General features: G+C 39.2%; 1 long non-coding RNA gene across 1 annotated transcript; it reads right to left on the minus strand.

The window, feature by feature from the left end:
• Positions 1 to 4,613: 4,613 nt before the first annotated feature.
• On the minus strand, positions 4,614 to 44,248 carry LOC116556682. Its single transcript, XR_004271117.1, has 3 exons — positions 43,833 to 44,248; positions 40,807 to 40,919; positions 4,614 to 4,802 (listed from the first exon to the last, which is right to left on the minus strand). It is a non-coding gene; the product is annotated as an uncharacterized LOC116556682 (long non-coding RNA).
• Between the last annotated feature and the right edge of the window lie 27,841 nt (positions 44,249 to 72,089).

Consider the following 72,089-nt stretch of genomic DNA (forward strand, 5'->3'; position numbering starts at 1 on the left):
TTCTTAAAGATCTACAAAGAGACTTAGACTCCCAAACAATAATAGTGGGAGATGTTAACACCCCACTGTCAATATTAGATCAATGAGATAGAAAATTAACAAGGATATGCAGGACTTGAGCTCAGCTCTGGATTAAGTGGACCTAATAGACATCTACAGAACTCTCCACCCCAAAACAACAAAATATACATTCTTCTCAGTTCCACATAGCACTTATTCTAAAATCAACCACATAATTGGAAATAAAACACTCCTCAGCAAATGCGAAATAAAAACAATCAGTCTTTCAGACCACAGTTCAATCAAATTAGAACTAGGAATTAAGAAACTCATTCAAACCCACACAACCACATGGAAACTGAATATGCTGTTCCTGATTGACTGTTGGGTAAATAACAAAATTAAGGCAGAAATCAAGAAGATCTTTGATACCAATGAGAACAGAGAGACAACATACCAGAATCTCTGGGACATGGCTAAAGCAGTGTTAAGAGGGAAATTTATAACACTAGATGCCTACAAGAGAAAGCTGGAAAGATTTCAAATCGCAAACAAAGAGCAAACAAATTCAAAAGCTAGCAGAAGACAAGAAATAACAAAGATCAGAGCAGAACTGAAGGAGACAGAGACGCAAAAAACCCTTCAAAAAAATCAGTGAATCCAGGAGCTGATTTTTGAAAAAGTTAACCAAACAGATAGACTGCTAGCTAGACTAATAAAGAAGAAAATAGAGAAGAATCAAATAGACACAATAAAAAATGATAAAGGGGATATCATCACTGACCCCAAAGAAATACAAACTACCCTCAGAGAATACCATAAACACCTGTATGCAAATAAAGTAGAAAATCTAGAAGAAGTGGATAAATTCCTGGACACATACATCCTCCCAAGAGTAAGCCAGGAAGAAGTGGAATCCCTGAGTAGACCAATAACAAGTTCTGAAACTGAGGTAGTAATTAATAGCCTATCAACCAAAAAAGCCCAGGACCAGGCAGATTCACAGCTGAATTCTACCAGAGGTACAAAGAGAGCTGGTACTATTTATTCTGAAACTAATCCAAACAATTCAAAAGGAGGGACTCCTCCCTTACTCATTATGTGAGGCCAACAACCTGGCAGAGACACAACAAAAGAAGAAAACTATAGGCCAACATTTCTGATGATACAAAAATCCTCAATAAAATACCGGCAAACTGAATCCAGCAACACATCAAAAAGCTTATCTACCACAATCAAGTCATCTTCATCCCTGGGATGCAAGGCTGGTTTAACATAAGCAAATCAAAAAACATAATCCATCACATAAACAGAACCAAGGACAAAAACCGTATGATTGTCTCAGTAGATGCAGAAAAGGCCTTCAATAAAATTCAACATCTCTTCATGCTAAAAACTTTCAATAAACTAGGTATTGATGAAACATATCTCAAAATAATAACTATTTATGACAAATCCATAGCCAATATCATACAGAATAGGCAAAAGCTGAAAATGTTCACTTTGAAAACCGGCACAAGATAAGCATGCTCTCTCTCAGCCTTCCTGTTAAACATAGTATTGGAAGTTCTGGCCAGGGCAATCAGGCAAGAGAAAGAAATAAAGGGTATTCGAATAGGAAGAGAGGAAGTAAAATTGTCTGTTTGGAGATGACATGATTGTATGTTAGAAAACCACACCATCTTAGCCCCAAAACTCCTTAAACTGATAAGCAACTTCAGCAAAAGTCTCAGGATACAAAATAAATGTGCAAAAATTGCAAGCATTCCTATACACCCACAGTAGAGAAGCAGAGAGCCAAATTATGAATGAACTCCCATTCACAATCTTTACAAAGAGAATAAAATACCTAGGAATACAGCTAACAAGGGATGTGAAAGACCTCTTCAAGGAGAGCTACCAACCACTGCTCAGGGAAATAAGAGAGGACACAAATGGAAAAAACTTTCCATCCCTATGGATAGAAAGAATCAATATCATGAAAATGGCCATACTGCCCAAAGTAATTTACAGATTCAATGCTATCCCCATCAAACTTCCATTGACATTCTTCACAGAATTAGAAAAAAACTACTTTAAATTTCATATAGAACCAAAAAAGAGCTTGTATAGCCAAGACAATCCTAAGCAAAAAGAAAAAAGCTGGAAGCATCATGCTATCTGACTTCAAACTATACCATTACAAGACTCTGGTAACCAAACAGCATGGTACTGGTACCAAAACAGATATATAGACCAATGGAACCGAACAGATGCCTCAGAAATAACACCATGCATCTACAACCATCTGATCTTTGACAAACCTGACAAAAACAAGCAACGGGGAAAGGATTCTCTATTTAATAAATGGTCCTGGGAAAAATGGCTAGCAATATACAGAGAACTGAAACTGGACCCCTTTCTTACACCTTATACAAGTACTAACTTTAACATACATTCAAGACTTAAATGTAGAACCGCAAACCGTAAAAACTCTAGAAGAAAACCTGGCAATACCATTCAGGACATAGGCATAGGCAAAGACATCATGACAAAAATGCCAAAAGCAATTGCAACAAAAGCCTAAATTGACAAATGGGATCTAATTAAACTAAAGAGCTTCTGCACAGCAAAAGAAACTAGCATCAGAATGAGCAGGCAACCTACAGAGTGGGAGAAAAGTTTTGTAATCTACCCATCTGACTAAGGTCGAATATCCAGAATCTACAAGGAACTTAAACAAATTTATAAGAAAAAAACAACTGGCCCCATCGAAAAGTGGGCAAAGGACACAAACATACACTTCTGAAAAGAGGACATTTACGGGGCCAACAAACATATGGAAAAAAAGCTCAACATCACTGATCATTAGAGGTACACAAATCAAACCCACAATGAGATACCATCTCACACCAGTCAGAATGGTGATTATTAAAAAGTCAAGAAATAATAGATGCTGGTGAGGCTGTGAAGAAATAGGAGTGCTTTTACACCATTGGTGGGAATGTAAATTAGCTCAACTGTTGTGGAAGGCAGTGTGGTGATTCCTCAAGGATCTAGAACCAGAAATACCATTTGACCCAGCACCCATTACTGGGTATATACCTAAAGGAATATAAATCATTCTACTATAAAGACAGATGTACACATATGTTTATTGCAGCACTATTTACAATAGTAAAGACAATGAACAAACCCAAATGCCCATCAATGATGGACTGAATAAAGAAAATGTGGTACATATACACTATGGAATACTATGCAGCTGCAAAAAAGGATGAGATCATGTCCTCTGCAGGGACATGGATGAAGTTGGAAGCCATCATCCTCAGCAAACTAACACAGGAACAGAAAACCAAACCCTGCATGTTCTCACTCTAAGTGGGAGCTGAACAGTGAGAACACATGGACACAGGGAAGGGAACAATACATACCAGGGCCTGTCAGAGGGTGGGGAGAAAGGGGAGGGAGAGCATTAGGGCAAATACCTAACACATGCATGGTTTAAAATCTAGATGATGGGTTGATAGGTGCAGCAAGCCACCATGGCACATGTACACCTATGTAACAAAACTTCACGTTCTGCACGTGGATCCTGGAACTTAAAGTAAAATACAAAAATAAAAAATAAAACTGATAGGGTTGATGTGATGTTTAAATGAGACAAAGTATGTGAAAATCATTTTAAATAACAATGTAATGGGAATGTTAGTTTTTATTATGCTGTCAAGACATTTGCTATCAAATGAAGTTATCACTTATGAGAGAAAAAATATTTAAATGGATTTTTTTTGAGTGGCAAGGTCATTACATTGAAATAATGAGGAACAGAGGACAATTTCAGAAATAACTTTTTAGCAGCTTAAATTTTCCCTGGAAAATTTACTATTGTCCTGGGAATATTGCATGGTTCAAAAGCTGAGCACTTCTGCATGGCATTTAATTAAAATGCAGCCTGAACATACTATGTGAAGAATTTTAAACAGTCTTGTTCAATATAAAATATACTCAATGTCAGTATATTATGTCTTTTTTTAAGAATCATTTTCCCATCAGAATGCATTTGACAGTCAATCTGTGAAAAAATAGATTGGGATTGTGTAATTTTTATATGCTTCTTAACATTCTTTTTATTTTAATGATAAATTTATAATTATTGCCTATCCCATTTATAATGGTCTGGGAGGTAAGTACCTAAAAATATTTATAAAAATTATATTGCTATCTCTATGAACTTGAGTTCTCAGGAGTCTAATAACATAAGATAGGATAAAATAATTTTAAAAACATGTTTCAAAAGTAGCACTCTTTAAAAGCCTCCATCTATGTAAGGAAAGTAAAATGGATAGATACAAAGAATATTTTTTGTTAAGTATTTAGGATTTTCTAGATTGTCAATTATCCACATCAATCACTGCTATTAACAAAGTACACTGGATACCTTCACAACTCAACTGTTGTCTCTAGCTTCTTGTTTCTACACAACAATGTGGATATTGGAATTTAAGAGTTGGATGGTGAGAAAGGCCATTTGGAGTTGCTAGGATTCCCCAGTAGGAGGGGTGAAATAAGTTTGTGGGTCCTCAGGTTTGTACAATTTCTTTTAGAAAAAAACATGAAAATTTAATCCAAATGTATATAAGGATTTATTTATGAAACCAGGGCAAGTGAAGGACCCTGAAAGCTTCCCCCTCAGAATGAATCATGTACTTCTGCCTAGGCAGACTGAAAAGGGGGTTTCCTTTCCCAGAGGGTTTCTGCTTTCTCACTTTCTGTCTTCTGCTTGCCTCTTGCCTTAGTGTAAAGAATCCAGATGGGCTATGCTAAAGAGAAAAAGAAATGCCATGTTCATGATCATAGAGCTGAAGAGTGTTCTTTATTAAAGAGCCAGCTGTCCTGCTGAAACAAAGGTTTCAAAGATTTCAGGCTATAGTTGGGGAACAGAGGCCAACTGAAAATTCACACCAACTGCACGAATAGAACTTGGATCCAAGAAACATTCCATTATTTCTTTCAGCACAGATAGGAGAATCTCACCACCAATTCTTGAGCTAGGTCCTTATATCACGTGCAAATGTGACCGTGTTGGAAAGATATCAAGGTGGCTGTTGGAAGCTTGCTGCATGCATGCTTGTGGCCTCTGAGTGTATCAAGCTGACCTTTTTAGGAAAATGATGTCTGGCTTGTTGGATGAATTAACTTACACCCTCGCTGTGAAGCAGAGGAGCTTCAGAGCATTCGGGTGACAAATTGCACAGATAAGATGGCATGTCTTTTCTGTCTGAGTGACAGCGTGCTGAGTGGTGGTCTGATTTTGTGAAAATGGCTGGGAAGCTCTAAATAGCAGGCTATTCTCCTTTGAAGCACATACAGCTGGTTTAGGTTGAAAAATGACAGGTGTTAGGTGTTATATAAGCAAAGGTGAGAATTCGGTAATAACTTTAAAACTAACAAATGTAGAATTTTGCTGAAAGTTATGCTTTTTACATTTTCATGTATTTATTAAAAGTCCAAAGGATGGATGCTGATCCATTCAGGTATGAAAATAAGATTCTATTTTTGAAAAAAGGAATTTAATATATTTTTGTTTTGATTATATTTCATTCTTCTTCCTAAGTAATTCTGTCCTCCAAAAATACCATTGTTTAAAAGTATCATGTCATTATCCCATCCAAATCACTCACACATGACTTGGGGGCTACACTGGACATTGTATAAAGGAGGTGTCAGGCAGAATAAATGAAAAATTAAGCAAAGTTTCTTTTTCCACATCCTGCATCTTTCCCATTAGCCTCATTATTTATTTTTCTCTTCTGGTCTTTATTCCCCTACCTGTCGTTACCCTTCCCACCCCTATTATTTTCTACTATAGTATCAATTGATATGATATTTGTCTATTAAAGAGTAAGCCCCATTCTCCAAAATGATACTTATTAAAATTGGCAGTGCCTTTATATGATAAAATAAAACTGTACTGGTAGAATAACAGGCACCAAGGTTTGAATTTGAGGAAAGGATTCCTTCCCTTAATTTCTTCTCAATAGCACCATGGGGCTAGCTTCCTGTTTCACTGCCTAGTTAGACTAGCTCCATAGACAGCTTTCTAGGAAGGAATAATCTGAGTAATAAAATAAACACGACATAAATAGAGAGAGCCAGGCTCCAAGTCAACTGAAGAATTAGAGCTTCAGAGTAGGAAGCGTCCTTAGAGCTGGTTTTGTCAAACCCTGGATTTTCTTCACCTGAAAACTGAGCCATGGAAACGGTAAGTGCATTGCACATGTTCATTCAGCTAGTATACCTATACATTTGGTACAAGAATTAGGGTCTTATAAAATTTCTAGTCCGGTGCTACTTTTATCAACCATATCAACCCGCCTCCAAAAATATGTAAATCCAATGAAACATAAGTGGAGCGATATGGTTAGGCTTTGTCTCACCACCAAAATCTCATCTTGAATTATAATCCCCATAATCCCCACTTGTCAAGGGTGGGACCAGGTGAAGGTAATTGGATCATGGGGGCGGTTCCCCCACACTGTTCTCGTGATAGTGAGTGAGTTCTCACGAGATCTGATGGTTTTATAAGGGGCTCTTCCCCTTCACTCGGCATTTCTCCTCCCAGCCGCCTTGTGGAGAGGGTGTCTTGCTTCCTCGTCACCTTCCGCCATGATTATACGTTTCCTGAGACCTCTCCAGCCATGCTGAACTGTGAGTCGATTAAGCCTCTTTCCTTTATCAATTACCCAGTCTCAGTTCTTTACAGCAGTATGAAAAGGAACTAACACATGGAGCATATCATAATGTTTTATTTTTAATGTGGAGTAAGAATTGTGAGACATGAGAGTCAAGTCATATAAATGTATTGCAGGAAGGTGGAGAAAGAGAAGAGAAATGAGTAAACATTTAAAACAGTGTAGGGTGTTACTTCTTTGTTTTTGTTTGTTTTTGAGATGGAGTCTTGCTCTGTCACCCAGGTTAGAGTGCAGTGGCGCGATCCGGGCTCTCTGCAACCTCCGCCTCCCGGGTTCAAGCAATTCTGCCTCAGCCTCCTAAGTAGCTGGGATTACAGGCACCTGCCATCACGACCATTTTTGTAGTTTTAGTAGAGACGGAGTTTCTCCATATTGGTCAGGCTGGTCTCCAATTCCTGACCTTGGGTGTTACTTCTTGAAACCAGGATGGAAAGAGTAAGGAGGAAATGAGACTAAATACAGATGGAAGATGAACACTTTGTTCACCTTACACTTAAATCCCAATCCTCTTCCCTTCCTTAGCCAACATAAATCAAGTCAAAGCCAAAGGGCATATTGAATGCATACCTTTTCTATTTTACCATCAATTTGGACTTCAAGAAGAAATATTCAGTGACTTTTGAGGCACATTTATGGGGATTTATCAGGGAAGGAGGAATCTGAGGGATCTGACTGTACCTAGACTTGGAGTCAGCAGGAAGACGCTATGTCTGTAAGGTACTTTTAAAATGTCTCTTATGAGAGATGAATGCGGCGATTATAGCTGTTAATTCAATACCTGTATTTGCCTGTAACAGCAGCTCATTAGTTGCAGCAGATGCTCTTGATTGTTCTTCCATATCTCCTAGTTTTTCAACGCATGCTAGCCGGACTTTGAATGATCCGTCCCTGCATTTCTTCTCCTGAGGGCTTTTTTTGGACTGCTAAAGCCCAATTTGCCTCCTATCTGGTAGACAGCTATGCCAGGGAATTAATGTTCCCTGGAAGCATTCCTCAACTAATAAATAAGTTGGTATGTAAATACCCTAGCTCCTTTAGCCCTGAAGCATGTGTTTTCTATTGGTTTGTAGTTTCTTCACAGTGGGAGCTGGCTTGATAATGCACCCTTTATTGGCTACTTTTTCTCTGGTTAACTTCCCTAACCGCTTATTGATATTTTCTTTGCCTTTCAAATGAACCACTTGCACCCTAATCTTTGTCATAAGGTCTGTTATTGAGGGAACCCAAATAAAGACATAGAATTGCTTACTATGTGAGCAGTAGAGTCTCGGAACAAACTTCAGGAGAGCCCATTCATGTCAAGCATTCAGTTGGAAGAAATGGCAACCCTAACTTCAGTAACCTAAAGGGGATTATTAAAATAGGGGATTATTTTTCTTCTATTCAAGAATTCCAGTGGCAGACAGTTGGTAGAGAAGGTCCGACTACTCCATGATCCCACCAAGGAATCAGGGCCTTTTTGTTTTTCTGTTTCCCCATCTTCATCTTGACGTTTTGTCCTTGGGCTGTTTGCTCATGTCACAAAACATCTGTTGCATCTCAGAAACCAGAGCCATATTCCAGGAAGAAAGGGGGGAAAGTTAAAGCTTTCCTTTTTGCACAGCTTTGTCTTTTTAGTCAGGAAAAGAAGTCCTTGCCAGGCTTGCAGCTAAACTAGGTCACCTGCTCATTATCAGGCCAATTACATCCAAAGGGGATGAGATTAAAAAGCCTGGTTTAGCTCAATCATGGTTCATTCCTGGTGAAGGTCCCTATCTGAACAAATTGGGATTCTGTTAGCTGGAAAGAAGAGGCAGAAATGGCTTGGGTCAGCCATAGACAGTATGTCATGCATCGTGTCTAAAAAGTATATTATTGGTCAGCTCCATGGTAAAAATTTCAGTTTTGTATCTCCACATGACTATTTCAGACCAATGACATGCCAGCAGACACACACTCTAACACAAAGAAAATATAGAAGCAGAGAGGAGTAGCTTTAATGTGCCTTCCTTAAAAGTCTTTATTTTATTGAGTTTTATATATCTTTATAAACTGTATTTCTGGATCAATCTTGGCAAATAAAATTATTTTTATAGCCTAAAAACTACAAGGCATACTAGTTAACTACTGTTTGTAAAGGGGGCTCTGCTCAGAAGAGCACTGTTTTTGCAGGTGTATAAAGAGAACAATTCTAAACATAAAGCTATTTAGAGCTATTTAGTAAAATTGAAGGCCAGTAATATTCACAAGAACAAAATCTGGGTCTCTGTTTAGTTACCATGAATATGTCCTTGCAAGATATTGGAAAGAGGTCCCCTGGGAGAAAGCTGGCCTTCTAGAGTTAAACACTGTCTACTGTGGAATGTTAAGCTTTAATCTTAAAACACTGCATGTTAATTGATTGTCAAAGAAGAATGTATTGAAATTGCCATCTGAAAGCTCTAAAGAAATATAAAATGCACTTCTATGAGGGGAGAGAAGAGCCTCAAACTTTGCCTTTCTTTCCATTGGCCAAAGGAGAAATTAATAAATCAATGATTCTGTTAGAGCTCTAATCTTAAAATAAACTGTACAAGATATGTTTTTTTTTAACAAGAACAAAACATCTTTGTTCTAAGCAGAATCTACTCAGTCAATGGCCAGAATGTAAGACTTTTGCCAGTCATATGGTAGAAGGGAAGTGTCACTCTTGTTTTACAGAGAGCCATGTAGAACAATTTAAGAAATTAAGTGGAAACAAACTCAACCAAAGCCAGTTAACCTAAACTAGAATTGATTCTGCTCCATGAAACTTTATGAAGCAGATACAGTTAATTCTGATAATCCAGCATTTTGTAGTTTAGAAATCCTTTTGATTCTTCTTGGAAAGTCAAAGGAATCCAGAAAAATCCTGTACTCTGTTGTTATGTGCCAGACATTGTCTCAGGTGCTTCAGATGGATTAATTCTTAATCTTCACAGCAGTCCAACCCAATACCATGAGCTCTCTCCTTACCATCCCCACTGTTCATGTGGGGGAAAGGGGCTACATAAAGGTTCAACCACATACCTAAGATTGCAAAGCAAGTGGGTGGCAGAAACAGGATACAATTCTCTGCCTTCTATTTCTGAAGGCAACATTTTTAACTAATTTTACTGCCTTAGAAATTATCAGATGAGTGTCCTAAGTGTATTAATTGAGTTGGTATGTCATTAACCCACAAATATTTCCAGAATTGAGAGAGAGCCTTTAAAATATTAAATTGGCATAAAATTACAGGCTTTTTAAAGAAACATTGTCATTTACTGAGAATAACAGTAATTGTGTTACTGCAGAAACAATAAATCCGCATATTTTATGAAATAATCAAATCTCCTTTCTGCATTTCTTACTGCTTATATCTCAAATTTCTGAGACTTTAATGAAAATGATATTGGTAAACCAAGCCCTGCAGATGCTCATGTTCTGTTCTCATTTTTTAATTGTTTACTAGTTTATAGCTCTCAGATTTTATGATAACCATGTTCTGAGGAACATGGTCTAATCATCCAGTTTTATAGGACTTTGACATTAACTGCCTTTATGTGTTGGAGATATTTGATTGCATTAAAAAGAGTGTTTTTAAAATTTTGGAATAATGTGCAATTTTGATATAGAATTATGGTGCACAGTAAACGTTTATGCTAGAAGTAAATTATATTAAAAATAGGACAACTTTATCTTCACCTCTTACAAAGGTGAAATTAAGATATAGCAATCGAGTAATGTCCATTAGTCTGAGATCTCAAAAAGGAAGGAGAGAAGGAGGAGAAGTAGGAGAAAGAAAAGGATTATGGATGTATAACTTAATACTTTAAAGCAAGGGAAAATATGACTTCTGGCCTCCCCTTATAAAAATTATTTCTCAGCAAAAGAAATCAAAAAAGGTGAACTTCTTTTTTGATAACTTGGTATGTACTTTCCCAATCTTTGGGTCCAACCCACCTCAATAAGAGTAAAAATACAAATTTCCTTATAAACAGAAGACAGGGTCTAATATCTAAATCCAGCAGTGGATTTCATAGGTGAATGATCCTGCCAGCTTGTAAGTTCAAGAAGATAATGTTAAAAATCAAATATCCCAAAACTGAAATCATCATTTGTGAAGATACCATGTAGCTTCTGCCTAGAGTAGAAATAATAATTCATTCTTTCAGTCCGCAGGTTGTTGATTCAGGAGATACTTATTATCTGTCATACGTTGGATACTCTTTTAGGCACTAGGTAGGCAGCAATGAATGAAAGTCCCTGCTCTCAGCTTACCATCTACTGGGGAGGAGACTGCCCATCGACACGTAAACAAGTAAACGTGTCAGATGGTGATAAGTACAAGGAATGAAAACAGCTGAGAAAGGAGTAGCGTGGTCAGAAAAGACATTTCTGACAAGGTGACAAAGAGAAAACAATTTTGTTTGGATTCTATGATGCACATTTTGTAAACAGTTCATTTTAAAGACTATATCAGGAAGTATCATTGTTTAAAGTTAGGAATTCTGTGGGTGTTTCATTGGAATTTTATGTAGTCAAAGTGGTTGTCTACTTGTATTCTCCACATTTTTTCTAGGTTAGAATTATGAACATGATATAGAACTTCATGGCTTTGATTTCTCATTCATCTCTACCTTACTAGACTCAGTAAATGCTTTCTAAGGAGAACTTTGCCTAACATATATGTGTTAACTTAATTGAGCTCCAAACACAGTTAAGAGGCATTCTATCCAAGTGGTTGTCCTGATATGTACTTCTTTATTTTCAAGAGAATCTCAACTCTGCCCCTGGCGCAATTTTCTATGAAGCCCTGCCTCAGTGTACTAGTGCCTGTAATATGTTACCATTTTTACGTATTGAGGGATGCCTATATCAATGGTATATGGTTACTGAGGAACTGAATGAAGCAATATATCCCCTGAAAGCATTCTCTTCCTCCTGCACTTTTTCTTTTCTTTGATCTTGGCCCTCACAATTATCTTCAGCTAAATTATACATGTTGGGGTATTACATCAAATTCACAATTAGAATATTCCAATTGATTAATATTTTTAAAGATGCAAAAAAGTGAAATTTCATGAGATATTTGAATAATTGAAAAATGAAAATTTGATATTAGAAACTATATTGAATATAGTAACTGTATTTTTTCTTCTTTTAGTTGTTTTGAATATAAGGACAGATTCTGGAAACATGGCAAACAAACTAAGCACTTCGTACTTTCCCTCTATCCCTAGTCCCATCTATCTACAGGATCTGAGTGGCAGGTCCCAGGCAGGCTCTAGGTGATACGCTTCAGGAAGCAAGTGTGAGGCTTTCTACCTGAGCATCAGATGAGTCTCCAAACCTTTATTGGGGAACCCAGGACAAGACTTAGAACCAAAGGGCCCTCAGGAATTTGTGTACCCCCGGGGTAAAACTGGCACTGATTCTATGTGAGTATGTTTATTCTTGCTGATCCCTAAGAGGTGCAAGGAAAACTAAGCAGGTGGGCTTGGCCTTTACTATGTCAGAATACAGTAGGGCAGGGAGGCTTCCTCCTGGCTCCCCTCTCTGTCCCTAAAGTTAGAAAATGCTTTGCTTTCCACAAGGTGAACCACAATCACTTATGGAACCAGAAATAGCAGTCCTGTGCCTAAATGAGCAGAGAAGCCATACCATATGTCTCAGAGCAGAAATGACAAGAAAATAGTGATGTGGTCCTGTCATTCAGAGAAAGACCAAAACACAGAGGTAGGTGCCCAGAGAAAGAGCACTATGGAAAATCCCTGAGGAATCAGAGCTGAGAATCCACCCTAAAGTTTTTTCTGGAACTAAAAAACAACATTTTCAAACACACAAAAAACCAATAGGTGAATTGAAGAAAAGAATGGTGTTGGGAAAACTGGCTAGCCATGTGCAGAAAGCAGAAACTGGACCCCATCCTGACGCCTTACACTAAAATTAACTCCAGATAGATTAAAGACTTAAACATAAGACCTAACACCATAAAAACCCTAGAAGAAAACCTAGGCAAAACCATTCAGGACATAGGCAAGGACTTCATGACTAAAACAACAAAAACATTGGCAACAAAAGCCAAAATAGACAAATAAGATCTAAGTAAACTCCAGAGCTTCTGTACAGTAAAAGAAACAATCATTAGAGTGAACTGGCAACCAACAGAATGGGAAAAAATTTTTGCAATCTACCCATCTGACAAAGGGCTAATATCCAGAATCTACAAAGAACTAAAACAGATTTACAAGAAAAAAACAAACCCCTTCAAAAGTGGGTGAAGGACAGGAACAGACACTTTTCAAAAGACACATATGAGGCCAACAAACATATGAAAAAATGCTCATCATCACTGGTCATTAGAGAAATGCAAATCAAAACTACATTGAGATACCACCTCACACCAGGTAGAATGACTATCATTAAAAAATCTGGAGACAACAGATGCTGGAGAGGATGTGGAGAAATAGGAACACTTTTACACTGTTGGTGGGAGTGTAAATTAGTTCAACCTTTGTAGAAGACAGTGTGGCAATTCCTCAAGGATCTAGAAATAGAAATTCCCTTTGACCCAGCAATCCCATTACTAGGTATATACCCAAAGGATTATAAAGTATTCTGTTATAAAGACACATGTACACATATATTCATTGCGACATTGTTTACAATAGCAAAGACCTGGAACCAACCCAAATGCCCATCAATGATAGACTGGACAAGGAAAATGTGGCATATATACACCGTGGAATACTACGTAGCCATAAAAGACAATGAGTTCGTGTCCTTTGTAGGGACATGGGTGAATGTGGAAACCACCATTCTCAGCAAACTAACACAAGAACAGAAAATCAAACACCGCATGTTCTCACTCATAGGTGGGTGTTGAACAATGAGATCACATGGACACAGGGAGGGGAGCATCACACACTGGTGTCTGTTGTGGTGGGTCTAGGGGAGGGACAGTGGGGGTAGGGAGGTTGAGGAGGGATAACATGGGGAGAAATGCCAGATATAGGTGATGAGGGGATGGAGGCAGCAAACCACCTTGCCATGTATATACCTATGCAACAATCCTGCATGATCTGCACATGTACCCCAGAACCTATGTACAATAAAAAAAATGGACTCTGTTGATATCTGCATTAGTGACCATAAATGCCAAGTAAAAGAAATCCCTCAATGAATTACCAAAAATGTAGAGACAGAAAGATGAAGGAAACACATGGAAGGTGCAAAAACTTAGAGTGAAATTAATAGGTTTTCCACAAAGAGACTAATGTAAAAGAGACAATGATTTTTACAGGTAATAGATGAAAATTTTCTAGACTAAACATAAGCCTGAATTGTAGTTTGAAAGGGAAATACTACATTTTAAGCAAGTTTGGTAAGAAAAAATCTAAACAGCATACCTGGGCATATTATAGCAAAATTCTTGAACCACAAGAAGGAAAAGAAAAATTTGTATGCTTGCAGAGAGAAAAGATACCCCATAAAAGAAAAAGTTTACTGTGAGATAGTATATCATGGAAGTTAAGAATAATGGCTTGGGTCCCATAGTCTAGTTCTGATTTCACATTTCTCTATTTAATGCCTATGCATCTTGAGTAAGTTACTTAACTATATTTCAGTTTGCTTATATGTAAAATAGTGATCATGTATCAATTCATAATGTTTTATAAGGATTAAATGAGCTAGTAATTAATTGGTACATGGCTTAGAACAGTGCCTGGTACATAGTCTCAATATATGTGGTAGCTATATATGTATATCTCAAAGCTGCAAGACAGAAGACAGAGGAAAATCATCTACATCAAAAAGAACTAAACTCAGGGATCCTGTATTCAGCCATATAGTATGGCTTCTCTGACCTGGTGACAGATAGCTGTGGCAATGTGGGGGTTGGATTCAGGAAACATATCACCCAAATACCCCATCTGAGGAATTTGAAACTACATTTTCCTCATTCTAAGGGGTGATGTAAAAGAGAGGAACCAGAGGTCTCCTTCATCATAGCCTATGGGAGGGAGCTTAGGCCCCAAAGTTTCGAGGTCCCTGAGACCACAGATCAAATATAAGCTTACTGAAGAACATTTGGAACTGGCTCTAGATATTGAGGGGCTCTCAATAGCTACATGGTATCGATTACAATGAGCACACCAAATCTTGATTACTGAAAGCTATTCCCCATTAAGAGAAAGTTGGGCTCCTTGGAATAATATGTGATTTCAGGGCTGATTTTAATATGGAACAGAAAAAGGGCAAGATGAACTAGAAAAAACTGTACATGTGTTTTCAAAAAAATAAAATAAGGCATGTCAAAAGAATATAGGAGGCAGCCCAAAGGGGAGAGGAGTTCCTAGGTCAGATCCTGAATGTCAGGGAGAAAATTCCTCTCATTTGTTCTGGGGAGCCTGGCTTTATTTTACGAAAAATCTTTCTTTTCTAGTCTTTTCCTTGGCCCATCTGAAGTGGGCATTGGGAAGGATGCTCAATCCAGGATCTTAGGATCTATAGTGCTTTCACTGTCTATATTTTGCCTATGGAAGTTTGAGGTCCCATGGGTTTTAAGACTCAAATAATCAACATACTATGATATGGTTTGGTTGTGTACGCTCCCAAATATCATCTTGAATTGTAGCTCCCATAATTCTCATGTGTTGTTGGGAGGGATCCTGTGGGAAGTAACTGAATCATGGGAGCGGGTTTTCCTGTGCTGTTCTCATGATAGTGAATAAGTCTCACGAGATCTGATGGTTTTATAAAGGGCAGTTCCCCTGTACTTGCTCTCTTGCCTGCTGCCATGTAAGATGTGCCTTTGCTACTCCTTCACCTTCTGCCATGATTGTGAGGCCTCCCCAGCTATGTGGAACTGTGGGGTCCATTAAACCTCTTTTTCTTTATAAATTACCCAGTCCTGGCTATGTCTTTATTAGCAGTGTGAGAACAAACTAATACATAGTAATTTGCTGGTGTCTTTGTCAGTAAAGATTCCTTAGAAATACAGTAGGCTTTAAATCTATTTGTCAGTCAGTCCCATGCACCAATAATCATATCCCAAATTCTCTCCTAAAGGTAGATTCTTATGTCTGCTTTTTCTGTTTTCTCTCCCTGTGTCCCTGTGTTTCAACTTTACAGTAGCTGCTTTGGAGGCGTTTAAAAGAACAGGCTTGGGTGGGACTGAAATAGACTTATGCTGATTTTTGCCATGGGACTGAATCACTTTATTCAACTGAGAAATCATAATAGACCTCTTAAAGATTTTATTTTTCAGTCTTTTGCTTCTCAGATTCTAGAGTTAGTTTTTCCCTCCTTGTGAGATCACATATGTCCAACTGTGATTTCAAATTAGCCAATTTCTGCTGAGTAGCTAAAGGTCATTGTTTTTGTTTTAAAATATCTTGCTAAAAGTAGCAAGAAAAACACCATACATTAATACTCTTCCGACTACTTTTCTTAAAGCCACGTGCTCAGTAGAAATACAGTCTGCCTGAATTATGACACACGGCAATTTTACCAAATATTTTGTCTCTGTACAATACTGGTTTCCATTTTTTCCAGCTTGTGTTATCCATTTTCTCATTACATACACTTGACCTTTAAGCCAACATATTTTTAATTTTTTGTGATGTTCTAGGTTAAGATATAACTTTTTGTGTTAATTAGGATAGCACTAACTGCGGTAACACATAAACCCCAACCTGTTAGTTATTTCTGCCTAACCTAATGGTCCAAGATGTGTCCTGGTTGCTAGGCAGTTTTCCTTTACATGCTAATTTAGGGCTTAAGCCTCCACTCCTTTGTCTTAAGCCTTTACATCTTTGATGTTCTCACTTCTAACCAATGGATGGGAAATGAGAGTATGAAACTTAGAAGGGACACATTACTTGAACTCACATTGCATTGGTGAGTAGTGATATAACCTCTGAGTGGCAACTCCACACGCTGGAAGAGGAAGCACAAATTGTATGTGAATGGCTGGCTTCATTCTACCTCTACACAACAGGTACTGCACAACCTTTGATTAAACCTAGACAATTGGCTGCATAAAACCCGACTCACAAGCCTACTTTTGTTTCTTACATTGATCAAATTAACATTTTTTTCTGTATAGTGAAGTCAAATCCTTAATGTAAAAATTACCGTTTTTGAAGTGTAAGGCTTTGCTTCTGTTAAACTTCGTCATGGCAGCAGCACCCTTATTAATATGGAAAATCATTTAAGGAGTATATTTTATTGACTGAACTTTCATGATGGAAACTAGGAATAATGCAATTGGTGTTTAGATGTGCTTTTTAGAATTCCCTCTACTTCATTATGCTATTCTGTTGTGCCTCTTCAGAACAGTTTGTTTTCTGTGCTTTCAATGTTAAGAAAATCATTCCACTCCCACATTTCTCAGAGGAAGTGTAATAGTGGCTAGATGTGTTACAGGTTGAACTGTGTCCACACAGTTGAAGTCCTACCTCCAATACCTCAGAACGTCACCTTATTTGGAAATAGAATTGTTTCAGATGTAATCAGTTAAGATGAGGTCATTAATGTAGGCTCTGATCCAATATGACTTGTCCTTATGGGGAAGATAATGTGAAGACAGATACGCAGGAAAAAGGCCATGTGATGACAGAGGCAGTGCTTTGAAAGACACAGCTGCAAAGTAAAGAATGCCCATCATCGATGATCACCTCCAGAAGCTAGCAAGAGGCAAAGAAGGCTCTACTTAGAGCCTCAGGGAAAAATGGTTTGATTGTAAACTTCTAGCCTCCAGAACTGTGAGAGAATAAATTTGTTTTTATAAGCCACCCATTTGCGATACTTTACCACTGCAGCCCTCAGAAGCCAACACAAGGTGCAAGAGTTGAGGCTTAAGCAGATCTTGGGTTGAGGACCACCTCTGGAAGCTGCCATCTGTGAGGCCCTGGGTGTGTCGGTTCGTCACTCAGAGCCTGTTTCTTCAACTGTAAAATGGTAGATAATAATTTTCATTTTTCAGGACTGTTAGGATTTAAAACTTTAAAACTTTTAGCACAAGTCTTGACAAACTGTAAGTGCTTGGTTAAGGGAAACTATTGCGGTGAATTGCTTGAGTATTGAGTGACATAAGAATTGAATATTTTTTCAGATGTCACTGCTGCAGTTTTGGACCTAACAAAATGTATTTCTCTCTCTCTCTCTCTCTCTCTCTCTCTCTCTCTCTCTCTCTCTCTCTCACACACACACACACACACACACACACATATTTTAAAATATATTTTATTATACTTCAAGTTCTGGAGTGCAGGTGCAGAAGTGTAGGTTTGTTACATTGGTATACATGTGCCATGGTGGTTTGCTGCATCCACCACCCTGTCATCTACATTACTACACAGTACCTAACTTCTCCTAATGCTATCCCTCCCCTGTTCCCCCACCCGCTGTTCTTCATCCCCAGCCCCCTACCTGTTGATAGGCTCCAGTGTGTGATGCTTCCCTCCCTGTGTCCATGTGTTCTCATTGTTCAACACCCACTTATGAGTGAGAACACACAATGTCTGGTTTTCTGTTCTTGTGTCAGTTTGCTGAAAATGATGATTTCCAGTCTTATCCACAGCCCTGCAAAGGACATAAATTCATCCTGTTTTTTGGCTGCATAATATTCTATGGTGTATGTGCCACATTTTCTTTACCCAGTCTATCATTGATGGGATTTGAGTTGGTTGCTAGTCTTTGCTATTGCGAGCAGTGCTGCAATAAACATATATGCAGCACAGTATATGTTTATACTTCCTCCTCCAGGTATCTCTGTATACTACCATTCAGAAAATGACTGCATGCTCAGACAAAATGATTTATTTAGCTTTGGCCTTAGAGCAGAAAAACTCTTCTATGAGCAAGGATTGAGAAGGATACAATAATGTGTTTGATTCATTGATGTATGAAATACTAAACTCTTTAGTTCCAATAGTGCCTGGCACTGTGCCAAGTCCAGGGGATGCAACAGGGACTGAGGTCCAGTCCTCTTACAGATAATTTACAGGCAGGGATTAGCGATGAGTCTCTTGAGGGCAGTGCAGCCAGCACTCAGGGAACATGCATCAGGAAAGGCTTCCTGGAGAAGAGGCACCCTCAGCTGAGCACTAGGTATAAGTTCTTAATTACCCAGCTGAATGAGGATGTTGTAGGGTGTAGGTGCTTCCAGCAAGGGGCACAAACCAGACACAAAGGCCCTGTAATGGGTGAGCTTCTGGCTGAGCTCTCGACAAAGGGTGGTTCAGTGGTTCTGTCAGCGCTCTTGTGTATTTTGGGTAATTCCCCTAGACTTGAAAATTTAATGCATCTAAGGCAACTGAGTGTTCCTTTACAATCTTGCCCTTTATTCTGAGTTTTGATTTGCTCCAAAAATGCTTTTACCATAATTTTGCAGTTGAAAAATCACGCTTCTGAACAAAACAGAAAATAATAAAATACATCAAAACAAAAGCAGTGTCCAGTTTTTTGTCTTTACCGCATTATTTGTTAAGAGACTGTGATCTCTTCTAAGCAGTGGCCGTATTCTTTCTGGTTATTTTAATAACCTAAAATAATAGGGGGGTATTTTTCTTCTGTCACAAGAATTCCACCAGCAGACATTTGGTGGAGTTGCCCTTATCCCACTGTAGCTGGTTCTACTTTTTATGAGGAAAAACTAAATTTCCATTGTGCTAAGCTGCTGTATTTCAGGATTTATCTGTTCCAGAACCTTAGCTAACAGGCTTTATATACACCCCTTCCCCTTGGCAGGTTCCCAAGCATGAAGCAGACTCAGAGCAGGGAAAGGGAAAAAGTTTAAATTGGGCATGAGTTTGAAATTTGCATATTATGCTGATTTGGATGTATATGTGTGTGTTGAAAGAGAAATGAGATTTCTTATCTGAGAGCAACCAAGATTTCATCAAGGAGTGGGGAAGGACAAGTTGAGAGAGTACTTAAGAAACATAAAATTGGTTTCTGTTTGCATCTTACCAAGTTCGAGGATTTCAATGAACTAGTTACAGTTTACATACGTTTCTTTGATTTAGTAGAAGTAGCTAAATTGATAGTTCAGTGTTAACTAACAAAACAATTTTTTTTTTGCTAGACAAATTAAAGAATGCTATGTGTCTTAGTCCATTTGGGCTGAATTACAAAATAAACTGGGTGGCTTATGAACAAAAGACTGTATTTCTCATAGTTCTGAAGACTGGGAAGTCCAAGGTCAAAGCACCAGCAGATTTGTTGTCTGAGGAGAGCTCATTTCCTGCTTCATAGATGGTGCCTTCTCCCTTTGTCCTTACATGGTTTAAGGGACAGGGCAGTTCTCTGGGGCCTCTCTTTTAAGGGCACTAATTCTGTTCACAAAGTCTCCACACTCATGATCTAATCACTTCCCAATGTCTTCTCAGCTCTGAACACGATCACATTGGTGATTAGGTTTCCCAATAGAAAATTTGGGGAGGCCACAAACATTCAGATTAGAGTACCATGTTTAATTTTATTAGTTTTCCACTTGACCCTGCAAAGATACATATGTATGAATAAATTAGCACTACTTCTTTCTGTGCTGTTAGCCTACCATCTTCTTTTACTTATATCAAGGGATGGAAATATTAGATATAAACTTATAGTTTGGAAGTTTTCATAAAAACTTACCAGCCTCCTCCTCCCTACTACCCTGAGCCTGGTACTTACTTTGCTGCCTTCTAGCTCCTTTAGACTGGAATCTGTGGTTGAAACAAAAGGGTTTTCCTATTCTTTAGCTTCTGGGCAAGTTGTCTTGTTTAACATATGGTCCGTGTTCTTTTGGTTCTCCCCAGCCCTTCATCTTATCAAGAAGGCAGCCCCAAGGTCATGCCTCAGTCTAATTTTGTGGTCCCACTTACCCAGAATGGAAGTTAAGACAGTAATGACAGCAAGAGAACAAACTAGAACAGGTTCTGACCACTCACGCCAAAACAAAAAAGAGCAAAAATAGCTATAATTCATGAAAGTGAAATAACAGAATGGTAAAATGGCAAAGGTCAAAATCGAAGCCAATATTTTGTGAGTCTTAGTTTTACTGTCCGTATTTTTATACCACAGAAATACTTTCATATGAAGTCAGATGTTGTTTTGTACACAGTAGATTGTCTGCTAGTCTTTTGCCCACTAATAAAACTAATTTTAAAATCTAAGTTTATTGGATTATCATATTTATTGAATATTATGTGCCAGGTATTATTTGAAGCCCTATGTATATTCTGCTTCATTTAATCCTTACAACACACACACTGTATGGAAGGACTCCCCTTATATCCATTTCATGGAGAAGAAGCTGAGGAATAGCCTAGAGAAGATGAAAAAATTGTTCCAAATCACACTGCTGAGAAGTGACAGACTGGCTTCCAAGCCTGCACTACACATCCTGGTATTAACTACTGATGGCCGAGCCTTCACGGGGAGCTAGACTTTTGACCATGCACTTCACATTGATCATTTAATTTAACCCTTACAACAACCTTCCAGATAACATTAACTATTCACTGTTGAAGGTACAAAGGCTCAGTAAGGTTAAAAAACTTGCCAAATCTATAATCTGATTTCCATAACAGTCTTTTTTTTTTTTTGAGATGAAATTTTGTTCTGTTTCCCAGACTAGAGTGCCGTCGCTGATCTCGGCTCACTGCAACCTCTGCCCCCTGGGTTCAAGTGATTCTCCTGCCTCAGCCTCCTGAGGAGCTGGGATTACAGTTGCATACCACAATGCCTGGCTAATTTTTGTATTTTTAGTAGACACGGGGTTTTACTAGGTTGGCCAGGCTGGTGTTGAACTCTTGACCTCAGGTGATCCACCTGCTTCGGCCTCCCAAAGTTCTGGGATTACAGGTATGAGCCACCACGCCAGGTACAAAACACCCTTTCTTAACCTTATGGTGACCTTATAGTCTATTGTCTAAAGTCCAGGATACTTTAAAGAGTGAAAGAGAGATTGTTAATAATGATGCTGGGACAGTAGTCACAAATCAGTACTCTCTTGGCGTGGTAGGAGTCATGACCACCCTCTATTATACTGGACCTGACTAGCTGATGACATTCTACCTGAAACCTGTGGTTCTTTACATGATGAAAGACGTAAGCGGACTACCAGGGTTTTCTGAATTGGCATTACCCTTCTCCTATTTGTATCCTCTGCCAGGCCTCTTTGCAAACCCTGATAGACTAACTTCCTTTTCTCTATTTCAAGTCTTTTGAAAAATAAAAAAGACTACAATTGGAGCTTATAAATGTATTTTCCTTCAGTGTGAAATGACGGTTTATTGGGACCTTGGGGAAAATAACATCCTTTCATCTAAGAGAACAGAGCTGAACAAAATGGGAGGCGAACATAGCAAGGACTAATCATTTAAAGAGAAATTTAGAGGACTGCTGATCTAATGACTAAGAAATAATTTGCTGTCTGCATCTTAAGGGATAAGGAAATTGCATTTGAAACCAGCTGTGCATGGCAATCTCCCCTGACATTAAAAACAATTCGGCTGGGTGTGGTGGCTCACGCCTGTAAGTCTTAGCACTCCGGGATACTAAGGCAGGTGGATCATGAGGTCGGGAGATCAAGACCATCCTGGCTTACATGGTGAAACCCTGTCTCTACTAAAACTAAAAAAAAGCCAGCCATGATGGTGCATGCCTGTAGTCCCAGCTACTCGGGAGGTTGAGACAGGAGAATCTCTTGAACCCCGGATGTGGATGTTGCAGTGAGCCAAGATCGTACCACTGCACTCCAGCCTGGGCAATAGAGTGAGACTCTGTTGCACCCCCCACCACCCCAAAAAAACAATTCCGATGTCCATATCTCATTTCAGTCTTATGGCATCAGAATCTTAGAAGGGTAAACCCTTCAGGGTTCCTATGTTTTTAGAGCCTTCACCAGAGGTTCTGATTCATTGCCGGAAGAATGAATCCATATTAAATCCCCCTGACCCTAACAGACTGTTCTTGTAGTAACGAGGAATGTGTAGATCTTGATACCATGCATGAACATGATATTGATACCAATATCTTGCATGTGTCGTAGTTAACAAACAACCCATCCTGGGTTTTCTTCAACATATTTTAGGAGGAACTCTTTTTGGTGGTTTTTGTAATCTAAAATGATCAAACATTATCCCTCAGACCTATTTAAATATTTACAATCTTTCATGGTTTATTTTACTTATTCTCTAACTCCTCTTCATTCCCTGCAGCTTCTAGTACATTTGTTCATACCTACAAATATACACACATATATAGATCAAGTTTCAAAAGAATTTAGGTAAATATATATATAAAATCTCAATTCAGGTAAATATGTATCATCTCAAAATATTTCAGATATTATATATATCATCTCAATTACCTCAAGATATGCTGTACCTGAATTGTTTTGAGATTTTAAAATAAATCTCCCCTTTTCTTTTTCATAAAAGGTCATCCTGTGTTGACTTATTTTCAGGATTATGAGATTTCTTAAAGCCATCCTTGATTTTTATTTAAACTGTGGACAATAAATATCTGATAAATAATTTTGAAGAAGTCCCATGAATGCTATTTTATTTCACATTGATTCTTTTTTCTAACATAGTATGAAAATTTAAAAGCATACAGCATAGTTAAAAGAATTATAGAAACATCGATGTAGCCACCATCTCAATCCTGCTATGAACATTTTACTTTGCTTGTACGACTACATATCTATACATCCGTCATTCCCTTATCAATCTATAATCCATCCTATTTGATGCATTTCATAGTATATTTATGGCTGGCCATGGTGGCTAACACCTGTAATCCCAGCACTTTGGGAGGTCAAGGTGGGCAGATCACTTGAGGTCAGGAATTTGAGATCAGCCTAGACAACAGCCTCTAGTAAAAATACAAAAATTAGATGGGCGTGGTGGCATGTGCCTGTAATCCCAGCTACATGGGAGGCTGAGGCGGGAGAATTGCTTGAACCCAGGAAGCAGAGGTTTCAGTGAGCTGAGATTATGCCACTGTACTCCAGCCTAGGTGACAGAGCAGGACTCCATCTCAAAAAAAAGTATATATTGATTTTATAAATTTTATGGCTATTTCTAACGTTGATGGTGACAAAATATTTCACCTGTAGGTTGTCATTCAGCCAAGCAAGTTTTCATTCAAAATAACTCCATGGTAAAAGACAGCACAGGTCAGATTCCATTCTGAGGAAATAAAACATGTTATCTTTTGCTGGCAAGAGGATTTACAGGTTGATATTAAATCTCTATATAATGTAATATATGTTTTTATTTTAATATTTAATTATATTACACAATTTGAAAATATCAACCTTTTGACCAAAAAAAAAATTAATAAAATGTTACTATTTGTCCAGTATTTTTAAAAAAGATACCAGTTGAAGGTAGGACCGTTGAATGTTAACATACATCTGATTTTTGTTCTTATACCCTCAAATGTGGTTTACAAGTTTATAATATGTGCAAGATGCAGATAGTATGCATATCTGGAAATCACAAGAAGAATGAATTATATATCTGTCCTGGGGCATTCAGAAAAGTAAAGGATACAAACTGATTTTGAGTTAAAATTTTATTACTCGATATCTAATTACCAGATTATTTTTAATTAATACAAAAATATTGAATTAGAGGTCAAATTTGTGATCTGCTTATAATCCTTTACAGGTAATCGTAATGTAAATAAAATCTGCTACAGTGTACATACCTAAAATGTGAAATTTATGCTGCCCCGTATAATACATTAAGGTAATCTACATATTTGAGGATAATCACAATAGCTAGTCAGAATTGACTGTTGACTGTGTTCTCAATAAAATGCAGGAAGTTAAACTCTCAGGAATCATTTTAATGTTCTGACTTTAACATTGGAGTAAAAGTCTATGTTTATCATATTGCTGTGTGCCTGATGTTTTTAAATTTAATAAGACTAAATAAAACCAGAAAAGTTTGGAAAGATAGCTTGCAAGATATCTTGCTGTTGAGATTGCTTGGGTCTAGCCCTGGGTACTCTGTGACCTTGAACAAGTTATTTTCCCTTTACTGGCCTAATTCGTCCTGTCCGAAAAGAGTAGGTGAGACTAAGTGATCTCCAAGGTCCTTTCTTACTTTAAAATTCAGTCATTAATTAAAATTCAATGTTTTTCAGGCTGAGAACATATATTCAAACTAATTTTTCATAAGGAAAACTGCAATATATTCTTTGACAGAGGGTTATCTCTTTCAGAAGCTAAAGAAAGTACATTATATATTAGATGTTATATAAATACTTGGACATTTTGAATTTTATATCAATGCAATTGAGCTTTAAATTTTATCAATTATACTAATCACAAATTGCATAGGATCTGTTTTAGAATTTGCTGCTCAAATATAAGAATAATTTTTAATGTCAATCATTGTTGCTACTAACTTGCATGGTTTCAGAAGACATAATTGTGAATACACGATGTAAGAGTTGAGGGGTCTGTTTTTACCCTAGACTTCACTGTTTTAAAAAGTAACATGCAACCAACATGGATTTATAGCTCACATTAAAGTATAGAGATTTACTGAAGTTGTACCAAAGCATCCTGTAGAATAGGATAGGATGTGTGTTAACAACAGTCTTCGTGTAGAACCAGAAATTAATATGTTATCTTTCACGGTAAAGCTTATCCAAAATACCTATTTCCCCCTTTTCAAGTCATGAGTCAAACATTTCTTCTCTTCATAGATAGGCCTAAGGTATTATTTCATTAGTATTTTTGTGAAGCCAATTAATTCTTCTACTATTTAAATATATGTAATTATAATTTGGCCCATGTCAAGCCTTTTAAAAATGTATTAACATCTTTTGAGCTAAAATTGGACCTTTTTGGTTATCACAAAAATCTATTCAGAAAGACGGTATGGGCTGCATACCTTACACAATGGAGTTGACCACCTATAAACTCTAAGACATTTGTTTACAGATGTATTTCATTTTAGCAAATGCTTCGGTCCTCGGTGATGTGCTGCATACAAATAAATGTGTTCTGAATCTTTTCATCTTATTGATCATGCTTTTACAAATTTTTCCAAGGAATGGAAATTATTCTTGCTTTTTTTTTTTTTAAAGTAATTGTGACATTTGCTCATAAAAATGTCAAAAACAGTCCATAGTTTGTAGCATCTGGCTATGGTGCTATACGATGCTAATATGACAGGGTTTCAGTCCCATTTGTTGAAAATACAAGTAACAGAGGGTCTTCCAAAATAAGGACCTTTTACATAGATTTTATTTAAGGGTACCATGGAATAGTTCTCTTCTCCCCAGAGTACCTCCCACGCCCACTGTCTGAAAGTGAAATCTCACTGTCATGTTTCATGGTTTTTTTCGGGTGGGGGAGATCCTGGCCTAACACCAAGAATGTTTCCTGTCATTCTCTGCCTTCCTCAGCCTTTCTCAGCTACAGATGCTGAATCCTTCACTGTAACCTGACTTGGCCCCATCCCATCCTTCTGGACTACATCATCAGCACGTAAACCAGTAGATGCCACACTTCAACAGGTGGAAGTTAGTATTTTGTGTTGACGTAGGCTTGGTGCCTTGGTGTCTTGGTACCACTTTGGCCCACTTCATGTCTTAGTCTGCTTGTGCCACTATAAAAGAATACCACAGACTGGATAATTTATAAATAGTAAGCATTCATTTCTCACAGTTCTGGAGGCTGGAAAGTCTAAAACAGAGGCCCTGGCAAGTTTGTTGTCTGTTGAAGGCCCAGTCCCTCCTTCCAAGATGGCACCTTGACCCGTTGGTGTGTTGGTGTCTTGGAACCACTTTGGCTCACCTTGTGTCTCAATCTGCTTCTGCCATTGGAAGAGAATACCACAAACTAGATAATTTATAAATAGTAGGTATTTATTTCTCACAGCTCTGGAGGCTGGAAAGTCTAAATAGAGGCACTGGCAAGTTTGTTTTCTGTTGAAGGCCCAGTCTCTGCTTCCAAGAGAGCACCTTGACTGCTGAGTCTTTCACATGTTAGAAAGTGGAAGGCAAAAGGGAAGAGGTAGCTTCCTCAAATCTTTTTTTTAAGGTCCTTAATCCCATTCATGAGGGCTCTATTTTCATGACTAATTCACCCCCCTACTTTTTCATACAATCACATTGTTGATTAAATTTTACCATTTGAATTTTGGGGGACCCATTCAAATGACAGTACCAAGGTACCCACCAAGTTGGCCTTCTACCAGCCCCTGTGTACTTGGTGCCTACATGAACTGGACTCTCCTACTGGTCTTCTGTCTATTGCAGTTCTTTGAATTCCAAGTTGGCATGACGATGTATAGGGAAGGTGGTGCTGGTTCCCTGTCTATTCCTCTGTGTCTCCAACCTTGGGTTTCATATTCCCAGTTCACTGTGGAGACACAATTTCACATAGCCATGTCCCTTGAAACCATGACCCAAGTACTAGTATGACCTTGAAGACCACTTATATTTGAAGTGCCTCCCATCCTGCATCCCAGCTGCTGGATTGGATTCTCCTGAACATAAATACTGATGCTGGTTTGAATGGAGCCTGGGCTTACAACAGCAGACATTAGAATTCTGGTTGCTGCTCTTTTGGGGGCAAGTCCTCGTGTCATAACTAAACAGCCTTAGTGTCCACCTTCTCCTAATCTATGTGAGGCTTAGATCAAGTTGATCTGTTCAGCACACTGAATATTTTAGAACATGGATGCTACAGTTAGACAATGCTGGGTTCAAATATTACTCTACCAATTATCGACTGACATTCTGTCAGTTCCTTAACCTCTAAATGTTCATCTCTTTCTTGGGAAAATGAGGTTTCCATAGAACCTCCTTCATTTCTTATTTATGGATTTTTACTAAGGTAAATGCATAAAAAATGCCTAGGATATTATGGTGTCCAGTAAGTACTGAAGAAATGGAAGCTTAAAAGTATAAAGTATGAATCATATTTCAGACACTCAAAGCCATTTCCAAACTAAAGTGAGTTGCAAAGAAAGAAATAGCCTAAAGTGTACTTTTATTCATCAATGTTTTGGCCCTTTGTTACCCTAATGTTTTTCAGCCACCTGATAAAGCCCTATGAGGATGGCATGTGGGAGGATTATGGCCTATAAAAATGGAATAATCTTCTTGTATTCTTGCTATTTTCTTCCTGTTTCCAATTCATAAGCCATTTATTCAACTTTTATTCATTTATTTGTTCATCCAAAAATATTTGGTACAGTGTACTGCACTGTGCCCCAGTAGGCACCTAGGTTGAGTGAGGTGAGATGGGATTTACATGTTATGTTAAGAAGCTGGATTTTTTTCTGCAGGTTATGGGGAGGCATCAAACAAACTTGATCATGGAAAGATCTTCATATTGCATATCTGTGAGTTGATAAGACCACTCTGGGAACAATGTGGAGAATGGGTTTGTAGGGGAAGGGATCAGTGACAGGCAGACCACTAGATCTCATGTGAGAACATATGTTGTGCTAGTTTAGGTCTTTGAGGCTTTGTGCTGCCCAGAATGCCTTTCCACTGCTCCTTCCTCAGCCCCTCCTCCTCCAGGAAACCTTCCTACACTCTTTCACAAACTGTAAATCCAGTGGCATTACTCTGTGTTACCCCTGTCTTAGCACTTACTAAAACATACCAAAATGAAGTACTGTCTTGCTTGTATTTTCCACCAGATTTTAAGTAGTTTCAGCCCAGGATGTATATCTTCTTCCTTGTAGCCCCAAAGCCCACTTCAGTGCGCAGTACATACTAGATGCTCAGTTAACATTTAATTAGCAATTAGGCTTGGCTGGTAGTCGAAGAATGCATAGCATGACTTCACCCACGAAAATCATAGTTTAACAGAAGAAAAACACACATGACAATAAATCATTACAATGCAATGGGATAATAGAAATCTATATAAATGTCTGTACAAGTACAATAAATCATAATGGAGAACTGGATGGAGGAGAAAATAGGGAGACTGATGGACCAGTGCCATGTCTGCAGCCTGGGAGCAGTGGAGCCCACTGGGGACTTGGGCCTCAGAATCAGGGCTATTCTGTATAACATCATCTGTGGATTCCGCCTCCAAGGAGCAAGCCACTCCTTACATTTCAGTTAAAGTTTCAATGGGCCCAGAGCCCTAAAGGATCTCAACTGGTAGGGTGTGAACCCCACTGTTGTCAAAGAGGGACCACAGACAGCAGTGAAAGACTGCTGCTTAATTGGCTGTGTCTGCCTCATGCTTACAGTTGAGGGCTCACTTGTTTCTATTCTTAAAACTCTGTTTTCAAATTCAGTCCTTTAGCGTTGTTTATGTTCTCCGTATTTTCTCAAAGACGTATAGCAGTGCTTTCTTGTGTGATTCCCTCTGAACCCTTGGATGGGTTTTGCCTAGAATCAGCACCTTCACTTTATTTAAAACTGTCACATGACTCATACTGTATTCTTATTATATTTTGATTTTTAAATTAATGTGTTAATTACTATGTTTATTTTTATTTTTTGTTACTTTGGCTGATAGATGTTTTTTTTTTGACAGCACATAACGTGGATAGAAAATCATCAGCTTATTTTTAGAGCAATGCCAACTCAGAGTAATGACTCCATCTGAATAGATCCATTTAGTGGGGAAAACAAATTGATACGAAAAGATAAATAGACAGGGATGCAAGAACAGGAATTGCAAAGTGAGAAAGGCATTTTATAACTTATGACAATAAGAACTATCTTTTGTTTAAAAGCATTTCAATTTGGACTTTTCTTGGATTTCAAAATTATCATAAACATATTTATTCTGCCCTTTCAAATACGAGTGAAAAACACAGAAACAAAATATTAACTGAACCATTCTTTAGACTGCTTCTGGTTCTCATTGCTTCCTCTGCTTTAAGGTGGTCGTGCCTATCTTTCCATTTCTTGATATGAACACAGCCAAATAAATACATGAAAATAGAAGCCCTCATTGCTGATCTTGTCTCCTCTGTGATTCCAGCCCACTCCCTCAACCCCCTCCTTCTCTCTCTCCCTTGTTCTTCTCTTTCTCACTTCTCTCTAATCAGTTGTTTTCCAGGCCAGCTGGGCATGGGTTTGCTTTAGTATCATTGGGATGAAATGGGTTGAAAAGAGAACTTGGAATAAGGAGGGCGTGTTAGGCTAAAGCATGACAGTAACAGAGGCACACACTTGACTGCATTAAAATAGCGCTTGGTTCCGATCTGTGTCACTAGGTGTCGCTAAGTAATCTAATTAGATACTCAATTTATGACCAACAAATTTGAGTAGACATTGAGCTGAATGAGGCAGAAATAAAAATTAAGGTCATGTGGCCTACATAAAATCCTGTTATCTGCAACAGCTATTTTGGAACAGCAGGGTGAGTACCTGGAATATGAATTGGAAAGTTCATGAATTAAGAGCCTATGAAGGGGCTTGGCCTTTATTGGGGAAAATTAATAAATCCTTTCTGTTTTATATGCCCTTCCTTTTCTTCCTCTCCTTTTAAATTGGACATCCTGCTGCCTGCATTTTCATGAGCGTAACTGGATTTTATGTGGTCTAAACGTACTGGCTGGGTTGTTCGTATCTACTGAGATCTACTGTCCTATCCCCATTCCTTCCTCAGTTCATATATTTTATTGTTAAACTTTTTTTTAAGAGCCTGTTTTAACCTGAACTACCTGAAAAGCAAGCTGGATAAGCATAATACCTATTCTTAGTGGAATATCTTTGGGTGAACTCCTATTCATCCTTCAAGACAGATCAAATGTTTTCTAGTTGTCAAATGTGGCCCCCGGCAGTTCCAGTTATTTTTGCCTCGTTCGTAGAACACAGCTGCATATTCTTCCATGCGCTTTTTTTTTTTTTTTTTTTTTTGGCCTTACAAGGTAATTAATGGTTCATGTATCTGTCTTCACCACATACTGTGAGCTCCCTAAGGACAGGGACAAGTTGAGGAAAGGGACTGTTCAACATTTGCTGCTGTTGCCAATTATAGGTCTTCTAGTGATGTAGCCTATAGAAAATTCAGCACACAATTACCAGTTTCCCTAAGCATTTCAGTAGAATCTTCTCATGTCATTTCGGCAGGAGTTAAACTGGTTGGTGTGCTTTGTGGTTTATAATAATGTGTGCTTAGAAAGCAAAATTAAGGGCTCACTAAATTGATGTGGAAAGAGATTTTATGTTGTGTGTGTGTGTGTGTATGTGTTTGGATGGGGTCTTCAAATGTTTGCAAAAGGAGTTGTTTATTCATTCACCCATTGGCAATCCTTTTAAAAACAGTTCCACAGCGGAGAAGGGAAATTGTATTTACAGGAGATGCTAAATCAACACCTAAATTAAGGATAAACTTTTAGGCAAATTATTGCATTTTTCTTTCCTGAGAGAAATGACCTGAGATTAGGAAACATCTTTTCTTAAAGAGATTAATATATTTCCAAATTCAAACAAATATTTAAAATGTTACCAGTAATTCTATCTAAATCTTCTGTGTGTCCATAATTTTCTAAAATAAGTGGTAAATCACTTTAGGAAACCTTTAACAGTGAAATTCAGCACACATTATTCAGGTTTACTGTGTGCTTGATGCTTTATTGAAGGAGGGAGAAGATAGAAACATTACTACCCCCCCAAAGAAGCTCACAATTGGTGTGGCCATGGATAAAAAAAATCTAAATACAGTTGGCTACTAGCCAGGAACCCAAAAGAAGACTTGATGAGTTCCACAAAAAACGATATTTACAGGGAGACTTCCCAGAGAGGCATAACATTTTAACTAGAATTTAACCATCTTCGCAGTTGGAAAGGTTTACAGTTTCTACTTACTTGATGTTTTAGCTAAATTGAAGCGCTAAGGGATTCAGACAATGTTTACCTAGAGTTTTAAAAACCTAGATTTAAAACTTTTTATTAACAAATTGGATATATCTTTTAATCTAAATGATAAAGTTACTAGAGTAAATCAAAATGACTATTTTCTCATATTGGCCTGTCCCTAACCAAATCAGGCTTCAAACTTGGGCATACTTTGAAATTATCAATACAGTTAAAATACAGATTCCTCACCAAACTTAAAGAACATCAGCCTCCTGGGATGGAGAGGCAATGTGCTTTTAAAAAGGATCTCATGTGGATCTGGCTTAAACCATTATCTAAGCAATCAGAGAAATCAGAGGTAAAATTTGGCCTCTATATGCTATAGTTACTAATATTATCTTCTGATCTAATGAATAATCACCTCAAGGGGAGAAAAGGAAAAGTTATTAAACACTCTAAGTTCTAGAGCTGCATATAGATCAGTTTTTTCAAAAACTGTAATGCCAGCAAGACTCCCACTTTAGAGATAAGAAAACTTAGGGTTTAGAAAGTTTAAACTCAATCAGGGTCACAAGTCTAGTCAGTGGTGAAAACCAGTAATAAGTCAGCTGACCTCCTGCTCATGGCCCATTTAGTATGGCCAGCTTCTCTCAGCCCCAGAAAGATCAATTTTTACAACACGTTTCCTGCAAGACAACTATTTAAGTCATTTCCATTAAAATAAAAGTACGTGGTGATTTTCTCACACGTCTGCTTTGAACTGGCTGCTGATAACTCAATTTCCAGTGAAGAAGGAAAGAGCTGGCTTTCTGTTACTGATAATCTCTTTCACCTTCATCCAGCCCTCAGCTTCTTCCTGGCATTCCTGTACCAGAAAGCAAACACAGACAGCTCTAAATTCTTAGCACTCACCAAGACTCTTAGCTGGTGTTACTGAGTTCCCTTGAGCAGTTTAGAGGTGGGATAGCTCTTAAAAGTAATCAGTTTGCATAAACCATTCCTTTTGCAAATGGGCAGTGGGGATTTAGCCCAGCACAGAGAAGGAAACGTCCAACAAACATGATCCTATAATTGGGCTACTTATGCTTGCGGACAATGTTGGGTATGGCCACGATAAAGCTTGGTAGGTCTAATTCCTGCTGATCAAAGAATTAAGAGAGCAACAGGACCTGAGATGAGTCAGTCTAATTCAATCCTGAAATGATCCCAGAAATTAATGTCACAAAATTTTTCTGATCCTTAGCTATAGGGACATTGGAAACAACACCAGCTGGTCTGTTGTGGTTGTTACTGACTGGCACAAGGTGGATGGATTTCTTTTTTCTTTGCTGGGCACCTCAGGATAACTACTAGTTGTAGAACATTGTTAAAATATTTGTAAGACAGAGTTTTGTAAGTAGGTTTGCATATAGTATTAACAATAACTGGTAGTACTGTAAATTTTGTTTTTTCAAATTTATATTGGCAATTGTAGTCTCTGAGAACACTTAAGTACATGAAAGCAAGACTTTTACCATTATGCTTTCAAGATTGAGAACCCTGAGTTCAAAAACTGATACTCTTAAAACACCTAGGTTGAATGAACACTTTTCAAAAACCAATGGGAGTAATAAATACAACCTTAAATTTTATTAATTTTCAAATGAAATTGTTGTTAGACAAATATAAGCATTTGTATAATTAAAAAAAAATAAACATCCATCTCCATCATGGACCTGCAATCAAACTTTCTGGTGCTTGTATTTGCCCATTTTTAAATGGGTCAGTTTTTGCCTGTGTGTGTGTGTGTGTGTGTATATACTTCACTTCTAGTAATGACAATTTAGTGTGCCTATACAGTCCAGTAACGGCAATTTAGTGTGTCTATCTTAACAGAATTACAAAGCAATTCTGAAACCAAGGCCAGGAGAAGGTCCCATTACCTTCTCCAAAGGGTGCCAGGACAACTTCTCTATTATATTTTCTCCCATAAATGTTTTCTGTTCCTTGTTTATGATATGATCCATCATTTTTCTAAAAAAGACAGCGTACAGAGCAAGCTTTAACACAAGTTTTTGTATTTTTATGAAAGCTGCTATTTCAGCAGCCAGAGAAGCTGACTTAGCTGGCCCCTAAACAGCGTTCTCTCAACATGCCATGCAGACAAGATAAACCAGCTGATTGTGTAACAGCAGAAATCCCGCTACACGGGCAGTTCAGGAGCTGGCAGAGGTGGTGGGAATTTTTCTGTGCAGTGTTCTGGACGGCCTGTCCTGTCTGGTCTGTCTTTATCCCATTGTTCCCTAAAGCTCATCCTCCATGGTAATGCCTCAGACTGTGATGGGCTGTTCACTTCACAGCATGAATTCTGACCATTAACTTAGTGATAGGACCCGGAGGAAGTGCTGTCCTTCCCAGGTCTGTTCTTTGGGAAAGTCCTTGCACAGGAGCAAACTGTGCCCTAACCTGGGTGATTAATTTTTATAATGGGAGCTCAGTAGGGTTAGATTGTATTGGTACATGTAAAAGTACATAGAAAGTCGAGGACTTTCTCTGAATAAAATAGTACCAACACTCCGTTTCTCTGTCACCCTCTCTCTGACATCCCCCTCCCCACCCAAACAATGTTTTATTGGAAAATACAGCTGTAGAAGAAAGCTTGCTTCTCTCTAATGTTTTTATTTTCTTTGCATTTGTCCATGAAAAGTAGGTCTACTTTTGCAGGTGTGTGTGTGTATTTGTAATGAGATAATGGTCTTAATTTATTCAGAGAACTCCCTTAATTTTCTATTCACCTTTAAATCACAGAGAAAGAAAATTTTGCCAATTCGTTTGATCTCTCATGAATGTACTATGGAGTGAGTCTTAACCTCTCTATCCTCTGCATCCCATAGGAGCAGATGTGGTTAATTTGGTCCCTGGGACTCATCAGGCAGTTTCCACTTCTTCCTTGCTAATGCACTGTGACATCATATGATTTTATTCAGGCCACCACTGTGTCCACTTAAGACTACACATCCCAATCTACCTTGCAGCTGGAAGTGGCCAATGAGATGCAAGCAGAAGTTGATGGGTGGGGTTCCCAGGGTAACTTTGATTCAGCTGGGAGGTGTGTCCTTGCTTTGGCCTTCTATTTTCCTATTGCCCTGAGACGTGGTGCTGTGTCTAGAGCTCTTGTGGCCATCTTTCAACCTTGAAGTGACCTTGGAAACATTAGCTACAGGCCAAGTAGGTAGAATGGAAAACGGAGAGATTGTCACTCCCTGATGATTGTGGAGAACATGACACGTCCTGGCTTACCTATCTTCAAACTTACTTTGGGAGAAGGAAAGGAACTCTTTTTAAGCCAGTTATTTGTTTTTTTTGTTCAATCCAGCTGAAGCTAGTCTGTTATAAACTATATACAAGTCATGTAATCTAGCATAGCTCCACCCTGCCCCTTTCCGTCTTCTCTCTCCTCCCACCCTTGGCTGCCGGTTTTTGCTTGCCTGTAGCTTCTCATCTCCAACTGGTAAACCCACTGCTTGGTCTGCTTGTTGCATGAATGTTGGAAGCCTTCCACCAGTGATGTCCGCTATCACTGAACATAGGCATCCAGCATTTGTCAAACCTAGCCCCCACTTGCTTCCAGGTACCCCAGTTAGCAGCAGAATCCAGTCTCCTGATTTGAGGCCAACTAACCAATCAGATTATTAATCATTTCCACTTCCATAAGGAAGAGCAGGTAAAGAGGGATAGAGATGGTGGATTTTTCCTTTACGGTGTTTCTGAGAGAGTCATGATGGAGATTCCTTCTTCTATGAGATAAGAGGAAAATGTGGGAAGAGAAAGAGTTTCCCTAAAGACACAAATCCTTTATTATGTTTAAATTTCCATATCAGTCTTTGCCTCTTTTTCATTTCCACTTTTTTAGCTGTGTTGAAGGGAGTGAAGGACTGGAGTGGAGAGATGAGTCACTAGAGCCACGGCCCTTCAGTGCAACATGCAATTCAGCTTTACCTCTCCTTTGGCTGGTGGCTCTGAGGGGGTGCAGGAAGCAGTTGTGTGCTTCTCCACCATATAAAAGTGCTCTCACCCTCTCCCTTGTGCACCTGCTCAGCAGCAAGGGACAAAGAAAGAATGTGGGGGGAGTAGGCAAGGGCTCTGTCTACCTGCTCTGGCTTCTACACTGTGTATATCCTAAACTCATTTGTGTAAATCACAAGTGAGGAGCAGGGGGATTGTTAGAAATGCATTTGTTTACAATGAGTTAAGGGTAGGCAGTCATAGTTTGCAATGGCTGTTTGAAACTGAGGATTCACTGCGCTTTCTAGATTGCCCTTCCTTTCTATAGAAGGTTAAACTAACAACATTTGCCATCAAGAAAATGGGATAGTTACCCTTTCCACATTCCAGAGTCGTCTTCTATCTACTTCCTTAAAAGAAATCTGAAGAAAGAGACTCAAGATCGTTTTGATTACATAAAAAGGGATGTGAACAGCTCTTCTTAAGGACCATTCTTCAGGTGTGATGAAGAATGTCCTGTTATTTTCTAAAAGGATCACCAGAGTTGACAATTTTGTGGAATGTCTATTTTGAAAGTAGAACTCAATATTCAGGACATCATGATAACTAGAGGAATTACCTAGGGCTTAAATCTCAAAACTGTCTCTCTCTCTCTCTCCCTCTGTGTGTGTGTGTGTGTGTGTGTGTGTGTGTGTGTGTGTGTGTGTGTGTGTGTCTGTCTGTCTCCCAAGTTTTGCCCCCATGGATGACCCACTCAGAGCCATCGTACATCAAATGGGCCATTCAGTTGCTGTGAGAAATGGCCACCAGTGCATATGTTTGACTCAACTGCTGCACTGTGACTCTATTTAAAGTTACCCAGTGTTCAGTGTTGCCAGTTTCATAATAACACCTAGTATTTGTATATCACCTTTGGCTGAAAAACAGACTTTAAAATAATATACTTGGGTTTTATCACAAATGTAGGTGGCAACTGTGGTCCTTTCCTTCCTCCAGTTGAGGAAAATGAAGAAAGAGGAATGAATGACTTGTGTAGGCTCACTAAAGCATTTGTAAAACCTAGGCTTTTATTTGCCTTCGGTTTAGTTTAATATAATTTGTTAGATTGAGTACTAATTCTTTTCTCATCCTTTTTTGAGATCTAATTCACAATTCACCTTTTTTAAGTACACAAGCCACGATTTTTAATATATTCACAGTTGTACGACCATAATCACTATCTAATTCCAGAACATTTTAATCACCTCGAAAAGAAGTCACATACACATTAGCAACCAATCCCTATCCCCTTCCTTCCCCAGCTCCTGGCAACCATTAATCTACTTTCTATCTCTATGGATGTGCCTTTTCTGGACATATGTAAATTGAATCATACAATGTGCGGCCTTTTGTAACTGTCTTTTTTCACTTAGCATAATATTTTTAAAGTGAGTACTTCATTCCCTTTGGCTAAATACTATTCCACTGTATGGATATACCATGTTTTGTTTATTCATCAATGATAGACACTTGAGTTGTTTTACTTTGGGTCTGTTATGTGTAAAGCTTCTGTGGACATTCTTGTACAAGGTTTTGTGTGGAAATCTGTTTTCAATGCCCTTGGCTTTACACCTAGGAGTAGAATTGTTGAGGTATATGGGAGCCCCATGTTTAACTTTTTGAGGAATTGTCAACCTGTGCTACAAAGAGGCTGCCCAATTTCACATTCCTACCAGCAGTGTAGGAGGGGACCAGTTTCTCCACATCCTTGTCAGCACTTGCTATTTTCTGTAATTGTGGTTAGCCATCCTAATGAGTGTGGTAGCTAATGATTTTTATTTGTCTTATATTTCAATAGCTTTAGGGGTAAAAGAGGTTTTGGTTATATGAGTGAATTGTACAGTGGTGAAGTATAGGATTTTATTGCACCAAGTAGTGTATATAGTACCCAATAGGTAGTTTTTCACTAATGGTCTTTAAACAGTAATAATTTAAAGAAATAGAAAACTGAGACCTTGGGTTTTTTTGTTTGTTTGTTTGTTTTTGTTTTTGTTTTTGTTTTTTTTGTGAGACAGAGTCTTGCTCCTGTTGTCCAGGCTGGAGTACAATGGCATGGTCTCAGCTCACTGCAGCCTCCACCTTCAGGGTTCAAGCAATTCTCCTGCCTCAGCCTCTCTAGTATCTGGGATTACAGGCACCCGCCACCACACCCAGCTAATTTTTGTATTTTTAGTAGAGACGAGATTTCACCACGTTGGCCAAGCTGGTCTTGAACTCCTGACCTCAGGTGATCTGCCTGTCTCAGCCTGCCAAAGTGCTGGGATTACAGGTGTAAGCCACCATGTCTGGCTGACCTTGGGTCATCTTCTAAGCTGGGAGAATAGATTATGTAGACCATAGAAAGGGAATCCCTTTCCTCACCAAGCTTCTCCCCATTTTTATTGCCCCACTCCTTATCCATGACAGACTTTCAGGGATCTGCACTTAATGGGAGGCAGAGAAAGCTGCTTGAGGCTTCACCACCTCCCTTCATTCCCAGAGTCCCACATTCAGTTTACACAGGGAGGCTTTTCCAGCTTGCAATCCCAACTCTCTGCAGAAACTCTCCCACCATTAACACCTGGCTTGGTGCATTTACTGTTGTCACCATCATCAGCTGTTCTGGAATACCCTCTACACCATTGGATGCCTTCCTCATATTGATAGCGATATACAATACCGAACATGCCCATGGCCCTTATTATACATGATTACAGTTAATCTTTATACCAACTCTGTAATTCATGTTGTTGTTATCCCAGAAATTTTAGAGATGAGGAAATTAAAGATAAAGGACACAAAGTCAATTTCCTTGGCTACACAGCTATCAATGTTAAAGTAGAAATGACTGGGCAAGGGTGTAAGGTCAGCTTTGTCTGTCCGGCTATTTATTTCTTGGTCTCTTCTCAGGTTCTGAAAGTCTGGAGAACTCTCTTACACTGAGAAATCCTGAAAAGTGATTTCTTCATCCTCCCTCCCCTAATGACACAATAATCCTGGAGGGAGTTACAGAGCTAAGTAGGCCTGGGATGACTTGGTTTTATTTAATTATAATTTTAATTATTCCATTAAGCCATTTATGTCTCTAGAGTCAGTTTTTCTTCTCAGATATTTTCTGATAACTAGAAAATACATTTATAGTTTTTTTTCTTGGTTTTAATTGCAGTCTTATTCATTGGATCAGTTTAGGTTTAGAGTAAATTCTTGGATAAGAATAATCAAGGTTAACCCCATACACACAGTGCAATAATCTTTTTTTTTTTTTTTTTTTTTTGGCTGTGAAACAGAATCTAGCATGGTCATTTCATCCCAGGTGAAGGATGGCTCTCGCTTAAACAGTCTTTGACCACACTTTCTATGATTTTGCTGGTGTGAAACATAAATTATTAGAATACATGGCAACAGTGTTAGAGTGGACTCTGGATTTTTTATGCCAGACTTTCGTTAAGTGGGAGAAGAGAATACAAATTTCAACATTTCACTAGCAATGGAAGTAGATGAGCCTCTAGGGTTTTTGTTTGTTTGTTTGTTTTAACTTTTATTTTAGGCTCAGGGTAAATGTGCAGGTTTGTTACGTGGGTAAACTTGTGTCATGGGGGCTTGTTGTACAGATTATTTTTTCACCGGGGCAATAAGCCTAGTACCCAGTAGTTACTCTTTCTGATCCTCTTCCTCTCCCACCTTCATTCTCAAGTAGGCCCTGCTGTTTGTTCTTCCTGTATTTATGTCCATGTGTTGATGAGCTGCTATTGTTTTTAAGGGTCTAGTTAAATTGAAATGGTACCTTTTAAAAAATATTCACCATTGAGACATGTGTTTTTTAGTAGCAAAAATACCATAATGAAAAACTCAGGGCCCCAAATGCTTTTTCCCTAACTACCTATCACAATCTCTCAACCTATTTAAGAGCAAAAAAGAGGAACCTGGTATCTGGGAAAATACAGACATTATCTATCATTTGGTATGGGCTGTGACCGTATATTTTACTTTCATGACAAGGTAGGCCTACTTTTCTTAAGTTTTAATCCTTCCTTCCTGCAAAGTTAGAAGTTGGCATCTTAAAGATAGGATAGGATGAGGGCAAAGATATTTCTTGTATTTCTTCTGGAAAGAGGGGCAGGGGTGTTTGTGAAAATCTTCAGGGGAAGACTAAAGAATAACTATAGGGAATAGTGGCAAATTAATTTAAATTAACATACTGTAATAAAGCCAACCCCTGAGAACTGTTCTTCTGGATGTTGTCATAAATAACACTCTATTCATTACATGGGCAAACATGAGTTCAAACTAAATGAATCTATTGAATTTTGTTAAAAAGTCATTTAGCTCAGGGTTTAGCTCAGGTTCATTCTATTTCTTTTTAAATTTTATTTTCAATTACCCATATAAAAATTTCATGTATTTATGAGGTACAATGTAATGTTTTGGTATATGTTTATCATGGGGAATGAATAAATCATATTTAAAAAAATGCTTTAGCTCTAGTTCATAGCAGTATTGAGAAGAACGTGTTTCTGAGTTGCAAGGATCTTTACTGGAGACTTTTTTCTGACACTGGATCTTTGACATGAGTGATGTATAACTAATACTTTGGTGATTCCTGTAATTGGCATAGTTCTAAAATAAAGCAGACACAAGTTGTTTTCTATTTAAATATTTTATGGCAGTAATGGAAACATTTGGGTATATGCTCAACCTTGAATCTTTGTAGTATTTGTTACTTAAATATACAGATACCCCACTGGTCAGGGTCTGTGCTATTCCTCGGGCCTCTTTGTTTCTCCAGATCAGCCCTGGCTTTATATTTTCTGTTTCAAGCTCTTCCAGATTCCATCTTATCAATACTTCAGAAACCTCTAAGGCAGACAATGTAATGGAGGTAGTCAGAAGACCTGGATTTGAATACTCCATCATTTGCTTATTTTGTGACTCTGGGCAAATTATTCAGCTTCTTGAGGTAATTTTTCATCTATAAAAGTGAAAAAATGCTTAATACTTATTTCTAGTATTAGGCCTTTAATTTTCCATGCAAAGCTCTACTCTCATAATTCATTTTGAATCAATGATAGCTTGAAAAACATCCCAGTAATTTTCCTCCAGTCATTCCCCTCATGTCCCACCTCCATGTTCACCACTGACATCAATATTTGTCAGCATTTAAACAAATTGTAATGATTTTCCTCCAAAAGGGATTTTACTAATTCTGTGTTCAACATTGACATTTTCCCACTTCACTTCATTTTGGGAAGTGGGTAAATAATGAATAAAATGAGTATTGATACACCTTGCAAGACAAATTGACTCACCTGAATTGGATCACTTTGTTTCAGAGCAATATTGGAATACTTAACTGAAGTTTTTAGTGGAGCCACAGGAAAGACTTCACGGGCAAGGCTGCTATAGGAGCTCACAAAGAGGTGGAAGAAGGGTGAAGGAAAGGTGAGAGAGGGTCTGATAGCTATCTGCTGCCCAGGTGAGAATGAGCATAAACAAAGGGTTAAGCATCACATGAAGGGCATGGGGATCCTTGGAGGTGTGGGACCCACAGAACCAATCAGATGGGCTCCCTGAGGCTACCTGACCAGAACTTTGGGTACCTGATAAGCAGGATGGCTAGGAAGGGGCTTGGAGAGGAGAGGAAGGCAATGAAGCTGCCTGCTGGCACAGGTTGCCTTCGCCAGCAAGGCAAGGAAAGGGCAGTGTTCAGGACCCAGCTCAAGCCAGCAGTGGAATATCTATAGCGAGGACTGGAAGCTCATTACCCCAACAAAAGTGATGCTGCCGCTTAATTCAACCCTGATAGGGAATTATTTCAGTTGCCCAAAGTAATAATATTCTTTGTGGGTCACTTTGATGCTGTAAAATATTTTGTTCCTAGCAGATGGTATAAACTTAGTGAATGTTTGCTGAATTTACTCATTCACTTATTCATCCAAAAAATACTTATGAAACTTCTGTTTTAGGCCTGACTCTATTTTAGAGTGTAGAAATATAGTCATGAACTAGATAGTCAAGTCCCTTCACAGGGTTTCTATTCTGGAAGGGGAGTCAGATACTTAAATAAAGAAGCAGAGTAGTATCAGGTATTGAGAAGTGCTTATCATTAGTCTTATCTAGACTGATATTTTAGATACAGTGGTCGGGGAGTGGTATTTGAGGTCTGAATCATAAAAATTAGCTGCCTACCCCAGGATCCATGCAAAGAGAACCTCAAGTGGATTCAAAGCATATAACACATGCCGATTTGTTCTATCTCTTAAGTAGATCTTATATACTGCGTTCAAAATAGTTGTTGAACATGTTCCGTATTCCAGATAATGGGTTAGGTACTACAGATCTATAAGCAAAAGCCATGGCCCCTGCCTTCAAGGAATTGACATTCCAATATGGAAATCCAGAGGTGTAAACAATTACAATAAAAAGTGAGAACTGCCCTCAGGGAGGTAGGGTCAGTGTATGTGGGAGACTTCTTGAAGAAGTGCCTTTATTGTAATGAAAATAGACTATCTGTGTGTTGGGGAAAAAATGTCCACGGGTCTTTCATGTTTCTGCAAGCCTTGTCAACAAAGAGTATTATTTGGGACTACCACTGAAGGATGTTTGAATGTTGAACCCCTTGGAGGTTAGAGGTAGAGTGTCTCTCTTGAGCAGAGAGGTTTCTTTACTAGGATACTAAAAAAAGTTTCCTTCTAAGGAAAAAGTTGGGCAGGTTTCCTTATAACCTCTTTAAAAGCTTGGAGTTTCCAAAGCTCAGGGTTTCTCACCTTTGGTGCAAACTGACTGAGTATGCAGTGTCTACCTTGGCCACTCCCTAATGACCCATAGGATTTGGAGGACAGGAAGAACCAACATGAATATTGGAGCTTGTGCTGCTTGGTGTGCCATTGCTGATAACGTCCTTTGTGTCTGACTCAGGAGTCTGTGTCTTCTGCAAGAATCCATGCAATTGTGGTGGCTCCCTTGTTAGCTTGGAAGCAGATAAAATTTCAGGCCCTTAATCATTCTTAACATGGTGACAATATGGAAATTATTTCAGCTTTCTGAGCTTTAATTTTCTCAGTGGAAAACTTGGGATAAAAATTCTTCACAAAATCATTGTACAAGCCAAATGGAAGGTCATAGGTGTAGCAGAGATGGTTAGCTATTCCCTAATATATGTTCTCTCTCTCTCCTATAACATAGAAATTGTAGTGTGGCAAAGGCTACCAGACTGATGAAAACAACATCTCCTAGCCTCCTAGCTAGGATCAAGCAATATAGCTCTGGTTAATGGGGTTTGAGCAGAAGCACAACTTGCAGATGATGATCTTGCAAGGAACTAAGTTCTCTCCCCTTCCTCTTCCCTCCTTCTCATTGCCTGGAATACAGACATAGTGGTGAGACATCTTAGAACATTTGGATGGGAAATACCCTGCACATGGCAGAGCACTAAAACAGAAAGGAGTCTGGAGCCTCTGTTCTTTTGCTGTCACCATTTAGGTCCTGGACTGCAAATATACAGACTGTCACATCAGAAAAAACCTTCAGTCTTGTTTGAGCCACTCCTATTTGGCATGTTTATTGAAAAAAATGAACCTGTATTTTAATTAGTGGAGGAGTGAGAAGATCTGAGGGATTTAGAAAGATGCTATTAGTGATGAGAGAGAATAGAAAATAGAGGCAGATAAATTAGAAGGAGGGAGATCACCTAGCTGCCCAGTAATGTGGTTATTTTTCAGAGGTTTTGAATGTTGGTGAAGCTTTGTCTTGCCTGATATGGGGAATCTTGCAAGAACTTTGAATTCCTTAGTCAAATAAATTAGAAACACACTGAGTTAAAGTTAAACGTAATTCTTTATTATAGGTATTACAAGTGTTTTCAGCACTAAAGGATTTTATGCCTCTTAAGAGAGGGCCGAAAATAGTGTTCGTCAAACTTATCTGAAAATGAGATCTTCTATCTAAAACTTCTAGTGCTCATGGCCACCAGAGGACATGTGATCCAGTGCCTGTGAGATTTAAAGACATCCACCAGCCCTCTAGAAAATTTTAATCTGCACTACCCTCCAAATAGTCCACAAAGCAATTCACAAAGAAAGGTATTTGTCAGATATGAGGATGAAATAAACATGTGCATGACACACACACACACACACACACACACACACACACACACACACCCCTTTTTCAATCAAGAGCCAAAAGTTGCAGATACACAAGAAACCATTTGGTATCAATTTTCCTCTCTACAGAGTTTAGCTTTCTGTTTTTGTTCCAAGGTGTGGATGCATAGGACGAGGATAAAATCTTGAAAAAGATAACAGTTCCAACCTCCATTCCACTTGAAGATCTACATGAAGAAAGTACTTGCCAGAGCCTGAGCAAGGTGAATACAATTCTCTTAGCAAGAGGTCACCCTGCATGGTGGATGGCCTTCTTGCTCAGGAAGTTCATGACAATCCCAGAGGCAAAATGAAAGGAGGCAGAACAGAACATGTAAAGTCAGAATCCTGTGACTTTGGCCCTGAGAGTGTTTGATCTGGCAGGAGATATTTTCCATGAGTAACCGAGTCCTGTATAGCACTTATGGGATCAAATGGCAGTATACATTGGATCAATAGCTAATGTCTTAATTCTCTCCATGACCAATGTGAGGAAAAGTAATTCTATTTAAATCCTTCACAGAAAAATACTTCATGCAGAATACTGGGGGAAGAGAATTAAAAGTTGTGATCTCATGTCAAATATTCCTGCAGTTTTCTCAACAGTACAGTTAATCCTTTGGGCTGGCAAAAGCAGGTTTTCTTTCATTATTTTGGTCTGTATTGGCAACAAAGTTATTAGGTGCAAAGGAAACACACAGAGATGTCACACCACGCTTGACACTGTCACTGTGGTGATAAGGTTTTCTCCAGCTGTCAGTGTCAGAAGGATTTCATTCTGCTTGATGCCACACAGTTTTGTGGTGAGAAGTGGCAGGCAAAGCCCTTTGATTCCTTATAATGTCTTCATTAATAATAGCAGTCACCAATTACCAAAGAAAAGGAGTGCAGAATAAATTGTAAACATTATAACCTGGGATCTTTATGGAGGATCTTCTATATTGTTTCATGGCCATGGAGGTGAATTCAGCAGTAGGATTTTTGAATGCTGGAAAGATAAGGGAAAGCTTCCATTTCTTCTATGCATGTTGGTCACTTAAGACATTATGGGTTGTGTGCACAGTTTTCTCATTTTCTTCAATGGCCTGGGTCATTACTCACCCAACAATCCAAAACAAAGTACAAATTGTGTCCCTAAGTCTATACAATGAGAAGGTGACTTCTTTTTAAGAGCCATGAGAAATCCTCAGAATAAAAGTCTTAGAAATCAATAGAAATCCATCTCATCTCAGTTTGGGGAATACCAGGTTGTGTAATATTAGGTTTCTTCTTTGTGGGGTTCCTGGAGACTTTAATGAGATGATGCATTCAGTGAAGCTTTAAAACAAATCTTTGTTATGGGCCTAGATAGTTCCATGAAACCTCTATTTTGGAAAGGCTAAAGGAATTAGTTAATCCTTTTATTATCTAACGAGCACATACTGTGCCTACAAAGAAACCAAAGTTTTCAAGAAACGCCCTCTAACCTGGCAGTCAGACCAAAGTCCACATTCTTGGTGAGGAAGTTAGGCCTAACAATGTTTTAGCAGAGACATAATTTGATCCTTGGGACTATTTAAGAATACAGCAGTAACAGTTGCTTACTTTGAGCTGCAGCAGAGATGGGCTGCAGGATTTGTGCAGTTCTGATCTCACTGGTTGGAATTCTCTTCTCTCCTATTTGCAAAAAATACAGGTGTGAAAAAGTCGTGTTCTTGCAGGGGTAGAACTCACAATTGTCTCTAAAATATGACCTAGTGATTCAAAAAGCTTGGAACTTCACTGTTTAATGACATTTTGCAGTGGCGCGTCACACTTTAAAATAGCCCTGTAGAGCCCTGACTTCAAGCATCCTGGAAGGATCCCAAAGGGGCTTTTGCCATTGGTGAGTGTGTGTGTGTGTGTGTGTGTGTGTGTGTGTGTATGCGCGTGTGCGCGTGTGCGCATATGTGCAGGTGTGCATATGCGCGGGTATGCATGTGCAGAGTCCTGGAAGGATCCGGAGAGGCTTTTGCCATTGGTTAGTGTGCATGTGTGTGCACGCACATGTGCGTGTGTGTGTGTGTGCGTGCGCACGTGCAGGTGTGCATGTTCAAAGTCCTGGAAGGATCCAGAGGTGCTTTTGCCATTGGTGTGTGTGTGTGTGTGTGTGTGTGTGCCCGCGCACATGTGCAAAACCACCCACATGTTCAAGCTCTGGATTAGAGGCCAGGAGGAGAGTCCAGAGAAGGAAAAACAGACCACACCTCCCCAAAGTCTTCAAAGCTGGTAAGAATTCCCAAGACAGCTGTTCTTTTGAAGCTCCCCACATGGTGTTTTATGGGGTTTTGGTTTTCAAATTACCATAGACCATGAACATCAGGATTTAGCCTCATGGATTTTTGCCCTATGCTATAGAGAATTCTTCACTTGGCATCTTGTTTTACTGCCTCTGGGAAAGGTGACAGGCAATTATAATGTCCTTTTAGCTGTAAGCTGAAGTAGGAATAATGATTTAAAAATACAAAGCAAATGTAGAGGCAGCTTAGCTTAGTCGTTAAGAATAGAAATTCTAGAACCATCTTGCCTGAGTTTGAACCCAAATTGTGTGCGCTTGGGTAAATCATTTAGCTGTGCTGTGCCTCAGTTTCCTTGACAGTAAAATGGGTCTGATTACAGAACCCCCTCAGATTGTCATAGGGATAAATGAGTTCATATCTGGAAAGCTCTTAGAATAGTGCCTGATACTTAATAAGTGTTTATTACATTTTAAAATATTTTTCAATGTGGTTTTTGGCTAGGCATGGTGGCTCATGCCTGTAATCCCAGCACTTTAGGAAGCCAAGGTGAATGGATCACCTGAGGTTAGGAGTTTGAGACCAGCCTGGCCAACATAGCAAAACCCCATCTCAACCAAAAATACAAAAAGTAGCCAGATATTGTGGTATGCACCTGTAGTCCCAGCTTCTCAGGAGGCTGAGGCAGGAGAATCCCTTGAACCTGGGAGGCAGAGGTTGCAGTGAGCCAATATCATGCTCTGAAAAAAATTAAATAAATAAATATGGTCTTCATTTTCTCTCATATTTCATAACAATCAGAAGTTATTCCACTGGACACTACAGGAAAAGCCGGCAAGTCAGTGCCACCCGGGAAAGCGGTAGCTATGGGACCAGGAAAGCATTGGCCACAGTGAGAGAAGAAGCAGGGCCGTGGCGGACTTGAGGAGAGCCAGGAGGAAGCAGGCGTGGGTTGGTGTTACAGGCGGACCCTCCTTTCAATAGAAGTATTCCTGGAAGGGGAGGTAGGGATGGCTGATTATAAGCAAAGCAGAGAGCAGAATAGGTTCCTTTTCATTTCCAGTTGGAGACTGTGGGAAGAGTCTCACAGATGCCCCTCTTTCCCTCACACCAACATTGATGGGATCCATCAGAGTAAACTGTGCAGCTGTTGGATGCTTAGGCCAAAGGAAGCCTACATTTAGTTCTCCCAATTCTTCCTCCACTCTCCTTGGGTGCCCTGAAGTTCTCGGCCTCTGTGGAGGACATGCAGAAGTTAGGTAACAGTGCTGGGAAGCTTACTAGGGATGTCACTGTGGTGAGATTAAACAGACCCTGTGGCTGAGGGCTACAAGCCAGACTACCTTCTCCTGGACCCAGTGGATATAGACATAGCCACAGATGCATCTTGTAGGGAGCAGGGGAAAAGGACCACCTGAGGACTGAATGTCCAAAAAAAAAAAAAAAAAAGACTGTGTTACCTATAGAGAACTTTCAATTATTTTATGCAACAGAGAGTATATAACAGACTGGCTTATCAGAGACAGAGGGGTAGGTGTTGTGAGGAATATCAGATAAGCTATAGAGAAACAGAAAAATTACATTTTTTTCTGCTCATCTAAGGGTAGTATATTTTAAATACATAATTCCAAAACAGAAACATTTCTTCAAAAAATGACTATTAACAGCATGCAAAGTCATAGTAGATGCTTGGAGGAATAGACACTGGAGTTAGATAAGGCTCTTGCCTAAGGTCTTGTGTAAGAAAAATGAAGCTCAGCATGAAAGAGCTTGCTGAGCCCAGGTTTGTCAGATTGAGTTGAAAGGATGGTTGAACCTTATGTGAAGGTATCCAGGAAAGAGCTGGGAATGTAAGGTTGGAGCTCAGGAGAGAGAAGAGAGATGAATATATTTGAGAGGACATTCACTTAGAGGTAACAACTAAAGCTTGCCAAAGAGAGTTGAGAAGCGTCCAAGTTCTATTCATTCATTTATTGGATGTACATGCACCAACCCCTTCTTGGCTCAGGTATAGCAATCAGTGTCAAGAAGGAAGAGTCTGGAAGTGGCCATGGTATTGCCCAAGGAAAGATCTAGAGTGTCAGTTTATTGTGTCCTCATGTGACAGAGACCACTTGGGGCGGCCAATTACCAAGTTCTCTTTTTCCCAAGCATCTGGCTCAACCACATTTTCCACTTTCCCTCAGCTTGGAGTGACCGTGGGGCCAAATTCTGCCCAGGAGCACGACAATGTTTGCACTATGGGCTGCTTGCCATATCCATTCCCTTTTATCTTCTACATGAAAGCAAAATTGCTTTTTATCCACACGATTTCCAGCTTAGTAAAAGAAGACACATTGAGGGGGTGGGACTGAATTACCAGAGTCCTCACTTACCCACCCTGCAAGGACTGGCATGTAAGGACATGAGTGAGAAATATACTTCTACTGTTAAACCACTAGGATGTAGGGTGTTTCTGTTTTAGATGCTGGTATTTTTTTTTTTTTTTTTTTGAGACAGGGTCTCATTCTGTTGCCCAGGCTGACATGCAATGGTGCAATCTCAGCTCACTGCAACCTCCACCTCTCAGATTCAAGTAATTCTCCTGCCTCAGCCTCCCCAGTAGCTTGGATTACAGGTGACTGCCACCATGCCCAGCTAATTTTTGTATTTTTAGTAGACACAGGGTTTCACCATGTTGGCCAGGCTGGTCTCAAACTCCTGACCTCAAGTGATCTGCCCACCCTGGCCTCCCAAAATGCCGGGATTACCAGTGTGAGCCACCACGCCCAGCTCAGGTGCTAGTATTACTATTTATCTAATAAATACAAACTAAGAGCAGTTTAACTCACTAGCTCACACTAAGAAAAACCCAAAGGAGACTGAGGTGGCTACCAGAATGACAATTTATTAATTCAATTTGACAAATGTATCTGTCATTCAGACCAGAAATTGTCACTGACATGCTCCAAGCCTTCTTCAGTTGCTGTCAGGCTGCTCGGGAGCCAAACAGTCCAAAGCCGCTTTGTCTGCAGGCCATGAGCGATCACTGCTCAAGGACTGGAAACACGTGGCGTCCAGGCACTCATCATGTTCTTGGTCAGTGGGTGATTCAGATGGGAAAGAGAGGTTGTCTGAGAAGCATGGAAGCAGGATAAAGGGAGTTATACAAAACCAGGGCTTAAAGATCAAGAGCTCGGAGAGTCTGAATCATCTGCCTCTTGAGATCACTTTCCAGTGTGACTAAAAAGATTGGACGTTGGACGCCTGATAACTTAGGTTCCCTATCAAACAATTCCTCGATAGGTCCAGCAACTCCTATTTCCTCCTTTCATGCTTTCACAGATGCTTCTTTTCTACCTCCACCCACATTGAAAGGACACATTCTGTCACTAACTGCATTCGTACATGTAATCAAGGAACCATTCTGTCTCCTCCCACTATATGCTCATTTTATAGTCCCCTATATTGTGGCTGGGGTAGGGCAATTGGAGAGACCTTTCTAAGGCTTCCAAGGAGGGCCAACACCTGGCACCACCTTAACTGAGAGAGGAAATGAAGTAGGCACTTGCCTTTCAGAGACTGACAATTTCATAGGGGATGCAGACAGATAGGCACATGAATACCAGGTTACAGTGCAGTGTAAGGGTAATCACAGAAGCAGGTACAAAAAAACAACTATAGCCCAGAGAAAAGTGTGGTTAATCCTTCTTGAGTGATATGCATAGGAAGGAGGAAGGCTTCCTGTAGGAGGTGATAATTGAGCTGGAACGCTGATGGAGGTGTTCCAGAAAGGAACAAGGAACACAGTGGCTTAAAACGTCCATGAAACTAGCAGAAGTGAAATATTTAGTGGGGTGCAGATGGCTAGCATGTGAGGAAGGAGTCAGGCAAGCCTGGGGAGGCAGGCAGAGGTCTTTCTCCATGAGGTGCCTTTTACTGAAGCATACCTGTGTATTAGTTTGCTAGGGCTGTTGTAAAAAGGTACCACAAGCTGGGTGGCTTAAACAGCAGAATTTGTAGTCCCACAGCTCTACAGGCTAAAAGTCCAAGGTCAAGGTGTTAGCAGGTTGGTTCCTTCTGACGGCTGTGAGGAGGAGACTCTGTCCAGTGCCTTTGCTTAGCTTTGGTGGTTTGCTGGCAACCTTTGACATTCCTTGGTTGGTAGAAGCATCACCCTGATCTCTATCTTCATCTTCTATTCTCCCTGAGTGCATGTCTGTGTCCAGATTTTCCCCTTTTCATGAGGACACCAGCCATGTTGGAGCACAGCCCTGACTAACGATCTTACTTTAACATGATGACCCCTGTAACGACCCTATCTCCAGATAAGGTCACATCCTGAGGTATCAGAGGCTAGGACTCCAACAAAGACATTTTGTTGAGACTCAACTCAACCTGTAATGACCAGCATTTAAAGGAAATCTAAAGAAGAAGAACAAAAGTTTCAATCAGAAAAATAGGAAGAGAATGCAGCATCGGAGAAGAGTGGGCCAGGGGCTGGTCAGCAATGCTGATTGCATCTTAAGGCTTAATAAGTGGAAACACAAATTCCAGCTCTGCCTCTTGCACGTCTTTCTCTCTGCTTCATTTTTCTTTCATTTGCAAGAAGTGGGTAATAAGACTTCCTATAGGGTGGCTGTGAAGATTAAATGTGATTATGTATATAAAGCTTAGCACATAGTAGTCACTCAAAACACAATCGTGTAAAAACTGGATTATCACACACCAGTAACATCTTTTGTAGGCACATGCTACATTGTGCCAAAAGGGTTCTAGCCTGGCAACAGTTGTTCCCTAAATATACAACATCATTAAAAACTGACACCTTGGGAGGCTGCTCTTGCCTCCCGCCAGTGTAGAACTTGTGAAATTCCATATTTGCTTCATGTGACCAAAAACCTACAAAAATATACAAATACAAGGCATGTGAATTATGGCTGTGGAACAGGATTTCAAAACATTCCCCTGTTGTACTTTTTGGAAATTAAGCATCTGATACCTCATGAATCTTTCTCTCCAGGTTGTTTAATTTGGATTTAAAGTGGTAACTGATCTGCCCAGGAGAACAAAACAAAAGCTTGCCTTTCCCTGCACATCTAGTTGGTAGGATATCCAACAGGCAAGTTTCTGCTCCTTCAACCATTCCTTCTGTAGAAGAAACAGCAAGATCCTTTCTTCAGCATAGTGACTGATTTTTTCTCAGAGGCAGGTGAGAGTAGTGTCGGTGCCACCCAAACTCCTTTGGAAATGCATGTTCATATTCATGGCACACTCAAGTGATGCTTAAAATGAACATCCACGTTGCAGCTCAGTATTAAATCAACTCGGTCCCTCAGATCCAGTCTGTATCTTTTCATTTTTTTATTTTTGTTTTATATATAATTGCATTTTAAGTTCTGGGGTACATGTAAAGAACATGGAGGATTGTTGCATAGGTACATACATGGCAATGTGGTTTGCTGCCTCCATCCCCATCACCTATATCTGGCATTTCTCCCCATTCTGTATCTTTTAAACCTTCCCAGTCTTCAGGGCCCTTCTCCACTGACATTGTGCTGGTGTGGCTCAGAAACCCTGGGGCTGGATACTGTGGATCATGCTGGTAATCCCAACATTTTGGGACACCAAGGTGGGAGTATAACTTGAGCTCAGGAGTTTGAGACCAGCCTGGACGACATAGCCAGACCTTGTGTCTATAATTTTTTTTTTAAACCTGTGTTTGGTGGCACACACTTACAGTCCCAGCTACTCAGAAGGCTACAGTGTAAGCATCACCTGAGCCCAGGAACTTGAGGCTGCAGTGAGCCAAGATTGTGCCGCTGTACTCCAGCCTGGGCGACAGAGCGAGATCCCGTATCAAAAAAAATTTTTTAAAAAGATTCCCTCTTCCCTCAGATAAAATCCATTTTAGTAATATTTCTGAAAGACATCAATATTCTGAAACATGCCCATTGTCTAAACACTTGTGAGATACAGTACCTAATGTCAATGTTTTCTTTTTGCTTTCAAAGCAGCTTTACTATATTTTCTGTCAATCTTAATCCTTCATATTTTTTAGAGTCACCCTTTTGCTTTGCTTAACCTCAACTACTCCATGCTGTAGTTGGAGCTACGTAAGCAGTCCGTTTAGAACAAAGGGCAAATTCCCAGGCACTGCCAATCATCCCCAGTTACTCATATCCCTGCTGCTAGCTCTAACGTCCTGGAGAAAACCAAGAAGCATGTAGAAAACCCTTTATGCTGGCTTCTTCAGCTTAAGCTTTTTCTGAGTCATGGGACAGGAGGCCAAGGAAATGCATTAATCAGCGTTTGTTTGTTTCTTCCATCTGTTGCTCTTTTCCTAGCCCCACTCATCCTTAGGTCAGGCCCTTCTCCTGCTTAACTGGATTCCTGCAATGGCTTCCGAATGGGCTCTCCTCCTTCATGTCAATGTCTTTGTTGACTTAAACTTTCCCAACCTGCCTTGACCTTGTGTTTCTGGATTTTCATGGTTCTGTATTGCCTCCAGAATAAAGTTTAAACATCCTCACATGTCATTCAAAGACCTTCAAATATATGCCTATACTGCATCCCCAAGCTCTTGTTCTTTGAGATCCTTCCATATACCATTAGCTCTAGCCTGGTGCAGCTGCTTGCTAACAGGCACTGGTACCACAATGTGTGCTTTGATCATTCCCTGCCCTCGGCGAGGAAGGCAGGACCCTGTCTTACTCAGGGCTCAGCTTCACCCTGCTGAGAAACCTTTGCTGACATCTCTATTCATTAAATTCCTTTCCTAGGGCTGCTGTTGCTTTCTACTTTATATTTTATTTATGTGTGTATCTGCTTGGCTCCCTCCTGGATTGCGAACTCCTTGGGTATAGAGATGTGTCTGATTCATACCTCCAGAGTATCTGGCAAAGTGTCTTACGCACACAGCAAGTGTCTTATGACTGAATGCCAGGCTGATGGATGAAGGGAAAACCTCAAATCTTCATGGTGCATCACTGGCCCAGGTACAATCTTCAACCATGCTTTTATAAGCAACACTTTGTGCAGATCTGCCAGATAAATGTATCCACCTGAGACAGCTCTCTTTTGCTTTCTCTCATATATTCTTAGCACAGTCCCCATGGTAATAGTCCCTTGCTCTGAAAACAAGATTGTGTGTGGGGGAGAAGAGGAGGTGAGTTATGTTTTTCCATCTGATTTGTCCTGCTGTTGCTTCAAGTTCATTACTTGCATTTTTGTCTAGGTTTTGATAAACTAAGTTGCCTGTCAGCTACCTTGTTTCCTGGAAGCCCTGCCGGAAGGCATATGAAAGCGGCTTATAGCTCTTGGCCCCAGAAGTCTATCCTTATTTGGGACACTTTGGTTTTTCTCTTGGAAGGCAGGAGGGTTACATTCACTTTCCATTCCTTTCTGTGAACAACCAGGTTTCTAGGGCTAGAGCTAGCTATGAAGATCAGTGAACTGAAGCAAGCTGAGTGTGGTGTTACGTGTCTGTGTTTGTGTGTATTTGCATAGGTATGCATGTATAAATGTAGACATGTGGAGTGAATGGAAGAAGTCAAGGGTGAGTAAGATAATAGTTGCTAATTTAACAGATATGAGTGGGAAAGAAAAAAGCACTATCTACTGATACCAAAGACAAGGCCTGGGGTCTAGATAGCTTCAATAAGCCCACAACATTCATCCTCAAGTCAAAGCAAGTGAAGCATAGCCTTCAGCCACTATATCTCCAGACTGCATATTCGACTTAGTGACTTCCTTCCCTTTTAATGTTTACTTTAGCCTTTTCTATTCCTTATTATATTCTATCACTTGAATTAATGGTCTTGGAGAAAGGAGGAGGAAGATAGGCAATATGATTTACATATTCTTTTCTCTCCTCATTCTCTTTCTGTCAACCTACCAATGTTTAGGACTGTTCTGTCTGGAAGAAGCTCAAGATGTTCGTTTCAGGCTCCATATATTGTTTGATCCTGTCTGAGGATCTCTTTGAAAGTTCTGAATTAACGAGTCATTGTTTACTCAAAATCTTATTACAGTATTCAGAATTTTCTTTCATAGAGAAAATGCAAGTTGAGTAGAATCTAGATCCTGAGCCCCCAGGCCTTCTGATTTTCCCTTTGCCATGAGACTGCTTAAACTCCTGGTTTGTCTGCTCGTGGTTATGTACCTGGATTTGAATGCCCTTTCTCTGCCATTCTCCCGCCTCAAGATGCCCCGTGTCCTAAGACTGCCTCAGGTCCCATGGCATGGCGTGACCCCCTGGTAACAGCACCCAAGACTTTGTCCTGGAAGTGCCCCATGCATTAGACTGATTTTCTCACAATCACAATGTTCTTTAATATAGTTCCATCCCCTTTAAGTTGACTGAATAGGTAGTCTGGTCAACTCATTCAAAATCTTGTTCTAATGACCAATAATAGTTCAAGAACTTTCACCTTAAATATGTATTTAAAATAGGGGTCGCCACTTGGTTAACTCTAAGAAGAATGGAGTAGTATGATATATTTTATCTAAACAAATAGTGTGGGTGTGCATATGTATGTGTGAGAGAGAGAAACAGAGACAGTCAAAAGTTAGACACACACACGCACACACACACACACATACACATACACACACAGACAAGAAGAAAGAATGAAAACAGGGGCTTTTGCATACTTTAAATTGTACCGTATTCACCATCATGTCTCCTTACTTTAGAACTCATCATGGGAAGGAACTAGGTATATGTTGTTTTTATCTGATAAGTACAGAGCCCCAAGAAGTAAAAATCATGGAAAAATGAGAAATGGTGGAAGATGCTTGTAGTTGACTGGCAGTATGAGGACCCCGCTCCTTGCTCCCACACTAAATGCCTCCAGCCATATACCTGCTGGTGCTGTGGCCTTCGGAGCTGGGGCAGTAACAGACATGGTATTTGTAAATCTGCTAAACACATTTCCTTGCTAGTCAGTAGCACACGTGTCCTTCATATCATGTGAAAGAATTAACTTGTTCTCCAAAATTTAGCAGGGTTGCATAAGATTTCATCATAAATGTTCATCTAAATTTTGAATATTACCACTGCCTTCTATATGGAAGTCACTGACTCTTTAGTAAAATTCCCTGTAAAGCTTATAAATGATAAATATTAAATTTATTTCATTTTAAATGGTGTGGAGCAAATTTTTTTGTTTGCTAGTTTTTTCATGAAGCTTTATGATTAAAGTCCTAAGAAATGTCTGTAAGACCAATGAGTGGCAATGATGGAGGTGTGGGTGTGGCATTCTGTCAAGGTTATTCACAAAAACAGAGCTACCATGTTTTGTACCTTTTAAAACATGGTAGCTAACACTAAGCTTAATGGTGTTTGGTTCAAACTGGAAGGCTGGAATTCCAGGTGCCTGCAGGAAAAACTGAGCTTGTCACTGGCATGGCTTCCATCTCAAGCACCTGAATCCCCACATTTTAAAATATAAGAGTAGAGCAATGCAAAGTAATTCTTTTCTGTTAGGTATCATTTTTCACCAACACAATCCTAATGAATGGTAACAACCATCTAAAAAAATAAGTCGTTGAGAAATAGTTTTTTCTAAAAATAATAATGCCATGTATCATGCAATTGATTTACTGTTTTGAAGTTATTTCACAGCAAATGTCTTACTTTGTCCTCACAAAGCTTCTAAAACAAATTTTCCTATCCTCGTTTGACATCTGGGAAACAGATACCATGTAATAAAGAAACAGCTAGAATCCAGATTTTTAAATTTCCATTTTGTATTTTAGTAGTTCACAAAAGAAAGGAAAAAGAAACAGTAATGACTGAGAAAATCCTAGCAGAGGTCCACATTTCCTAAGTGTGTGGATATGATGTTATTGGTGGTAGTTCACAGATGCCCTTCAACCCACCATGGTTTGATGAAAATGCTGTTAATACATCCAACCTACCTACATTTTAGCTTACATTATAGAATATTATAACTTAAGTGTGTTCAGAAGACTTACATTAGCCTACAGTTGGGCAAAATTACTGAATACAAAGCCTATTTTATAATGTGTCAAATAGCTCATGTAAGAGTATTGTACCACATATCGCCAGCCCAGGAAATGATCGAAATTCAAAGCATGGTTTCTATTGAATGTATATCATCTTCACAGCACGGTCAAGTAAGAAATTCATAGGTCAAACCATCATAAGTCGGGGACCATCTGTATAACTTAAGAGTTCAAATTCAGATGTTTTTTCTCCATTTTGGAGTAATTTTCTGGCCAAAGTTTTGGTCTTATATAATGATAAATAACTTTTTAACAATTCCTTTACTAAAGCAGCAAATTAAATTATTATGACAAACTTTTACATAAATAAATACCTGCCTATATTTGGAAACTTGCTAGGGTAACACTAATTTATTATCAAAGCTTAGTTTAGCCCCCAACTTTTCAGATTTCTGGGTTATCCCAGGGTTCTGATACTTGAGGTTGCCTTAGCTTTCAGATTCTTAAGATAATCAGGTTGTTAAATGTACGGGGCAATTAGCTCTGAAATACTACATTCATGAGGTTTTTTTTGTTTATTTGAATTTTCCCATTTGTCATGATGAGAATATATTGTACTTTCAAAACAGAAGAATGTTTACAAGATACCATTTTATATATGCAAAATTTAAAAAAGGAAAAAGAGAAGACAAGAAGGGCAGGTAAGTAGGAAGAAAGAAAAAAAGCAGAAAAAGAAAAACAGAAAACAAGACAAGACTCTAGCTCAGGCAGTGAGAAGTTCATAGTTAGGCTGCTGTAATGATCGTGCGAAGGCCACAGAACCAGACCACAGCCTTGTTTGAAAGAGATATTTCCGTAAAGTAACATGTGCTCCCACTGTTAGCCATCCTGGGAAGAGGCTAATTCTGGCTCTGGAACTGAAGCAGCCTCCATTTGGGGGTTGAGTCGGGCGTATACTGTAAAGTATAGTAATGCCCAGAGTTCTGATGAGTGTGAACTGGTTAGCCCTAATCACTGGCAGAGGCTGGGAGTTTGGGTCTATAGACCCTGAGTTGCCACATTTAGTAAGAGATTAAGAGTGGAATGTGCTGAAGCCCCTCACTTGGCTAGATGAGGTTAGATTAGCTGCAGATTACTGTCCCTGAGCAGCAGTGAAGTCGTAAGGATGCTGGGCACAGAGGTACAGTGATGTGCAAGGTGAGAAGCCAGCCAGCTTGGAGAAACAGGGGTTGTGGAGGTTCCTGAGACAGCAGGAGACCTGCGTGGGAAAGTGCAGCCAAGAGACCCCTGGGGGCCAGCTAGTTCCTAGGAATCAAGCTGCTGGGAGTGGGGGTAGGGGCTCACATTATGACAAGTTAGATATAAAAAGCAAGCATATAACATTCTCTCATGGCTCAGACTTGTGAGGCCTGGGACGTAAATGGTGGGGACTGAGCATGAGCAAAAAGACTGGATGAAAGGAAATGCATCAAATGTATTTCCATTGCACAATGGAAATACATAGAAATTGTTGAATTATGGGTGATTTTTTTTTCTGTAATTTCCAAGTCATGTACAGTTTCTTTCACAACTTAGAAATGTCATCATGTGATAAATGTTATTGTTTTGTGTTTAGTCTCAGCCCTGAGGCACTGCTCAAAGTGTCCTTGCAGCCTCTCCTAGTATTTCAGCAGATGGAATTATTCCTTTGACTGCTCTCAGGCGCCTCCCTCTAAGGTGACACCCTGTTGGTTCTAGGTCCTTCTTTCTTTCTTTCTTTTTTTTTTTTTTTTCTTGAGTTGGAGTCTTGCTTTGTTGGCCAGGCTGGAGTGCAGTGGCACAATCTCAGCTTGCTGCAACCTCAGCCTCCCAAGTTCAAGTGATTCTCCTGCCTCAGCCTCCCGAGTAGCTGGGATTACACACGTGCACCACCACACCCAGCTAATTTTTGTATTTTTAGTAGAGATGGGGTTTCACTATGTTGGCCAAGCTGGTCTTGAACTCCTGACCTTGTGATCTGCCTGCCTTGGCCTCCCCAAAGTGTTGGGATTACAGGCATGAGCCACTATGCCCAGCCTCCTGGTCTTTCTACACAGAAGAACAAGTAAGACTAAATTGTATCACGTTTGTATACTTCAAAGAGGGAAAGCTGGTCACTCTTTTGTAAAACAATCAGGAAGTAACTATTGACAGTACCTTTCAAATGATCTACGAACATCTTACCTGGCACACCATATTTTAAGGACTCGATAAATATTCGTTGAATGAATAATATAATTAATCAATACATGAATTCTCTAAGTAATTGCATGCTAAGTATTACTTAAAATGTAAATATTATCTCAGCATTAGCTCTGCCACTCATATTTTTCAAGTCTGTAGGCTGAGGTTTACCTAAAAGCTTCCTGAGAGGCATATACTATATTACAGAGTTACTCTGTTTAATATGGTAACATGTGGCTACTGAGGATTTCAAATGCAGATAGAATGCATTAAGATGTGCTGTGGGTGTACAACATACACTGAATTTTGAATGATCTCAATATACATTTTTAAAATTTTTGATTACATATTGAAATAATAGTACTTTGGATATATTGCATTAAGTTGGATATACTAAAATTAATTTTACTTGTTTCTTTTTACCTTTAAAATTGTGGCTACCAGAAAACTTTAAGTTGCATATGTGGCTTGTACCGTATTCTGACTAGATTGTGCCATTACAGCATAAACATTTTTAGTGGGAGGGTTCTAACACATAGTTTTAACTTGACCTTATTGCAGTGCTGAAAATTTCCTTCCTCAACCTTCTGCTGTGAGTTATATTATAAATCCTCATTTCTTCTTCTGGTAATGTAATGATTATTTGAAAGGAGGAAGATAATAAGATCAGGTATCAGTGTGAAAGCAATGCCAGATATATGGATTGCAGAACATGGGATAGGTTTGAACTTATAGGTTACCGTAAGTAAGAGTTAATTAGAAAAATGGACTGGGAGGCAGTGAGCCCATGGAAGCAGAGACCACAGGATATATGAACTGTCTTGAACCTCTGAATATATGGCCATTAGGGAGGGATTGTTGTTCAGGAAGATTATTGTGTGTTGGCGCAGTGGAGTATTGTATTTTCAGGTATGATTAATCATTTGGTATCTAAAAATCCTACACATATCTATTTTCAAGCAAAATGGACCATCTGTACTTGAGATACTTTTCAGAAATCTTAATCTTCACTTTCTGTCAAAACCTTGATTAAGATGAATGACATATTTGTGGATACCCAAAGCAAATACTAACCATCTATCTGATAATATCTGGGTAATAACTGTAATATATTTGGATTATGTAAGTCCAGTCCTCATCAAAATGTTCTAATGTAACCACAATTGTATGCCATGATCTTAATTATTTTTAATCAAGAATTGGCATGAGAAATACATGTGAAATGTTTTAGAAAACATATTTTCCATTGGATTTCTCTAAGTCTCTGTGATTAAAATCCATATGAATAATTTGTCCTTGATTTTATAACCTGTAAAAAGTTGTCCTCTCCTTAAAACTAATCTTTCCTTCTGCCAGACAGAAAGATCCCATGACACTGTCTTCTGCCTTGGGTAATCATAAGCTCAAAATTAATTTAGTGCTTAATTGTGGTAATTATCTAATTTTTGATTTTTGGTAAAATTATCTTTCTCTGGCTTCTCCTCATTCTTTTTATTCGAAATACCCTGGATACATAGTGATAGAGGTAATTCTTAGTGGGCTGGGGCTTATGTTCATTTACCCTGTCATGTGGAATAACCACCACCTACCTTCAACCCCCAATCCAACCACACATGATCCTAGGGAAAGCTTTGACTCTGTCCTCAGCTGAAGTCCAGCTATGTATGGATTTTTCTGATGGAGTGTGTTGGGGGCACCAGAAACAAGACTGAATAGAGATATAACACGTTAAGAGATGCCTGCATATATTCCAGCCTTAATTCAAGGGAAAGAAAAAAATAGCCTGAATATGCTTCTATAATGAACAAAAACACTAAAAGAAGAAAAAAGAACTGTCTCTCTTTTTGGTCTGGTGATAGAAATAAGAATTACAGAATGAGAAGTGATTATTATAAAACTTTAACATTAAAAACCCTGTTCAGTAAAGTTGTGGCCTGATACTTAATACAAAAATCCTTGCTAGTCTCTAAGGCCCTGTGTGATCAGTTTCCACCTTCCTTCTCCAGCATTGTCCTGCCACTCCTCTGCTCACACACTGCTGCAGGTGGACTGTCCTTCATGTTCCTCAGCAGTGCCAACCTCACTTCTGTCTCAGCCTTAGTGCTAGCTGTGTCTTTTCTTTAAACACTACCACGGCCAGGCACAGTGGCTCATGCCTACAATTCCAGCACTTTGGAAGGCTGAGGCAGGCAGATTACCTGAGCTCAGGAGTTTGAGACCAGCCTGGCTAACATGTTAAAACCCCGTCTCTACAAAAAGTACAAAAATTAGCCAGGCATTGTGGCGCATGCCTGTGGTCTCAGCTACTCAGGAGGCTGAGGCAGGAGGACTGCTGGATCCCAGGAGGTCAAGGCTGCAGTGAGCCAAGAGCACCCCGTAGCAGTCCAGCCTGGGTGACAGAGTCTCACTCTGTCTCTCAAAAAAGAAAAAGAAAAGTAAAAACACCTAGTATCACCAATCTTTGTATGTCCAGCTCCTTATTTACCATTCAAGTTTCAGCTCAAATAAGAAATCTTTTCTGACAAACACATTTGAAGAAGCTCTTGTAATTTCAGTTCCTATTATATCACTTTGTTTTATCCATTGCCCTCACCACTGTTTGAAATTACATTTGTTCATGCCCCTCTCTCTGGAATGAAAGCTTCCTGAAATTAGAGTATTGTCTTGTTCACTTCTCTATCCTCAGTACCTAGGATAGTGTCAAGCATATAGAAAGTTGTCAACCACTTTTTATCAATCCATTCATTTACTTATTTGTTCATATTTTAGGTCAGCTTCCCCAGAAAACAGACTTTCAGATGGATCATTCATTGATAAGAGCCTTTGGAATAAACATCTATGGGCAGGGAAGGATGTAGAATTGAACAGAGGGAGGAATTAAACTGTGATGCAGCTCTGACAAGATGCAGTTCCAGCAAAGCTTTGGCCAATCCCACAGGAAACTCTGGAGCTGGGATGTCTCTTCAGAGTTGTCCTAGCATGGGGCAAGGGACCTGTCCTTTATACCTTCTACACCAACAAGTCATTATATTCAGGCTGCCCCTAGAAAAGGGTTGTGATCTTGGGCCACTCAGCTCTCTCCAGTCAAGCCCATTTCTAGGGTAAGACTCAGCTGTGAGAGGTTGGCTACTAACACTCTCAGCCTCATCCTGAAGAGAGATTGGGGAATCTGGGCTGCACACATCATCCCATACAATGCAACACCTACTGTGTGCCAAGAATTTTTCTAGATTCTAATAATACAATGGTGAACTAAAAGAACAAAAATTCCTGGTCTCATGGAGCTTACATGCTAGTAGATGAATGAATCGGTCAATCTGTCAACCTCTATGTACATTGTCTGTATCACAACTTTCTCCTTCCCCTAGAAGTTCCACTTTTGACTTGTAATCAGTTGGAGGACTTTGATTCTCAAGAAGCAGAATAAAGAGGAAAAATCCTCCAGTCCTTTGATAGAAGCTAGCATCAGCTTGTCAGGGCTAAGCTCCTTGTTGCTGTGTGTGTATTGGGGGGAGGTGCTAGGGCCCCATTCCATCACACTGTCTTACTGGAGTAATTTGCCAGAGATGTTGAACTAGATGATTAATTGATAATTAACAGTTTTGAGGTGGCTTCATTGTGCCATGAGGTTGGGGGTGAGAGTATGACTGAGATCAGTCCCTTCCCTGAACTTACCGTCTAGTGGAGAATATGGACAGGTACAGCAGCAACTGCAATTGAATGTGCTGGGAATTCAGGGGCAGTGGGAGCACCTGGTGGGGGTCTGGCAGGACTTGATGATTCCTTGGCAGAGGGAGTAGGAAAGCTTCCTGGAGAAAGAAACACCTACATTGAAACTTGAATGATAACTGGGATATATCCAGGGAAAGAGGGTGGGAGGTGTGTTCTAGACAGGGATGCAGCAACACAGTGGCACCAAAATGAGAGAGTTATTCAAAGCCTGCATGTAGTCAAGGTGACTAGAACAAAGGGAGTAAGGAGGGAAAGTAGCATGAATGGGATACAGATCATAAAGGACCTATAAGCTGTGCACAAAGTTCACTGAAGTATTTTCAAAAGCAAGAGCACAACACCTTCAGTTGGGTGCCCTTCTACCCCCCAAAGCCTTGTAAACTAGCAAAAATGTCATTGTCTCTAGGTCAAAACAGAAAAATACCACACAGAATCTATCTCTTTATCCATATATTATCCTACTTAATTTATCTTTTACCCAACTTTTGATTCATATATATATAAATATATTATCTGGGTAGAATGTACATTTTTTCAGTCATCTCGAGATTTAAAGTTCTCCCTTTGCATTTCTATCATATGCTTAATTCTTTTTTTTTTTTTTCTGAGAAACCCTCCTTTAAAACCCATGTGCCATGGAATAGTAGCTCTAAGAGAGACTATGGCAAAAAAGGGAGGGGGGAATCCTGGGTCAAATGTGTCTACTTCTTGGAGAATAGCAACACACATCAGGCTCTGGGAAATCCTGCAGAAAAGAAATGTATTTTAATTATTTGGACTGTGGTTTCTCAAGCATATTTTACTATAGAATTTATCCCCACAAGCTTGTTATCGTCTTGTGTTGTACATTTTGTGGCCCACCTATCCGTGTCCCTAGAACAGTAAGAATTGTTGAGAGATGCCCCTAGCATCCGTCCCTTCACTTCTCTGCTATTGTCTTCTTTTGGTCCGTTATATCATGCATGATGCCTGCCATTTCGTTTTCCTTCCTTAGTCTCTGCTCTCCGATCAATAGTCTGTCATGCTACAGGGGTAACTATTTCTTAAAATACAGTTTGAGTACTTCACTTATTCAAGAGGCGTTCTGTTGCCTGACCCATTACATCTACCTACCACAGCCTGACAGCCAATGCATTTTGGATGTCTTACCTCTGCTAATCCAGTTTGCATGTTGTCTCCCCAGCACATGATTAGCTCATGTCTTCCTTTGTAGATATTATATCTGCCACTCCTCTCTGACAAATTGTGTCTTACCTCCTTTAAGGTCCCTTTCAAAACTCATCCACAATCTTTTTCTACATTACCACAACTCCATTTTATCTCTTTCATACATCAACACTTTTGTAACACTGGGGAAGAAAGTGAGGGAATATTAGAAGCTATAACTGAATGAGAATAGCGCCTGGCACATAGTAGGTATCATTCTCTTAAGCAATTTCTATATAAAGGACAAATACTAAATATTATAAATTATAACAGCATTATAAAAGGAATATATGCATCCTTTGCTAATAATAAAACTAATTCATGGTGTTGTAATGTTACAAGGAGAAGAAGAGATTGTCTTGTCCAATCAGCTAATTTTTAAAATGAGCTAACGGAAACGAGGTGACATTAAATGAATTTTCTAAGGTCATATACGTGGCTGAACTGGAACAAAAGCTCAAGTCACTTGCTTCTTAACCCAGTACAGTGTTTACTTCTCCATCCTACTTCTCTCAGTAACTAGTTGAATATGTGAAAAAAATGGCCCCCAAGCCATTACATGAGAGATATCACATGATGAGAACTTGCAGTATTCATGAAAGGAAAGGGAAGATTTGGGGCTGTAATATTCAGAGGGAGCGAGGGATGATGGTGACTCAAATCAAAGGGCTGGTAAAACTTAGAAGGGTGATGGTTTTGGGGCAGGGTGGGGCAAGCACTTCATTTGACAGAAATCAAAGGAAGCAGATATTTGGAAATGAGAGAGTATAAGGTGTGTTCAGAAGGCAGTACATAGACAATCTGGATATACGAAGTAAGGCAAACAGGAAACCCACCCCATCTGTGTACCTTAGGCATTTTCTAATGTGTTGGGGAAATGACGCTTTCATTTCTCCCACCAGAACATTAAAACTTGAAGTCTGAAAAGAGTTCTGTAACCGTGGCCCCAAACATTTTCTAAAGGGAGAGAAGGAGCTGCTCATTCACTGCCACGCTGCTATCACAAAGAGGCCTGCTGCATTTGCTTTGTTTGCCAAGAATGAGAGGCTGGCTCCAGGATCCCACTTCTAACTTGGCCAGCATGCACTCTTTTCTCTTACTATGAATACTCACTTGAAAACCTTGCAGCTATTTTTGGTACTTGTGCAAGGTGGCCTTCTCGAATGATACTGGGGCTTCTTGTATTGTTGAAATTCGCTGGTGGTGGCAACTCTCAGGATGAAATGCCTGCTGGTAATTAAATTCTGATGAGTAGTTAAGAATAGAAGTATCCCAGGAGAGCAAAGCTCTGCAGAGGGTAACTGTGCACTGGCGTTGCAAATGTGACCTGTCACACATGTGTTTGGCAGGCGCTTTCAGTTTCCATGACTGCCATGGAGCACAAATGCATTGGCGTCGAGGGATAATAGCAGTGTTATTGAATGTTGTCGAAAGTAATGGCCTCCCATTAACAGGGAAATCCTTAGGCAATCGAAAATCATTTATCAACACACACATCAAAGCCAATACGAGACATTTATTTCCAAGGTGGGAAATGGTTATTCTGTGTCATTCTCCCCAAAGCCCTTACTTACCTAATACTTAATGACAAATGATGCAGCTGCTCTTCCTCTATTGGGCACATGAACAAAACAGGAAGAGAGGAGCAGTTGCTGCATGAGCCATATATAATCCTTATTCCAATTGGCGCAGAGCATGCCTTTCTTTTTTATGTGTCATAAATCAGACAACATGGGAAAGTCATTTCAAAAATGAGTCCCTGCACTGTTATAAATAAGTTCAGTTGTCCCCGGAGGCCAAGTTTAGGTTTCAATGAAAAAAGCCACAAAAAACAAAAAACTCTCACCACTTTATATGTGTGTTAGTAAAAGGGGTGGCATTTGAATACGATTGCTGAGAGATTTGGAATTCCAGAAAAGTGAGGCATTTCTGAGTAATACATGAATAAGAGGTAAAGAACCTACCAGCTCATTACTTGATGCTCTTTAATAATATCACAATATGGAAGATTCACATTCTCAATTTCCCATTGTCTGGATGACTTTGATAATTCAAATAAGATCCACAGACTGGGAAACCAGTGAGGACCAAACAAGTTGTCATTGCCCTTCCCATGTGGGCCTTGATATGCCCCTGGGTTCCAGCCAGCGTTCTCATGGCTTTCTCACTGTGAGTGAACATTTCTTGGTTGCTATTATTTCTGGATTTCCTAGGGTAGGGCACATTCATAAAAGAATACCTATGACACATGTTACAGGTTTTTGTTAAATCAGCCCCAGTATGTTGTAGTTTCAACAACTGGTTTCCTGTCTTGTGTGTCTGTGCTTGGGTTCCTGTGTTGGTTTGCTGGCCATTAGTGAATTCTTTGGGACTGGGATTCATTTTGCCCTCCTGCTCATTTTAGAGATAGGTAAGCTCCACACCACTCCTAAGCCCAGATCCTGGACAAACACCTCCTGCTGGATCTCTTGACACTGACTACTAGAACTTTCTTTTGTGCCCTAATACTTTGGGTTTCCTCTTATTTTCTCTTCCAACCACAGAGGGCTACCCAATCTCTGAGTCAGGCTCTCTCAATCTGACCCTCACTACTATCTGCCAAGGCTGTTCAGAGGCCATGATTTTAAGACTCAAATGCTTCCTTTGTTTTAATTGTTCTCCCTAAACATTCTTTCAGCTTTAGGTATCACTTTACTTCTTCCAATATTCATTTGCTCATTCAAAAACACTTACGGCTTCTATGTTGTACCAGGCACTGAAACTGGTAGAAAGAAAAAGAAGACATAGGTCTTTAACAAGTTCACAGTCTAACATAGCACTATGTAATAACATCTTACATTTAAATAAGACTTTAAAGTTTACAAAGAATTTTCACATCTAGTTGTTGACTGTTGTGCTTTAAGCTATAGATTAATTGATTTTCCATATTCAGGACCACAGCTATTCCAAAGGAGTCATGAAACTAGCTTTCCCATGATGTAATTCAGATTTGTACCAGAGAGAAACCTTATAAAAGTAATGAATGTGGGAAAGCCTTCCAACAGAATCATTGCCTTTTTCAGCATGCATGAATTCATACAGGAGAGAAATGCCATAAATATTTTGTTGCCTGAGCAAACTGGTTTCTTGACCTGCATTAGTTGGTGAATTTTCTATTTAATGAGACCTCAATTCAGGACCATTCGAGGTCTTAGCTCAGATTCAGCTCTTTTAAATTGAGAGAATGTATGGTTTATGCTTTGAAATCTGATTTATATAGGTGGTTTAGCACAGCCACGGTTGTTGAGCCTGCACAAATTCCAGTGAGATTACATCATTTTATTTTTATTATGTTTTTGCACATTTTGGTGAAGGCTGACACTTTGTTGAATACTCACTGCCATCAGACGAGATATAGCTGTGCCGTTGGAAAGTATGAAAACACCTAAAATGTTCTGCTGTCCATTTCGTCAACTGGAAAACATACTTTTTAAAAAAGTTGTCAGTGATATCAAGAGCCAAGTCCAGAAAGGGGTCATGATAATATCACTTTGTGGAGCTGCAATTTTTAACTCAATACTCTAGGCTCGCTATTTACTTTCAGGTAATTTGCTAGTAATGACAGGGCAAGTTGCCTGGGTGTAGGCATACACCAGGTACAGAACCTGGAGCTCAACAGGTGGTTGGAAAGGATGAAACAAGGAAACTGAGAGCAAAACCGCTGCTGCATCATGGGAATCGGGGGATGCTCAGAGCCCTCAAGACAACTTTAAAGATGATTCTTCACCTAGAAATATAAAACTGGCTCCTGAATAGATAGATGCATAAGAGCAGCCTGTGTTGTCAGTCATAATCATAAATCATCTTACTGTTCTGATACCTATGTTAAAGTTCGAACTTTGGGAATCAACTAGTAAATTATTGCAGAATTCTGTCTCTTGTTTTACAATTCTGTTTTTAAGGCTGGAGTTAGAAAATGCTCATGAAATAGCCTACTAATACCTTAAGAGAAGGGGCATGCTGCAGAATTATAAACTCTGCTGAAAGAATTAGAAACTCGGATATTGAAGGCTGACATTCACTGAAGTTTCCATATAAAATGTTCTCTCAGTAAAAAGTGAAGTTGTTTCAAACCAATGTGTTGAGTTGTAATAATAGCAGCAGAATGCTGTGCCTAATTGCATATGGGTATTCTCTGCCAGAATATGCAGCTGATTGCGCACAGCATTTTCCTAGGCACTGTTTCCTTTTTCCTGATACCTTATTACAATCTTAAGGCGGGGGGAGTTAAGAAAATTAACGCTTAGTGATTAGCTAATATATCCTGGCTCTTGAAATTAGTTAAACTGTGTTGTCTCCTTTAATCCCTCCAGAAATGTGTCGTGTGAATTATCCACTTGCTCACACACACATTCTCGATGGATTAAACACCTGTGTGTGTGCATGCACATATGTGTACATGAGTAATATCCATTAATCCTAAGAAGCATTTGTGCATGTGCACAGAGAGGCTTGTGCAAAGAGATCCATTTAATGATCATTTTAATCATAAAATATCAAATAATGTTCATTATGCCTAGAATTGTGAAACAAATTCTGCCATATCTAAATATGGAATGCTATGCCATAAATAAAAGGATGAAGAACATTTATATGTAATCACATAAAAATCTCAGTCATATTGTTGAGTAAAATGCAACTTATAAAAACTGTCCTATTTATATAAATCAATTTAAAGAAATTATTCCACACAAAACTCTACTGATTATGCATGTCTGTGTGTATATGTATATCTACACAAAATTCTAATTATATTTATGTAGATATATATATACACATCTATATAAAACTACCAATTATATGTGGATATATGTTGCATATATATTAATATATATTTGCATATATATATAAAGTGAGGGCAAGTGTTATTTATATAAATGATAGACATGTATGTATATGTGTTGACTACAGTGTTTTCCTTTGAGCAGACTTCAGGAGTTTCAGGCTACATGGCAGAAAATTACTTTGTGCTTCAAGTATTTTACAAATATGCTATAATGCTATTACATTTCCTAGACAGAGTAATGAGAAGAGTGGATCTTATCTATCTTGGAAGACTCTCTGGAAATTAAAATCAAGATACTGAGGTCTAATGAATGAAATGAGTTATGGAATGTTTTTATTACTTTGTTAAATATTTTGGATAGATAAATATAAAGGGTAAGAAGGAAAAGGGAAAGGCTAATTATTTTATTCTTGTAAAAACCATAGATTGCTTTGCATAATCACTTTATCTATTATTAGGACATAAAAATGTTATACATATATATTATTCTAAAGCTAGTTTGAACGTCAGCTTCTATGATCATAGGAGTGTACAAAGTGGTTATACAACAAATTCTCTTTAGTTCTTAACAGTGTCAGCTAATGTTTTACCTCATACATATGATCAAGACATACTTGTTGATTGATTGAAACAATGTCTTTAGGTTAACTTACGAAGTAGAAGACTCAATGGTTACTTCCCCAGTTATATGATTATGAAAAGGCAGGAGCTTAACCCCACCCTACTCTTCCATGAGATGCAGTTAAGTAATTCTGCATTCTGCGGAGGTCCCTTACTTGTTTAACATGGCTTCATCTCACGATGATAAACATGGTTACGAACTTCTGATGTCCTATTGCATATTCCACCTCAGTCACTCAGTGGGGGTATTTCTCAGATCTTCCAGTTCAGGTTCATGGAAGCTTGAAATGGATAAGGGATAAGAAAATTATAGCTCCAACACTCCAGAAAAAGAAACTCCTAGAATTTGAAAACCACTGAAATTATACTCTGAAATATAAATGTCTTGAAGACTTAACTACTAAATTGAGAAATGAACAAAAATGGAAATATATCTAATCCTCAAAAGACAGCCAGTTTTACTAACCATCTTATGATCCTGTAACAAGATGGCTTTAAAAATTCAAGAAGTACTTCTCAGTGATAAATGAAAAATAATCCTACAGCCTGCATTCTGTGAATCTTCTAGTTTGTTTCTTTGCAATAATACAGAAAGGAGATATTTGTTTACAAACAGATCTTTTCCATTCTTCAAACTATTTGATACCTAGATTTATTTCCTCAGCAATTAAGCAGATCATTAGAATGCTAACACAACCCTCCCCAGCTTTCATATTAAAGAGACAGGACAACCTAATTTTTCCACAGGTATTTTCTGCCTTGCTCATAGGCTAGTCTGTTTTTCAGCACATAGGTGTGAGGTTTTGCAGCTCTTGTGTTATTTAGAAGCCTGTAGGACACACTTTGAGTGCAGCTTATAACTCTGCTAATCCAGGCTTTTAGAAAGTTTTCCTGCTTATTATTATTTTTTGGATGGAGTCTTGCTCTGTTGCCAGGCTGGAGTGCAGTGGCACAATTTTGGCTCACTGCAACCTTCTGCCTTCTGTGTTCAAGCGATTCTCACGCCTCAACCTCCGAAGTATCTGGGATTACAGGCATGCACCACCACACTCAGCTAATTTTTGTATTTTTGTAGAGACGGGGTTTTACCATGTTGGCCAGGATTGTCTTGATCCCCTGACCTCGTGATCTGCCTGCCTCTGCCTCCCAAAGTGCTGGGATTACAGGCGTGAGCCACTGCGCCTGGCCTCTTGTTTTTTTTGAAAATCTTCCATCAAAAAGCCTTTGTTTTCTAATAGAGTACATACAAGGAACCACTGTACCATCTCCACTTGAACTTTTAATAAGCATCTAAAATAAAACATCAAAACAGAGCATGTGATTCACACCCTACCCCAAGCCTGTTCCTCTAGCATCCCTCATCTTAGCAGAGGGTCCCCCCAGTCAAGGGTTAAGGCCAATATCCTAGGAGTCACCCTTTAAGCCCCTCTTAAACCCCACATTGAAATCTTGTCAGGAATCTTTCCCCACAGGAAATCTTGTCATGAAAATACACCCATGATCTCACCCCTTCTCATCAACTCCACCACTAGCCTGAGCCTTTGCTGTCTGCCACCTGGCCTGCTGCCTGGCCTCCTCACTGGTCTCCTTCTTCCTACTTTTTACCTCTTGGAATCTGTTCTCCAAACAATCGCTTGGGAGATTCTTTAATATATAAACCTGGTTAGGCACAGATTCTTTAAAATATAAACCTGCTCATGCCTGTAACCTCAGCACTTTGGGAGGCCAAGGTGGGTGGGATCCCTTGAGGTCAGGGGTTCAAGGCCAGCCTGACCCAAATGCTGAGACCTCATCTCTACTAAATATATAAAAAAAATTAGCTGGGTTTGGTGGTGTGCACCTGTGATCCCAGCTACTCAGAAGGCTGAGGCAGGAGAATCACTTGAACCGGGGAGGCAGAGGTTGCTGTGAGCTGAGATCATACATACCACTGTACACCAGCTGGGGTGACAGAGCAATACTGCCTCAAGAAAAACAAAAATGACAACAAAATATATATACACACATGCATAAAAATATTTATATGAATTTATATATGTATAATTTTATATACATTTTATTTATATTATGTATATCATATATATACTGATTGCTTCATTTGCCTCCTCAAATCCCTCCAATGGCTTTCCATTATACCTAGGACGAAATCATTAAGCCTCACTTTGGAAACCTAGACTACAGTCTTGTTCCTGTCTCCTCTCTATTTGATTTCTTTCTTGTTTTTACTTACCTATTCAGCTTTAGTGATACTGCCCTCCCAGATTTTCCTCAAACAGGAAGGAGTACAGCAGGCATGCTTCTGACCCAGGGCCTTTGCACTTGGTATTACCTGCCTGAAATACTCTTCCCCAGATACATGACTCACATCACATATTGTTCAGTGCAGCCTTCTCCAAGAGAATGTTCCTGGACATCCTATTTAAAATGGGACATCCTAACATGATTGTCTTACCTCCTATCACTGCTTCTTAGCCCTTAGGTTATATACTGTCTATGATCTCTCTTCCTCCCTAGACCAGAAGCTCATTGAAATCAGGGACCTCATCTGCCTTCTTTGCCATAATATTTCCAGTGCCTAGGGTACTGCCTGGCACTTGGCAGCACCCAGTAATATTAGTTAAATGAATTATACAGTTTAAATGGGTATGTTTATGGCATATAAATTATACCACTGCTGGGTATCTACCCAAAGGAACAGAAATTATTATATCAAAAAGATACCTGCACTTGTATGCTTATTACAGCATGATGTGCAATGGCAAAGATATGGAATCAGTCTAAGGGCCCATCAGGGGATGATTGGATGGAGAAAATGTGGTACACATATACCATGGAATACTACTCAGCAATAAAAAGAATGAAATCATGTCCTCTGCAGCAACATGGGTGGAGCTGGAGGCCACTACCTTAAGTGCAATAGCTCAGAAAGTCAAATACTACTTGTTCTCACTTATAAGAGGGAGCTAAACTGTACACATAGACAGAGAGTGGAATAATAGACAGTGAAGACTTAGAAATGTGGGAGGGTAGAGGCGAAGTGAGGGATAAGAAATCACCTGATGGGTACAACGTAGATTGTTTGGGAGATTGTCACCCTGAAACCCAAGACAACACCACTATGTAACAAAATGGCATTTGTACCTCCTAAATCTACTTTTAAAAATTACACATCAGTAAATCTTTAAAGGAACAGTCCCCTAATTGTAAAAATGGAGGGAAATGAATAAATTTAGTGAATGAATTAAGCAATACTTAGTTTGATATGACTAAAATAATATTTTCAAAACTATTTATAGAAAGTAGTGTTTCTAGTTGTAATGTTTCATATCCATTAGACATTGAATTTCAATGATATGTTGGGAAGTTTGAGATACCATATTTAATACACATTGCTTTTTTTTTAGTATTTTTTATGTGCTAGGGACTGTGCTAATTTGTACATAAATCATTTTACCTACTCCTCTGGAGCAGGCATTGTTACATCCCCATAATGAAGAACATGTGACTTAGAGAGTTTGTTTCTAGCCCAAGGTCACAGCTATTAAATGGGTGTGCTTAGATTTGAACCCAGGCAGAGTCCAGCATTAATCCTGCTCAGTTTGTAGTAGGACAGGAAAAGAATGAGGTAGATGGC

Source organism: Sapajus apella, unplaced genomic scaffold (assembly GCF_009761245.1).
Source record: "Sapajus apella isolate SASKATOON/1434 unplaced genomic scaffold, GSC_monkey_1.0 scaffold2, whole genome shotgun sequence".
Taxonomy (NCBI): Eukaryota; Metazoa; Chordata; class Mammalia; order Primates; family Cebidae; genus Sapajus; species Sapajus apella.